The sequence below is a fragment of the Carex rostrata genome, chromosome 14, assembly GCF_964058835.1.
Source record: "Carex rostrata chromosome 14, lpCarRost1.2, whole genome shotgun sequence".
NCBI lineage: Eukaryota > Viridiplantae > Streptophyta > Magnoliopsida > Poales > Cyperaceae > Carex > Carex rostrata.
The window spans coordinates 10,701,474-10,773,562 of record NC_135931.1 but is presented as its reverse complement, the minus strand read 5'-3'; the positions used below and the strand labels follow the sequence as shown (position 1 = coordinate 10,773,562).

Genomic DNA, 72,089 nt, shown 5'->3' with positions numbered 1-72,089 from the left:
AACAATTTTGTTTGTGCAGTGCATTTGGTTAAACAAGGGACAAAGCTCTTTACTAAGATAGTTTTGTTGAAGTGTAAATTTCTGTGATACTTGACTTCACCCATTTAGTCATAGCTAGTGTTGGTTGAGGTTAATTTGTGCTCTTTTTTGCTTCTTAATTTGTACCTTTAGTGATAGTTCCTTGAATTAAAACTCATGTTTCACCTTGATATCACTTGATATGCATGTTTAAATTTATAGCGTGTAATTAACTTTCACATAACAAAATGATTACTTTGTCATTTGGAGATAATTTGTGTTTTACTGATTGATCTGAAGAAGCAAACCTTAACAATTGGATGAATGAATGAATGAATGAATTAATTAATAGCAATGATTAATGTGTTGCTCAGAGTGAAAGAGCACATCTTATGAAGTAACTCAAATATGAGTAGAACTAGAACTAGAACTAGAACTAGAACTAGGGGTGTTCTTAAGCTCACCAAGGTTGGTTTTGCAACGCTGGTGATCACATTTGATGATTGGGCGATTGGGGACTTGCAGCCTTAATTTCCATCGAATGATCTAAGAAGGAAATTAATTAATCTAAGACCAACCAAAGTCGCCTCAGCGATTTGAAGACCAAAGCGGATTTGCTGCAATCGTCACGCGTTGGGCCTATTGGGCTTGGGCCAGCTCGGTCGACCCATTATATTAAAGACTTATTTATTTAGGAGTGTACCAGTCCACTAAGATATATATTAATTGGTATTATGATTTGATTGGTTCGGTATATATTTATGCATATACTATAAGTTTTCTTAAACAAAATTTAGCATAAACGTTTCAGTTAATAGAAATGTACCATGCATAGTTGAACAGTTGACAGTTTGTATAATTGAGTCTAAATTGACGAGAAACATTCAGGTCATTTCTGTCACATTGAGTCTAAATTTTCTCACTGTTTTTACTACATTTACTATTGAGATTACCGAACTGCTACTGGTACCAGTGACGTAGCATGCATGTTTTACCGAACTGGTACTGGTACAAGGACAGTACCAAACTGTAACCGGTACAGTACCGATCTGGAACTATGCTGACACACTAGTGGAGAATGTACAATTAGTGTCGCCTTAAAAAACTGACACTAATACTTTAGTATCGGTCATTTACAAAAAGCCGACACTAATAATATTAGTGTCGGCTAATTATTATAAGCCGACACTAATAACTAACAATTAGTGTCGACCGTTTATAAACAGCGGACACTAATATATTAGTGTCGGCTGTTTATAAATAACCGACACTAATAACTTACAATTAGTGTCGGTTGTTTATAAACAGCCGACACTAATACATTAGTGTCGGCTTTTTATAAAGAGCCGACACTAATACAGCTAAAGCGAAAAAATTTTACAGCCGATACTAAAGCTAAAGCTGAAAATTTTCGCGCATAAATTCGCGCACCATTTTCATTTTTAGTCCGCTGATTCTCTCTCTCCCACGCACCATTTTTCACTGATAAAAACGCGATCTAGGGTTTTTTCAAAATGCGATTCTCTCGCTCTCTCTCTCTCCTACCGCTCATCGCTCTCTCCCGCCGCTCATCCCTCCCGCCGTTCAGCCCTCCGCCGCTCTCCCTCTCTGGCTCTCTGCGTCTCTCGCCGAGGTTGAAGAGAAGCCGTATCGTGATGGACCGAGCGAGCAATTAGCCAAGGTTGAAGAGAAGCCGTGATGGAGCTCGGGCTCTCTCAGTCTACGGATTTCGCTCGCCGAGCCGGTGGCTCAGAGGTGGAATTTCATTTTTCTTTTTGTTTAATTGCCGGTTTTTCTAGTAAAATTGGTTCAAGAAACCGTGTAGGGTTTGGGAATCTGGTTTAGCAAACTGTGTACGGAAGAGATGAGCTAATGAATTGATTTTGTGGTCCTTCCAATTATAATTGAAAACTTGGTAATTCCTATTTCTTTTGTTGAATTGGGTAAAATTACCAGAGTTTTTCTTGTGCCTTGTGCTGGCCCAGTATGGGTTCTTTTCGATTGACCCTGCACTGGTACTGGTACTGACCTGGTATGGGTTCTTTTCTTTGCTTGGCTGCTGCTTTGACTCTGTCGTTTTGGCTGATTTGGCTGTACTGGTACAGTGGTACCTGTACCTGTGCTGGATGTAATATGAGAATCATCTTTTTAAAAAAAAAAAAAAGAGTCACGAGTGCATTTTACAATTTGACAGAATCCCTCCAGAAGACCTAAATGGGGAAGCACTGGACACGTGGAATGGTTATGTGAATAATGATGACAGGGCTCTTCTAAAGGTAAAGTTTATCTTAACCCATTTTTATTTTAGTTTTAGATTAGCATTATATGAAAACATAAATCTTGCCGGTGGATAGCATAAATTAGTGAGATTGTAGATAGCATACAGGTGATTATTATATTTCTTGTTGCACCTATTTGGATTTTGAGTGTAATTAGGAGATTCTTTCACTTACTGTCCATAACATGACTGACCTATATAAACATTTTTTTTTTGTTAGGGTAGGAGAATTGATATGCTTTTTATACTTGGTGGAAACGGTACACATGCTGGTGCACATGCTATACACGAAGAGGTGCCCAAATACATCAATATGATTTTATATGCATTTTGATGTTTTTGTAATATGCATGTTATCAAGTTATAAATTGGTGATTCGTTTAGGCAAGAAGTGCATATCATGGCATTGGATTGGTGAAGCTGATGGGAAGGAGTAGCGGTTTCATAGCCATGCATGCTTCTCTTTCCAGTGGACAGATAGACGTCTGTTTGATACCTGAGGTCTCTGCTTATTTCAGAAAGAACTTTGATAACACAACAGTTAGCACACCACACAATCAATGGATGCAACTTCAGACCCGGTGACCTACTTGGAACCGGCACCATTAGTTAAATAAATTATAGGTGAATTCTAGATTTATGAAATTGTGAAATTGTGTCTTGAATAACGATAAACTTTGATTTTGTAAATGTGATAGCAATTTGGATGATATTTTATTTAGTGAGTGTTATTTGTAAATTAGGATGTGTTATTTGATATCTTTGTTTTATATATAGTTCAGGAAAAATATATGAGCATTTCAGAACAAAAATTTCCATTTTTGGAATTTTCTATGATTTATAGTGAATTTTTGAAATTTATTTTTATTTAAAAAAAAAAAGCATTAGTGTAGGCTATTTATTAAAAAGCCGACACTAATACTTATTAGTGTCGGCTATTTAATAAATAGCCGACACTAATACTAACTTTTAGTGTCGGCTATTTATTAAATGGCCGACACTAATAAGTATTAGTGTCGGCTTTTTAATAAATAGCCGACACTAAAAGTTAGTATTAGTGTCGGTCATTTAATAAATAGCCGACACTAATGCCTTACTTTTAGTATCGGCTATTTACGAAGTATTAGTATCAGCCCGATTAGTGTCGCCTAATGTCCGACACTAATATCCATAAATAGCCGACACTAATTCCAAGTTCTCCACTAGTGACAAGTGCTATTTACAGTATTGATTTCGAGAGGACTATGCTGAGTACAGGGTAGAGCAATAGAGACAAACTTGTATGCAAGATTTAAGTGTCATTCAATCAAGATTACCCTCACTGCTCAGTACTAATATGGTAACATCCATATCTTTCTTTTTCTTTTTCCTTTTATTACAATTTTGTGAAGCTAATTGAACCATGATTACATGCTAGTATTTACATGTCAATTACTGAAACTGAATTTAATCCATCTCTTCTTTTTTTTTCATTTTTCATTTTTCATTTTTCTTTTTTCTTTTGTTCTTCCCCTCTGGTCGTGATGGACTATGATGTTCAGGTATTCTCTGGCCGTGATGGACTATGAAGTCGAGACTTTTTTTTTTCTGCTGTTTAGTTAGAGAGTAATTAGATTTCGCTAAGTAGGCTGTGATTGTTTATAACGTCCTCTGTACATTATGAACTATTAAAATTTTCGGCCTATATTCATTCGAATGCACATTAGTCACTCTCTTTCTCTCTCTATAGAGAGAGAGAGAGTTGAGCTAAAATGAGCCATGGAGTAAAATGAGTTTGTGCTTCATGGCACTATATTTTTATTTTCAAAATCCAAACGGTCGATTCGAACCGTTCATCTTGTTCTCCATATTAATATGTGCTTGGAGACCAAATTTTATATTTTTCTAAATTTTTTTACTATTTATTAAGTATTTTACAAAATTGTTGATCCAACGGTAACTGCTGATTTTACGAATTATCCTACTAACATGTTTTATGATCCAATTTAAACTGTTGATATCCATCCCAATTCCAAACGAATTATCCTATATTTGAACTTTTATTATAGAAAACTGTCATGTGTGATTTTATTTTAGAAATCAGTCAGAAACAAACATATAACAACATAGAGTCAGAGTAATAATTTCCCTCTGTTTGTAAAGTAAACTACCTATATTTGAACTTTTGATTTATTTTATGTTGCAGTGAAAATAATCGGTCAAAACAATTGCAAAGATCTACTTGTCTTGAATTAATTAAAAAATTGAATATAAATAAGCATATAAAGAACCATACTAGCTACAAGTATTTATTGACTGATGAACTAGGAAAATATATTTAAGATTTTTTTTGTGAGCGATATATATTAAGTTTTGTTGTTAGATTGGTACGAAATCAATTAAGATACCAAAAGACGAAATCGTGGATGCATTTGATAAAAGCAATATAAATGACTATGATATATTTTTTTTTTCTGAAATTTGTTCAATAAAGTAGAGGGTCCGAACCAAGAATTGGATGGAATCATGGAATGGAAGCAATTGTTAGTAGATTTATCAGTTCTTAACTTAATCCTTCTACGAAAGGACTATTATCTAATAAGTCTCAAATTAGTTCCAATCGGCAATCAGCATCAAATAAAGCAGCAATATTGTTAAATAACTTGCTGTCAGCTGGTTGTGTGTAAGATTTCTTTATGATATAATTTATTTATTTCTTGCATTCACAATCCTAGCTATAGTTAATATTACTGGAGAGGAAATTGCGATGTCAAAGCTAGCATTGATATCGAGAAAATCTCATGATGATAGAAGTGTATTGTCTAAACTGACATATTAACATAAAAAAATATTAGTCTCAATTAGTCGTAGTTTGTAATTCGATTTGAGTTTGATTAAAAAAAGTTTGCAATTAATTTGATTCGAAATTAGTTTGTTCTGAAACAAATGAAATAAGTTCGGTTCGAATTTTATTCAAATCAAACTTAAACTGGATATAATTCGTTCAAAACTGATTATCAAACTATAAATAGTTTGCGAATCTCAAATAATGCAATTAATGGATACAACCATCAATTTTTTAATAATGCAGGAACCAAACTTATATCAGAGCTCAAAATTGTTAATGTAATGATAACTTATAGTAGAAAAAAAATTCAGTAGCATAACAAATTAATGATGGAATAAGTTCGATTTGACTAGATCCATGTCGTGATTTTAATCAATCCATTAGCTTCCTTAAATTAATTTAATAGTCTATTATTAACATTATCACCATAAATCATTTATGTCAATTTTATTCACGGTGATAAAACTCAAATTTTAGTTGCTTTAGAGAACCGGACCCGGTCAAGTGCCGAGTGCGTATTCTCTTAGATATCTCATACTTTGCGTGACCGACGTGTCCAGTGCCTATTCGGAGGTCACGTAGGGGTCCAGTATTATTTGAGCTTTGAGATTCGTGCAGAACGTATTACAACGGTTGAGATTTTCCAAAAAGTCACGCAAAATATGAGATATCTAACAGGATACGAATTCTCAAGTGCCCATGTGGCCATGTCTCCTTACATTCTTTTTGTATTTTCGCGTCGATTCCGGTGCATTTATCTGTGCAATACGCTGATATATCCTAATACATTACATTGCATATCTTAACCCGCTACAGGATTATCATTTAGATGAATATAGAAAGTTACTAAAAATCGCTGATGTCAGTCGTCAGATGCCATTTAATTTCATTTCTTTCTTAATTATATGGGTCGCGTTATCTTTATATTTTCTCTTTCGTTCACCATATTTAACACAAGGGCTTATGTGTAATCCTAGTTAATTAGGATCAGGTTAATTTGTAAAGTTTATGACCAATTCGAACATAATATGAAAATTATTATTCATTGGATCATCCGTCAATAAAATATCCATTTTTTTCCGAATATTAATTCAATCGATAATTAAGGTACTCCAATACGCGGATATATATTATAATTAATAATAATTAAGAATGTTGCCGTTATGCTTAAAAGTAAGTATCTCCATCGATCATATCCCATGTGTACCATATAAAATTAATTGATTGTTCAATTTCTCATGACACCAATCTAAATATAATTTATTTCTTTGGTATATTTTGATTTTTAGAAACTTTTATAATAATATTTTTTTTTGTTTTAGAATTATAACAACTCTGCAATTATTTTGTAACGGATTCATTCAATATACACTATAGGTTTATTTTGCATTTTTACAAAATAAATTCAGCTATCTAAATATATTAGTCAATCAAAATAATTAATGGATGTGTTAAAATAAAAAAATATTACAGAGTCGTTAAAATTTTGAAATAAAATATTATTGTTAAAATTAAGTTGTTGAAGTAAAGTAGAAAAATATAAAAATGTAAGTATATATTGAATGAATTTCTTCCTTTCATCCTGACCGTCAATAAAAAAAAATTAAAAAATTGTAAAGCCTATACCAGCATTAATTAATTTGCACAACTAAAGCCCAAAAAGAAAGTTGTAAACAATCTAGCTCCAAGTTATTGTTCTGTGTTTAATAATTAAGAAATCTAAATTTACATATATGAACTGACTTAATTAATTGTTTTGTGTCAATATTTACAAAAATATCAAAGGAGCTTGGTTATCAGTTGCCACTTGCCAATACGAAAAACTGCTGGTCTATGTTCAAATATTGGGCATTATTTGTCAGGTCTATTTTTTTTTTGGTTTCTTATTGCAAGGTCCCATTTTGAAGATAGCTTACATTTTATTTGCTTTCAAAAGGACTTTTGTTTATTTCCAATTAAATGATTTAGTTTTACTTTTAGGAAGCTAGCATCTCTGCTTGAAGCAGCGGCATCAATTTAAGGATAGAACTTGTGTCACTGTCACTGTTCTATGCCTTGAGATTTCAGATATTTTGAATCTAGTTCAATGTTTTATGTTTATGGATTTGACATGATCAAGAAGGATCTGTGGGTTGGGGAGGAATGTACTGGAGATCATGTGAAATTTAAGAAATGAGGACAATTAATATAACAAGGCACTATTTTCATGTGAAGTCGCTCGATGGTTCTCAGATTGAGAATTGGTAGCGAGACAAGGAGATTTTATTTGAGTATGAAACTCTTTATTTCCAATTATGACCCTGAATGGTCGCTATTTCACAACACCTCTTGATGGCCTATAAGGCTATAACTCAGCTGAAAATTGAAATTGATTGCATGTTGGTAAGAAATTTGTCAATTATGCCCTTGGCCGTTCGCTCCCATTCTTGAAGAAGGTAATTTTGTTTTCTCAATGTGGGGTTTAATTTGAGATTAATCATTAATTTGTCACCAAACACTATATTTTTGCGACAAATCATGTGTACTTACGTTTCAAGTAAAAATTGAAACATAACAAGATGCTGAAAATTAAATTATTTTGACGCGCTCATTCTCCAATATTTTTAAGAACAACTTATTATTCAATGATAAATATTTGCAACTATATATGAACCAAAGCTACTGAGATTAACAAAAAAAAAAGTGCGTATCCTCTCAATTAGGAATTTTTTTTGTAAACCATAAATAATTAAATGAATTTTACAGAACCAATATGATGATTTTTTTTTTAAAAACCATAAAGACCGTGGGAACCGTTTGGTCTTGCCTTTTCCCCAGACCGTGAGAACCGTTCGGTCTTACAAATTTTTTTTTATATAAAACAGAAATTTTTAAAATTTTAAAATTTTTTGTATTAAAATATTAGAAATGTTGAATATATTTCTTTGAAATTAGATGAAATACAATATAATTTGATTTATTAGAAAGATTGCAACAAATAACTTGGATCAATATTTTTCAGGTCGGGTTTTTCGCGGCTGTAAGAAAAATTAATATATTTCTTTATGTATTATTGGAAAAAAAATAAAAATGCTTAGATTCTGAGTTATTGATCCCGGTTCAAAAGTCACTTTTAGATAATCCAGAAAATATTGTGATCTTTCTAGTACATTTAATTTATGAAAAATTGTATCTATTTTGAGAATTCTTTTTAAATAATAATCATTAAATAACCTAAATTTTTTAACCAACTTCTATTATATGAGGAAAGTTGGTTAAGGAAGTTGGTTAAATTATCGCGTTCAAAAAATATGGATATACAGGTCCAGCTACGGTCCAACCAAAAAAGCTGCATTTCGGAGCACGTCATTCATTTAATCCCACATTTGTATTTGATATTAATCTGAACCATATATATTTGAATCCGGAGCACAGTATTTAGAGGAAATGGAAACCTAAATAACGTATCCCAACGTATCCGATGTAGCCATCCGTATCCCGTGACCATCAAAATTGTATCATCTTCGGTATTTTGATACGCCAGCTGGCTTATCGGATCCGTATCAGTACCGTATCGGGTGCATATCCGTCGGACCCGTATCAGTACCGCATCGGGTGCATATCCGTATTCGAGTAACATAGATCCTAGCCTAAAAGGGTGTAGGCTATGAAAACAAATCATGGGCCCATTGCATGTTATGCCCCGATTTGAAATCTTCTGGACCTAACTTTAACATAATATTTTATTTATCTTTTTCTTTTCTTTTTATTTAAAAAAAAAACACTTTCACTAATTAGTGTGTATATATATATAGAGCGACTAATATGCATATTGGCTGAAGTGCATACGGTTCAAATTTGAAATTTCAATATCTAAAAAGTCGATCTGAACCGTTCATCTTGTTCTCCATATTAACATGTGCTTGGAGACCAAATTTTACATTTTTGAATTTTTTTACTATTTATTAAGCCACTTTGAAAATTACTGATTTAACGGTGGTTGCTGATTTTACTGTTTTGCTAAATGAAAAGGGAGACACGAAAGAATAATAAACTAAACATCTATAATTAAAATTATATATTTTTGTGGAACTAATATTACATATGAAACAACTATCGTCTCATTTTTTAGAAGTTCATCGGTAACATATAATCTCTAGAACTTAAATATCAAAATTAAATTAGTAGATGTGGCCATTATATATGATCATGTTTTGTATGCAAACATGCAATAAATTATGCCATATGTTTTTTCTAATGTAGTTTTGATAATTAAGGATCAAGAACTTGTTAAAATTCATTGATGAGCATAATTTATGAATAATTGTTTCATATATTTTCTTCTTATTAAAAAGACATAAAAATTACATAGTTTTTTTTTTATGTGTAATTGGAGCAATATAATTGATGTATATTAATATGTGAACAAATCGAAGGGATCAATTCGCTGAGATTCAAATAAATTCAAATGGGGTGATTATCGGTTAACCTCGGTCTATGTAGACCACAATCATGACAGTGGGTCCATGTATAGTTTAGAACCTTCAAACTGAGTTCATTCAGATCCCCTTATATGAAAGCCTAGTGAAATTTTAGTTTCTTACACTGACACGTGGGCCCCACTGTTTATATGTGTGATTTACGAACCCAAGTTGCACCCTGAGCTGTTTCTAACTTGGTTTTGCTAAGTGTAGTCCAATATTACACCCACAATTGTATCCAGGACTAATAAAATTCATAGAAAATATATTTTATGTATAATTTTATTTTAAGAAAATCATTGCCCAATCTTATGACTTTTCAAAAAATTAGGGTTTTAGGGTACTTATTTAATCAAATTTCCAAAGAATTGCCATGATAAATCCCTTTGATAAATTCTCAATATTTTTAGAGTTCAACAGATGCATGGTCAAGATACTCCAGAGATTTCATCACTTAGATTTTCAATTCCAAAGTCTCAATTCATGGTTATTTTCAATTCCAAAGTCTCAATTCATAATTAAAACCAGCCAACCCAATTCCAAAGTCTCAATATACAGTGAAAAATATAGTTCCAATTGGATTTGACACCAAACAAATAACTACTGTGAGATAATCATTCATCTCAATTTTCTAATTTTGCCCTTGAAAGCAGATATTCCCACAATCAAAATAGAGGGAATCTACTATCCTTGGAAAAATGAACTTGTAGGTCCAGGAACCTCCTAGCTGCACCTGACCACCACTCCTTGTCGATACCGCCACTGTGTTGCACTCTACTGGAGTACCATGCACATGATGCTATCCATGCCACCCTCCACCTTCTCTGCTCCACATACCTTTCTTATATTCATACCTTCCAATTAGAAATTCTCAAACCATATATACCTATGCTCATCAAAATGTATATGTATGTAAATTTTATTGAATTTTTCAATTGTTCAATGAAAATTGCACTATGCAAGTTTATTGAGTAAAAGAAAAAAAATGCTTCTGCAATGCTTTCTCCGGCCAATGTTGGACACCACAATCTTGAATTAAATAGCGCGCAAGGAACACAACATCTACGAGAGCAGAGCTTGCTCCAACGCTTATTTCAGGTGTCATCGGGTGCATCGCATCACTAGCAACAGTGATGTTACCACTGTGGGCCTGGCCCAGAGCAATGTCCCATGGGGTCCGAAAGACAATTATTGCCCGTGTCAGAGTTTTGAGGTCAGTGTTTTTAGTGACAGCTAGGAACTCCATAGCGAAATCCTTGGCTAAGTTGGTTTGTACATCCTTCAGTATCAGCTCGGGGCTATTCGGGATATCAAACTCAGCATATATTTTTTGAATTGCTATTTAGAATAAATTTTTCTTTCCAGAAATTGATCATGAATACAAGTTTAAACCTAGTTACAAAGAAATACTTATAATGGATTGATCCTACATTAGAATTTGGGCAAGTAATTTGTAATGAGCCTAATAACAGAATTTAAATTATACTTTAAGAAATATTTATGATCAGATAACAAATAATTAACTTAAAGAAATATTTATGATATCAAATCAATCAGTCGTACTAGTACTGCTATTGGTATCAGTACAGGTATCGGTACTAGTGGTACTAGTGGCACTGGTACATCTTAGCTATGCTGCAGGGATATGGGTACGGGTATCGTATCAGATACGATACAGATACGATGATACGGTAATTTTTAAAAATTCTGAATACGATACGTCTATTATATATATATTTTAAAAATTCCACCATATATACTAATTCTATAATCAAACCATATATATTGACTATATATATATAGAGTTAGGCTGGGGTGCTATGGATAGCATAGTGGCCTTTATGCTACGGCTCAATATTCGAGTTTTCAAAATCCAAACGGTCGATCCGAACCGTTCATCTTATTCTCCATATTAATATCTGCTTGGAGACCAAATTTTACATTTTTCTGAATTTTTTTACTATTTATAAAGTATTTTACAAAATTGTTGATCCAACGGTGGCTGCACAAAACAGTAAAACCGTTGGATTAGCGATTTTCAAAGTGGCTTAATAAATAGTAAAAAAATTCAGAAAATTATAAAATTTGGTCTCCAAGCAGATATTAATATGGAGAATAAGATAAACGGTTCGGATCGACCGTTTGGATTTTGAAAACTCGAATATTGAGCCGTAGCATAGAGGCCACTATGCTATCCATAGCACCCCAGCCTAACTCTATATATATATATATATATATACATATAGAGGAGGGATCGGATGACCCCATTTTTTGGTGACATCGGATAACAACGTGCATTTTCAAATTTTTTAAAGTCCAAACGGTTGATCCAAACCGTTCAACTTGATGGATATCTTAAAATGTGCTTGTAGATCAAATTTTATATTTTTCTGAATTTTTTTACTATTTATTAAGATGGGTACAAAAATTCAACGGTCTGAATATAGCTATTTTGATAAATACTTAATAAATAGTAAAAAAATTTCAAACAGTCACAAGGGGAAGGTTGTGAGATCTGACCACTTAAAAAAAACTATAAGAAAAACCTATCAGCTCCAACATTTAATGGCCAAGTCAGCTTTGGCAGACTTCTACCGGTCAGGTACACGAAACAGCCACAAGGGGAAGAAATAAGCCGTGCAACAAAAAAAAGAAATGATATAATGTCAAGGAAACTTATCTTACAAGCGAAACCGCAAGGAAGCCATGGTTGTCGCATGCCTGCCTTTCCAAGAAAGCAGCCCACTTCAAGAAAAGCTCAATCTACACAAACAAAAGAACAACTCAATTATTGGTACTAACCAAGAGTGAAGGTTGTGAGATCTGAATACCTAAAAAAACTATAACATAGACCAATCAGCTCAAACAACTAAAGGCCAAGTCAGCTTTGGCTGACTTCTACCAGTTATGTACACGAAACAACCACAAGGAGAAGAAATAAGCCGTGCCAAAAAAGAAATGATATAATATGAATGAAACTTATCTTACAAGCGAAACCGCAAGGAAGCGATGGTTGTCGCATGCGTGCCGTTCCAAGAAAGCAGCTCACTTCAAGAAAAACTCCATCTACATAAACAAAAATACAACAAAATTATCGGTACTAACCAAGAGTGAAGGTTGTGAGATCTAACCACCTAAAAAAAAACTATATCATAGACCTATAAGCTCAAACAATTAACGACCAAGTCAGCTTTGGATGACTTCTACCGGTTATGTACACGAAACAGTCACAAGTGGAAGAAATAATCCGTGCAACAAAAAAAAATGATATAATGTGAACGAAACTTCTCTTCCAAGCGAAACCGCAAGGAAGCCATGGTTGTCGCATGCGTGCCGTTCCAAGAAAGCACTCCACTTCAAAAAAAGCTCCATCTACATAAACAAAAGTACAACTCAATTATCGGTACTAATCAAGAGTGAAGGTTGTGAGATTTGAATACCTAAAAAAACTATAACATAGACCAATCAGCTCAAACAACTAAAGGCCAAGTCAGCTTTGGCTGACTTCTACCAGTTATGTACACGAAACAACCACAAGGAGAAGAAATAAGCCGTGCCAAAAAAGAAATGATATAATATGAATGAAACTTATCTTACAAGCGAAACCGCAAGGAAGCGATAGTTGTCGCATGCGTGCCGTTCCAAGAAAGCAGCTCACTTCAAGAAGAACTCCATCTACATAAACAAAAATACAACAAAATTATCGGTACTAACCAAGAGTGAAGGTTGTGAGATCTAACCAACTAAAAAAAAACTATATCATAGACCTATAAGCTCAAACAATTAACGGCCAAGTCAGCTTTGGATGACTTCTACCGGTTATGTACACGAAACAGTCACAAATGGAAGAAATAATCCGTGCAACAAAAAAATGATATAATGTGAATAAAACTTATCTTACAAGCGAAACCGCAAGGAAGCCATGGTTGTCGCATGCCTGCCTTTCCAAGAAAGCAGCCCACTTCAAGAAAAACTCAATCTACACAAATAAAAGTACAACTCAATTATCGGTACTAACCAAGAGTGAAGGTTGTGAGATCTGAATACCTAAAAAAACTATAACATAGACCAATCAGCTCAAACAACTAAAGGCCAAGTCAGCTTTGGCTGACTTCTACCAGTTATGTACACGAAACAACCACAAGGAGAAGAAATAAGCCGTGCCAAAAAAGAAATGATATAATATGAATGAAACTTATCTTACAAGCGAAACCGCAAGGAAGCGATGGTTGTCGCATGCGTGCCGTTCCAAGAAAGCAGCTCACTTCAAGAAGAACTCCATCTACATAAACAAAAATACAACAAAATTATCGGTACTAACCAAGAGTGAAGGTTGTGAGATCTAACCAACTAAAAAAAAACTATATCATAGACCTATAAGCTCAAACAATTAACGGCCAAGTCAGCTTTGGATGACTTCTACCGGTTATGTACACGAAACAGTCACAAATTGAAGAAATAATCCGTGCAACAAAAAATGATATAATGTGAATAAAACTTATCTTACAAGCGAAACCGCAAGGAAGCCATGGTTGTTGCATGCGTGCCGTTCCAAGAAAGCAGCCCACTTCAAGAAAAACTTCATCTACATAAACAAAAGTACAACTTAATTATCGGTACTAACCAAGAGTGAAGGTTGTGAGATCTGACCACCTAAAAAAAACTATAACATAGACCTATCATCTCAAACAACTAACGGCCAAGTCAGCTTTGGCTCACTTCTACCAGTTATGTACACGAAACATCCACAAGGAGAAGAAATAAGCCGTGCCAAAAAAGAAATGATATAATATGAATGAAACTTATCTTACAAGCGAAACCGCAAGGAAGCGATGGTTGTCGCATGCGTGTCGTTCCAAGAAAGCAGCTCACTTCAAGAAAAACTCCATCTACATAAACAAAAATACAACAAAATTATCGGTACTAACCAAGAGTGAAGGTTGTGAGATCTAACCAACTAAAAAAAAAACTATATCATAGATCTATAAGCTCAAACAATTAACGGCCAAGTCAGCTTTGGATGACTTCTACCGGTTATGTACACGAAACAGTCACAAGTGGAAGAAATAATCCGTGCAACAAAAAAAAATGATATAATGTGAACGAAACTTCTCTTCCAAGCGAAACCGCAAGGAAGCCATGGTTGTCGCATGCGTGCCGTTCCAAGAAAGCACTCCACTTCAAAAAAAGCTCCATCTACATAAACAAAAGTACAACTCAATTATCGGTACTAATCAAGAGTGAAGGTTGTGAGATCTGACCACCTAAAAAAAACTATAACATAGACCTATCAGCTCAAACAAGTAACGGTCAAGTCAGCTTTGGCTAACTTCTACCAGTTATGTACACGAAACAACCAAAAGGAGAAGAAATAAGCCGTGCAACAAAAAAAGAAAGGATATAATGTGAATGAAACTTATCTTACAAGCGAAACCGCAAGCCATGGTTGTCGCATGCGTGCCGTTCCAAGAAAGCATCCCACTTCAAAAAAAGCTTCATCTACAAAAACAAGAGTACAACTCAATTATCGGTACTAACCAAGAGTGAAGGTTGTGAGATTTGACCAGCTAAAAAGAAACTATAACATAAATCTATCAGCTCAAACAAGTAACGGCCTAGTCAGCTTCGGCGGAATTCTTCCGATTATGTACACGAAACAGTAACAAGGAGAAGAAATAAGTCGTGCAACAAAAAAACAAAAGGATATAATGTGAAGGAAACTTATCTTACAAGCGAAACCGCAAGGAAGCCATGGTTGTCGCATGCGTGCCTTTCCAATAAAGTAGCTCACTCCAAGAAAAGCTCCATCTACAAAAGTAAAAGTACAACTCAATTATCGGTACTAACCAAGAGTGAAGGTTGTGACTACAACTTAGACCTATTAGCTCAAACAAGTAACGGCCAAGTCAACTTTGGCTGACTTCTACCGATTATGTACACGAAATAGTCACAAGGAGAAGAAACAAGCCGTGCAATAAAAAAACAAAATGATATAATGTGAAGAAAACTTATCTTACAAACGAAACTACAACGAAGCCATCGTTGTCGCATGCGTGCCTTTCCAATAAAGCAGCCCACTCCAAGAATAGCTCTATCTACACAAAAACAAAACTACAACTCAATGATCGGTACTAACCAAGAGTAAAGATTGTGAGATCTCACCACCTAAAAAAACCTAAAATTTGGACCTATTAGCTCAAACAAAAAATGGCCAAGTCAGCTTTGGCTGACTTCTACCAATTATGTACACGAAACAGTCACAAGGAGAACAAACAAGCCGTGCAACAAAAAAACAAAAGGATATATAATGTGAAGAAAATTTATCTTACAAACGAAACCGCAAGGAAGCGATGGTTGTCGCATGCGTGCCTTTCCAAGAAAGCATCCCACTCCAAGCAAAGCTCCATCTACAAAAACAAAAGAACAGCTCAATTATCGGTACTAACCAAGTGAGAAGTTTGTGAGATCTCACAATCTAAAAAAAACTACAACCTGGATCTATCAGCTCAAACAAGTAACGGGCAAGTCAGCTTTGGCTGACTTCTACCGATTATGTACACGAAACAGTCACAAGGAGAAGAAACAAGCCGTGCAACAAAAAAACAAAAGGATATAATGTGACGAAAATCTATCTTACAAACAATACCGCAACGAAGTCATGGTTGTGAAATGCGTGCCTTTCCAAGAAAGCATTCCACTCCAAACAAAGCTCCATCTACCAAAACAAAAGTACATCTCAATTATCGGTACTAACCAAGAGTGAAGGTTGTGAGATCTCACCACCTAAAAAAAACTACAACTTGGACCTATCAGCTCAAACAAGTAACGGGCAAGTCGGCTTTGGCTGACTTCTACCGATGACGTACACGAAACAGTCACAAGGAGAAGAAACAAGCCGTGCAACAAAAAAACAAAAGGATATAATGTGAAGAAAACTTATCTTACAAACGAAACCGCAGGGAAGCCATGGTTGTCGCATGCGTGTCATTCTAAGAAAGCATCCCACTCCAAGCAAAGCTCCATCTACAAAAACAAAAGTACATGTCAATTATCGGTACTAACCAAGAGTGAAGGTTGTGAGATCTGACGAACTAAAATATACTATAACATAAAGCTATCAGCTCCAACCGGTTATATACACGAAACAGCCATAAGGAGAAGAAATAAGCCGTGCAACAAAAAAACAAAAGGATATAATGTGAGGAAAATCTATCATACAAACAAAATCGCAACGAAGTCATGGTTGTCGCATGCGTGCCTTTCCAAGAAAGCATCCCACTCAAAGCAAAGCTCCATCTACAAAAACAAAAGAACAGCTCAATTATCGGTACTAACCAAGAGTGAAGGTTGTGAGATCTGACGACCTAAAATAAACTACAACTTGGACCTGTCAGCTCAAACAAGTAACGGCCAAGTCAGCTTTGGCTGACTTCTACCGGTTATGTACACGAAACACTCAAAAGGAGAAGAAACGAGCCGTGCAACAAAAAAAACAAAAGGATATAATGTGAAGAAAACTTATCTTACAAACGAAACCGCAAGGAATCCATGGTTGTCGCATGCGTGTCTTTCCAAGAAAGAATCCCACTCCAAGCAAAACTCCATCTACAAAAACAAAAGAACAGCTCAATTACCGGTACCAACCAAGAGTGAAGGTTGTGAGATCTGACCACCTAAAATAAACTACAACTTGGACCTGTCAGCTCAAACAAGTAACGGCCAAGTCAGCTTTGGCTGACTTCTACCGATTATGTACACGAAACAGTCATAAGGAGAAGAAACGAGCCGTGCAACAAAAAAACAAAAGGATATAATGTGAAGAAAACTTATCTTACAAACGAAACCGCAAGGAAGCCATGGTTGTCGCATGCGTCCCTTTCCAAGAAAGCATCCCACTCCAAGCAAAACTCCATCTACCAAAACAAAAGAACAGCTCAATTATCGGTACTAACCAAGAGTGAAGGTTGTGAGATCTGACAACCTAAAATAAACTACAACGTGGACCTGTCAGCTCAAACAAGTAACGGCCAAGTCAGCTTTGGCTGACTTCTACCGGTTATGTACACGAGACACTCACAAGGAGAAGAAAACGAGCCGTGCAACAAAAAAACAAAAGGATATAATGTGAAGAAAACTTATCTTACAAACGAAACCGCAAGGATGCCATGGTTGTCGCATTCGTGCCTTTCCAAGAAAGCATCCCACTCCAAGCAAAACTCCATCTACAAAAACAAAAGAACAGCTCAATTATCGGTACTAACCAAGTGTGAAGGTTGTGAGATCTGACCACCTAAAATAAACTACAACCTGGACCTGTCAACTCAAACAAGTAACGGGCAAGTCAGCTTTGGCTGACTTCTATCGATTATGTACACGAAACAGTCACAAGGAGAAGAAACGAGCCGTGCAACAAAAAAAACAAAAGGATATAATGTGAAGAAAACTTATCTTACAAACGAAATCGCAAGGAAGCCATGATTGTCGCATGCGTGCCTTTCCAAGAAAGCATCCCACTCCAAGCAAAACTGCATCTACAAAAACAAAAGAACAGCTCAATTATCGGTACTAACCAAGAGTGAAGGTTGTGAGATCTGACCACCTAAAATAAACTACAACTTGGACCTGTCAGCTCAAACAAGTAACGGCCAAGTCAGCTTTGGCTGACTTCTACCGGTTATGTACACGAAACACTCACAAGGAGAAGAAACTAGCCGTGCAATAAAAAAACAAAAGGATATAATGTGAAGAAAACTTATCTTACAAACGAAACCGCAAGAAAGCCATGGTTGTCGCATGCGTGCCTTTCCGAGAAAGCATTCCACTACAAGCAAAGCTCCATCTACAAAAACAAAAGTACACCTCAATTATCGGTACTAACCAAGAGTGAAGGTTGTGAGATCTGACGACCTAAAATAAACTACAACTTGGACCTGTCAGCTCAAACAAGTAACGGCCAAGTCAGCTTTGGCTGACTTCTACCGGTTATGTACACGAAACACTCACAAGGAGAAGAAACGAGCCGTGCAACAAAAAAACAAAAGGATATAATGTGAAGAAAACTTATCTTACAAACGAAACCGTGAGGAAGCCATGGTTATCGCATGCGTGCCTTTCCAAGAAAGCATCCCACTCCAAGCAAAGCTCCATCTACAAAAACAAAAGAACAGCTCAATTATCGGTACTAACCAAGTGTGAAGTTTGTGAGATCTCACAATCTAAAAAAAACTACAACCTGGACCTATCAGCTCAAACAAGTAACGGGCAAGTCAGCTTTGGCTGACTTCTACCGATTATGTACACGAAACAGTCACAAGGAGAAGAAACAAGCCGTGCAATAAAAAAACAAAAGGATATAATGTGAAGAAAACTTATCTTACAAACGAAACCGCAAGGAAGCCATGGTTGTCGCATGCGTGCCTTTCCGAGAAAGCATTCCACTACAAGCAAAGCTCCATCTACAACAACAAAAGTACAGCTCAATTATCGGTACTAACCAAGAGTGAAGGTTGTGAGATCTGACGACCTAAAATAAACTACAACTTGGACCTGTCAGCTCAAACAAGTAACGGCCAAGTCAGCTTTGGCTGACTTCTACCGGTTATGTACACGAAACACTCACAAGGAGAAGAAACGAGCCGTGCAACAAAAAAACAAAAGGATATAATGTGAAGAAAACTTATCTTACAAACGAAACCGCAAGGAATCCATGGTTGTCGCATGCGTGCCTTTCCAAGAAAGCATCCCACTCCAAGCAAAACTCCATCTACAAAAACAAAAGAACAGCTCAATTATCGGTACTAACCAAGAGTGAAGGTTGCGAGATCTGACCACCTAAAATAAACTACAACTTGGACCTGTCAGCTCAAACAAGTAACGGCCAAGTCAGCTTTGGCTGACTTCTACCGGTTATGTACACGAAACACTCACAAGGAGAAGAAACGAGCCGTGCAACAAAAAAACAAAATGATATAATGTGAAGAAAACTTATCTTACAAACGAAACCGCAAGGAAGCCATGGTTGTCGCATGCGTGCCTTTCCAAGAAAGCATCCCACTCCAAGAAAAACTCCATCTACAAAAACAAAAGAACAGCTCAATTATCGGTACTAACCAAGTGTGAAGTTTGTGAGATCTCACCACCTAAAATAAACTACAACTTGGACCTGTCAGCTCAAACAAGTAGCGGGCAAGTCAGCTTTGGCTGACTTCTACCGATTATGTACACGAAACAGTCAAAAGGAGAAGAAACAAGCCGTGCAATAAAAAAACAAAAGGATATAATGTGAAGAAAACTTATCTTACAAACGAAATCGCAAGGAAGCCATGGTTGTCGCATGCGTGCCTTTCCGAGAAAGCATTCCACTACAAGCAAAGCTCCATCTACAAAAACAAAAGTACAGCTCAATTATCGGTACTAACCAAGAGTGAAGGTTGTGAGATCTGACGACCTAAAATAAACTACAACTTGGACCTGTCAGCTCAAACAAGTAACGGCCAAGTCAGCTTTGGCTGACTTCTACCGGTTATGTACACGAAACACTCACAAGGAGAAGAAACGAGCCGTGCAACAAAAAAACAAAAGGATATAATGTGAAGAAAACTTATCTTATAAACGAAACCGTGAGGAAGCCATGGTTGTCGCATGCGTGCCTTTCCAAGAAAGCATCCCACTCCAAGCAAAGCTCCATCTACAAAAACAAAAAAACAGCTCAATTATCGGTACTAACCAAGTGTGAAGTTTGTGAGATCTCACAATCTAAAAAAAACTACAACCTGGACCTATCAGCTCAAACAAGTAACGGGCAAGTCAGCTTTGGCTGACTTCTACCGATTATGTACACGAAACAGTCACAAGGAGAAGAAACGAGCCGTGCAACAAAAAAACAAAAGGATATAATGTGAAGAAAACTTATCTTACAAACGAAACCGCAAGGAAGCCATGGTTGTCGCATGCGTGCCTTTCCAAGAAAGCATCCCACTCCAAGCAAAACTCCATCTACAAAAACAAAAGAACAGCTCAATTATCGGTACTAACCAAGTGTGAAGGTTGTGAGATCTGACCACCTAAAATAAACTACAACCTGGACCTATCAGCTCAAACAAGTAACGGGCAAGTCAGCTTTGGCTGACTTCTACCGATTATGTACACGAAACAGTCACAAGGAGAAGAAACGAGCCGTGCAACAAAAAAAAAAGAGGATATAATGTGAAGAAAACTTATCTTACAAACGAAACCGCAAGGAAGCCATGGTTGTCGCATGCGTGCCTTTCCGAGAAAGCATCCCACTCCAAGCAAAACTCCATCTACAAAAACAAAAGAACAGCTCAATTATCGGTACTAACCAAGAGTGAATGTTGTGAGATCTGACGACCTAAAATAAACTACAACTTGGACCTGTCAGCTCAAACAAGTAACGGCCAAGTCAGCTTTGGCTGACTTCTACCGGTTATGTACACGAAACACTCACAAGGAGAAGAAACGAGCCGTGCAACAAAAAAACAAAAGGATATAATGTGAAGAAAACTTATCTTACAAACGAAACCGCAAGGAAGCCATGGTTGTCGCATGCGTGCCTTTCCAAGAAAGCATCCCACTCCAAGCAAAACTCCATCTACAAAAACAAAAGAACAGCTCAATTATCGGTACTAACCAAGTGTGAAGGTTTTGAGATCTGACAATCTAAAAAAAACTACAACCTGGACCTATCAGCTCAAACAAGTAACGGGCAAGTCAGCTTTGGCTGACTTCTACCGGTTATGTACACGAAACAGTCACAAGGAGAAGAAATGAGCCGTGCAACAAAAAAACAAAAGGATATAATGTGAAGAAAACTTAACTTACAAACGAAACCGCAAGGATGCCATGGTTGTCGCATTCGTGCCTTTCCAAGAAAGCATCCCACTCCAAGCAAAACTCCATCTACAAAAACAAAAGAACAGCTCAATTATCGGTACTAACCAAGTGTGAAGGTTGTGAGATCTGACCACCTAAAATAAACTACAACCTGGACCTATCAGCTCAAACAAGTAACGGGCAAGTCAGCTTTGGCTGACTTCTACCGATTATGTACACGAAACAGTCACAAGGAGAAGAAACGAGCCGTGCAACAAAAAAAAAAAGGATATAATGTGAAGAAAACTTATCTTACAAACGAAACCGCAAGGAAGCCATGGTTGTCGCATGCGTGCCTTTCCAAGAAAGCATCCCACTCCAAGCAAAACTCCATCTACAAAAACAAAAGAACAGCTCAATTATCGGTACTAACCAAGAGTGAAGGTTGTGAGATCTGACGACCTAAAATAAACTACAACTTGGACCTGTTAGCTCAAACAAGTAACGGCCAAGTCAGCTTTGGCTGACTTCTACCGGTTATGTACACGAAACACTCACAAGGAGAAGAAACGAACCGTGCAACAAAAAAACAAAAGGATATAATGTGAAGAAAACTTATTTTACAAACGAAACCGCAAGGAAGCCATGGTTGTCGCATGCGTGCCTTTCCAAGAAAGCATCCCACTCCAAGCAAAACTCCATCTACAAAAACAAAAGAACAGCTCAATTATCGGTACTAACCAAGTGTGAAGGTTGTGAGATCTGACAATCTAAAAAAAACTACAACCTGGACCTATCAGCTCAAACAAGTAACGGGCAAGTCAGCTTTGGCTGACTTCTACCGGTTATGTACACGAAACAGTCACAAGGAGAAGAAATGAGCCGTGCAACAAAAAAACAAAAGGATATAATGTGAAGAAAACTTATCTTACAAACGAAACCGCAAGGATGCCATGGTTGTCGCATTCGTGCCTTTCCAAGAAAGCATCCCACTCCAAGCAAAACTCCATCTACAAAAACAAAAGAACAGCTCAATTATCGGTACTAACCAAGTGTGAAGGTTGTGAGATCTGACCACCTAAAATAAACTACAACCTGGACCTATCAACTCAAACAAGTAACGGGCAAGTCAGTTTTGGCTGACTTCTACCGATTATGTACACGAAACAGTCACAAGGAGAAGAAACGAGCCGTGCAACAAAAAAAACAAAAGGATATAATGTGAAGAAAACTTATCTTACAAACGAAATCGCAAGGAAGCCATGATTGTCGCATGCGTGCCTTTCCAAGAAAGCATCCCACTCCAAGCAAAACTGCATCTACAAAAACAAAAGAACAGCTCAATTATCGGTACTAACCAAGAGTGAAGGTTGTGAGATCTGACCACCTAAAATAAACTACAACTTGGACCTGTCAGCTCAAACAAGTAACGGCCAAGTCAGCTTTGGCTGACTTCTACCGGTTATGTACACGAAACACTCACAAGGAGAAGAAACAAGCCGTGCAATAAAAAAACAAAAGGATATAATGTGAAGAAAACTTATCTTACAAACGAAACCGCAAGAAAGCCATGGTTGTCGCATGCGTGCCTTTCCGAGAAAGCATTCCACTACAAGCAAAGCTCCATCTACAAAAACAAAAGTACAGCTCAATTATCGGTACTAACCAAGAGTGAAGGTTGTGAGATCTGACGACCTAAAATAAACTACAACTTGGACCTGTCAGCTCAAACAAGTAACGGCCAAGTCAGCTTTGGCTGACTTCTACCGGTTATATACACGAAACACTCACAAGGAGAAGAAACGAGCCGTGCAACAAAAAAACAAAAGGATATAATGTGAAGAAAACTTATCTTACAAACGAAACCGCAAGGAAGCTATGGTTGTCGCATGCGTGCCTTTCCAAGAAAGCATCCCACTCCAAGCAAAACTCCATCTACAAAAACAAAAGAACAGCTCAATTATCGGTACTAACCAAGAGTGAAGGTTGTGAGATCTGACGACCTAAAATAAACTACAACTTGGACCTGTCAGCTCAAACAAGTAACGGCCAAGTCAGCTTTGGCTGACTTCTACCGGTTATGTACACGAAACACTCACAAGGAGAAGAAACGAGCCGTGCAACAAAAAAACAAAAGGATATAATGTGAAGAAAACTTATCTTACAAACGAAACCGCAAGGAAGCCATGGTTGTAGCATGCGTGCCTTTCCAAGAAAGCATCCCACTCCAAGCAAAACTCCATCTACAAAAACAAAAGAACAGCTCAATTATCGGTACTAACCAAGAGTGAAGGTTGTGAGATCTGACGACCTAAAATAAACTACAACTTGGACCTGTCAGCTCAAACAAGTAACGGCCAAGTCAGCTTTGGCTGACTTCTACCGGTTATGTACACGAAACACTCACAAGGAGAAGAAACGAGCCGTGCAACAAAAAAACAAAATGATATAATGTGAAGAAAACTTATCTTACAAACGAAACCGCAAGGAAGCCATGGTTGTCGCATGCGTGCCTTTCCAAGAAAGCATCCCACTCCAAGCAAAACTCCATCTACAAAAACAAAAGAACAGCTCAATTATCGGTACTAACCAAGTGTGAAGGTTGTGAGATCTGACAACCTAAAATAAACAACAACTTGGACCTGTCAGCTCAAACAAGTAACGGGCAAGTCAGCTTTGGCTGACTTCTACCGGTTATGTACACGAAACAGTCACAAGGAGAAGAAACGAGCCGTGCAACAAAAAAACAAAAGGATATAATGTGAAGAAAACTTATCTTACAAACGAAACCGCAAGGATGCCATGGTTGTCGCATACGTGCCTTTCCAAGAAAGCATCCCACTCCAAGCAAAACTCCATCTACAAAAACAAAAGAACAGCTCAATTATCGGTACTAACCAAGTGTGAAGGTTGTGAGATCTGACCACCTAAAATAAACTACAACCTGGACCTATCAACTCAAACAAGTAACGGGCAAGTCAGCTTTGGCTGACTTCTACCGATTATGTACACGAAACAGTCACAAGGAGAAGAAACGAGCCGTGCAACAAAAAAAACAAAAGGATATAATGTGAAGAAAACTTATCTTACAAACGAAATCGCAAGGAAGCCATGATTGTCGCATGCGTGCCTTTCCAAGAAAGCATCCCACTCCAAGCAAAACTGCATCTACAAAAACAAAAGAACAGCTCAATTATCGGTACTAACCAAGAGTGAAGGTTGTGAGATCTGACGACCTAAAATAAACTACAACTTGGACCTGTCAGCTCAAACAAGTAACGGCCAAGTCAGCTTTGGCTGACTTCTACCGGTTATGTACACGGAACACTCACAAGGAGAAGAAACGAGCCGTGCAACAAAAAAACAAAAGGATATAATGTGAAGAAAACTTATCTTACAAACGAAACCGCAAGGAAGCCATGGTTGTCGCATGCGTGCCTTTCCAAGAAAGCATCCCACTCCAAGCAAAACTCCATCTACAAAAACAAAAGAACAGCTCAATTATCGGTACTAACCAAGTGTGAAGTTTGTGAGATCTCACAATCTAAAAAAAACTACAACCTGGACCTATCAGCTCAAACAAGTAGCGGGCAAGTCAGCTTTGGCTGACTTCTACCGATTATGTACACGAAACAGTCAAAAAGAGAAGAAACAAGCCGTGCAATAAAAAAACAAAAGGATATAATGTGAAGAAAACTTATCTTACAAACGAAATCGCTAGGAAGCCATGGTTGTCGCATGCGTGCCTTTCCGAGAAAGCATTCCACTACAAGCAAAGCTCCATCTACAAAAACAAAAGTACAGCTCAATTATCGGTACTAACCAATAGTGAAGGTTGTGAGATCTGACGACCTAAAATAAACTACAACTTGGACCTGTCAACTCAAACAAGTAACGGCGAAGTCAGCTTTGGCTGACTTCTACCGGTAATGTACACGAAACACTCACAAGGAGAAGAAACAAGCCGTGCAATAAAAAAACAAAAGGATATAATGTGAAGAAAACTTATCTTACAAACGAAACCGCAAGGAAGCCATGGTTGTCGCATGCGTGCCTTTCCGAGAAAGCATCCCACTCCAAGCAAAACTGCATCTACAAAAACAAAAGAACAGCTCAATTATCGGTACTAACCAAGAGTGAAGGTTGTGAGATCTGACCACCTAAAATAAACTACAACTTGGACCTGTCAGCTCAAACAAGTAACGGCCAAGTCAGCTTTGGCTGACTTCTACCGGTTATATACACGAAACACTCACAAGGAGAAGAAACGAGCCGTGCAAAAAAAAAACAAAAGGATATAATGTGAAGAAAACTTATCTTACAAACGAAACCGCAAGGAAGCTATGGTTGTCGCATGCGTGCCTTTCCAAGAAAGCATCCCACTCCAAGCAAAATTCCATCTACAAAAACAAAAGAACAGCTCAATTATCGGTACTAACCAAGTGTGAAGGTTGTGAGATCTGACCACCTAAAATAAACTACAACCTGGACCTATCAACTCAAACAAGTAACGGGTAAGTCAGCTTTGGCTGACTTCTACCGATTATGTACACGAAACAGTCACAAGGAGAAGAAACGAGCCGTGCACCAAAAAAAACAAAAGGATATAATGTGAAGAAAACTTATCTTACAAACGAAACCGCAAGGAAGCCATGATTGTCGCATGCGTGCCTTTCCAAGAAAGCATCCCACTCCAAGCAAAACTCCATCTACAAAAACAAAAGAACAGCTCAATTATCGGTACTAACCAAGAGTGAAGGTTGTGAGATCTGACCACCTAAAATAAACTACAACTTGGACCTGTCAGCTCAAACAAGTAACGGCCAAGTCAGCTTTGGCTGACTTCTACCGGTTATGTACACGAAACACTCACAAGGAGAAGAAACGAGCCGCGCAACAAAAAAACAAAAGGATATAATGTGAAGAAAACTTATCTTACAAACGAAACCGCAAGGAAGCCATGGTTGTCGCATGCGTGCCTTTCCAAGAAAGCATCCCACTCCAAGCAAAACTCCATCTACAAAAACAAAAGAACAGCTCAATTATCGGTACTAACCAAGAGTGAAGGTTGTGAGATCTGACCACCTAAAATAAACTACAACTTGGACCTGTCAGCTCAAACAAGTAACGGCCAAGTCAGCTTTGGCTGACTTCTACCGGTTATGTACACGAAACATTCACAATGAGAAGAAACGAGCCGTGCAACAAAAAAACAAAAGGATATAATGTGAAGAAAACTTATCTTACAAACGAAACCGTGAGGAAGCCATGGTTGTCGCATGCGTGCCTTTCCAAGAAAGCATCCCACTCCAAGCAAAGCTCCATCTACAAAAACAAAAGAACAGCTCAATTATCGGTTCTAACCAAGTGTGAAGTTTGTGAGATCTCACAATCTATAAAAAACTACAACCTGGACCTATCAGCTCAAACAAGTAACGGGCAAGTCAGCTTTGGCTGACTTCTACCGATTATGTACACGAAACAGTCACAAGGAGAAGAAACAAGCCGTGCAATAAAAAAACAAAAGGAGATAATGTGAAGAAAACTTATCTTACAAACGAAACCGCAAGGAAGCCATGGTTGTCGCATGCGTGCCTTTCCGAGAAAGCATTCCACTACAAGCAAAGCTCCATCTACAAAAACAAAAGTACAGCTCAATTATCGGTACTAACCAAGAGTGAAGGTTGTGAGATCTGACGACCTAAAATAAACTACAACTTGGACCTGTCAACTCAAACAAGTAACGGCCAAGTCAGCTTTGGTTGACTTCTACCGGTAATGTACACGAAACACTCACAAGGAGAAGAAACAAGCCGTGCAATAAAAAAACAAAAGGATATAATGTGAAGAAAACTTATCTTACAAACGAAACCGCAAGGAAGCCATGGTTGTCGCATGCGTGCCTTTCCGAGAAAGCATTCGACTACAAGCAAAGCTCCATCTACAAAAACAAAAGTACAGCTCAATTATCGGTACTAACCAAGAGTGAAGGTTGTGAGATTTGACAACCTAAAATAAACTACAACTTGGACCTGTCAGCTTAAACAAGTAACGGCCAAGTCAGCTTTGGCTAACTTCTACCGGTTATGTACACGAAACACTCACAAGGAGAAGAAACGAGCCGCGCAACAAAAAAACAAAAGGATATAATGTGAAGAAAACTTATCTTACAAACGAAACCGTGAGGAAGCCATGGTTGTCGCATGCGTGCCTTTCCAAGAAAGCATCCCACTCCAAGCAAAGCTCCATCTACAAAAACAAAAGAACAGCTCAATTATCGGTACTAACCAAGTGTGAAGTTTGTGAGATCTCACAATCTAAAAAAACTACAACCTGGACCTATCAGCCCAAACAAGTAACGGGCAAGTCAGCTTTGGCTGACTTTTACCGATTATGTACACGAAACAGTCACAAGGAGAAGAAACAAGCCGTGCAATAGAAAAACAAAAGGATATAATGTGAAAAAAACTTATCTTACAAACGAAACCGCAAGGAAGCCATGGTTGTCGCATGCGTGCCTTTCCAAGAAAGCATTCCACTCCAAGCAAAACTCCATCTACAAAAACAAAAGAACAGCTCAATTATCGGTACTAACCAAGAGTGAAGGTTGTGAGATCTGACCACCTAAAATAAACTACAACTTGGACCTGTCAGCTCAAACAAGTAACGGCCAAGTCAGCTTTGGCTGACTTCTACCGGTTATGTACACGAAACACTCACAAGGAGAAGAAACGAGCCGCGCAACAAAAAAACAAAAGGATATAATGTGAAGAAAACTTATCTTACAAACGAAACCGCAAGGAAGCCATGGTTGTCGCATGCGTGCCTTTCCAAGAAAGCATCCCACTCCAAGCAAAACTCCATCTACAAAAACAAAAGAACAGCTCAATTATCGGTACTAACCAAGAGTGAAGGTTGTGAGATCTGACCACCTAAAATAAACTACAACTTGGACCTGTCAGCTCAAACAAGTAACGGCCAAGTCAGCTTTGGCTGACTTCTACCGGTTATTTACACGAAACATTCACAATGAGAAGAAACGAGCCGTGCAACAAAAAAACAAAAGGATATAATGTGAAGAAAACTTATCTTACAAACGAAACCGTGAGGAAGCCATGGTTGTCGCATGCGTGCCTTTCCAAGAAAGCATCCCACTCCAAGCAAAGCTCCATCTACAAAAACAAAAGAACAGCTCAATTATCGGTTCTAACCAAGTGTGAAGTTTGTGAGATCTCACAATCTATAAAAAACTACAACCTGGACCTATCAGCTCAAACAAGTAACGGGCAAGTCAGCTTTGGCTGACTTCTACCGATTATGTACACGAAACAGTCACAAGGAGAAGAAACAAGCCGTGCCATAAAAAAACAAAAGGATATAATGTGAAGAAAACTTATCTTACAAACGAAACCGTGAGGAAGCCATGGTTGTCGCATGCGTGCCTTTCCAAGAAAGCATCCCACTCCAAGCAAAGCTCCATCTACAAAAACAAAAGAACAGCTCAATTATCGGTTCTAACCAAGAGTGAAAGTTGTGAGATCTGACGACCTAAAATAAACTACAACTTGGACCTGTCAGCTCAAACAAGTAACGGCCAAGTCAGCTTTGGCTGACTTCTACCGGTTATGTACACGAAACACTCACAAGGAGAAGAAACGAGCCGTGCAACAAAAAAACAAAAGGATATAATGTGAAGAAAACTTATCTTACAAACGAAACCGTAAGGAAGCCATGGTTGTCGCATGCGTGCCTTTCCAAGAAAGCATCCCACTCCAAGCAAAGCTCCATCTACAAAAACAAAAGAACAGCTCAATTATCGGTACTAACCAAGTGTGAAGTTTGTGAGATCTCACAATCTAAAAAAAACTACAACCTGGACCTATCAGCTCAAACAAGTAACGGGCAAGTCAGCTTTGGCTGACTTCTACCGATTATGTACACGAAACAGTCACAAGGAGAAGAAACGAGCCGTGCAACAAAAAAACAAAAGGATATAATGTGAAGAAAACTTATCTTACAAACGAAACCGCAAGGAAGCCATGGTTGTCGCATGCGTGCCTTTCCAAGAAAGCATCCCACTCCAAGGAAAACTCCATCTACAAAAACAAAAGAACAGCTCAATTATCGGTACTAACCAAGAGTGAAGGTTGTGAGATCTGACCACCTAAAATAAACTACAACTTGGACCTGTCAGCTCAAACAAGTAACGGGCAAGTCAGCTTTGGCTGACTTCTACCGATTATGTACACGAAACATTCACAAGGAGAAGAAACGAGCCGTGCAACAAAAAAACAAAAGGATATAATGTGAAGAAAACTTATCTTACAAACGAAACCGTGAGGAAGCCATGGTTGTCGCATGCGTGCCTTTCCAAGAAAGCATCCCACTCCAAGCAAAGCTCCATCTACAAAAACAAAAGAACAGCTCAATTATCGGTTCTAACCAAGTGTGAAGTTTGTGAGATCTCACAATCTAAAAAAAACTACAACCTGGACCTATCAGCTCAAACAAGTAACGGGCAAGTCAGCTTTTGCTGACTTCTACCGGTTATGTACACGAAACACTCACAAGGAGAAGAAACAAGCCGTGCAATAAAAAAACAAAAGGAGATAATGTGAAGAAAACTTATCTTACAAACGAAACCGCAAGGAAGCCATGGTTGTCGCATGCGTGCCTTTCCGAGAAAGCATTCCACTACAAGCAAAGCTCCATCTACAAAAACAAAAGTACAGCTCAATTATCGGAACTAAGCAAGAGTGAAGGTTGTGAGATCTGACGACCTAAAATAAACTACAACTTGGACCTGTCAGCTCAAACAAGTAACGGCCAAGTCAGCTTTTGCTGACTTCTACCAGTTATGTACACGAAACACTCACAAGGAGAAGAAACAAGCCGTGCAATATAAAAACAAAAGGATATAATGTGAAGAAAACTTATCTTACAAACGAAACCGCAAGGAAGCCGTGGTTGTCGCATGCGTGCCTTTCCGAGAAAGCATTCGACTACAAGCAAAGCTCCATCTACAAAAACAAAAGTACAGCTCAATTATCGGTACTAACCAAGAGTGAAGGTTGTGAGATCTGACAACCTAAAATAAACTACAACTTGGACCTGTCAGCTCAAACAAGTAACGGCCAAGTCAGCTTTGGCTGACTTCTACCGGTTATATACACGAAACACTCACAAGGAGAAGAAACGAGCCGCGCAACAAAAAAACAAAAGGATATAATGTGAAGAAAACTTATCTTACAAACGAAACCGTGAGGAAGCCATGGTTGTCGCATGCGTGCCTTTCCAAGAAAGCATCCCACTCCAAGCAAAGCTCCATCTACAAAAACAAAAGAACAGCTCAATTATCGGTACTAACCAAGTGTGAAGTTTGTGAGATCTCACAATTTAAAAAAAACTACAACCTTGACCTATCAGCTCAAACAAGTAACGGGCAAGTCAGCTATGGCTGACTTCTACCGATTATGTACACGAAACAGTCACAAGGAGAAGAAACAAGCCGTGCAATAAAAAAACAAAAGGATATAATGTGAAGAAAACTTATCTTTCAAACGAAACCGCAAGGAAGCCATGGTTGTCGCATGCGTGCCTTTCCGAGAAAACATTCCACTACAAGCAAAGCTCCATCTACAAAAACAAAAGTACAGCTCAATTATCGGTACTAACCAAGAGTGAAGGTTGTGAGATCTGACGACCTAAAATAAACTACAACTTGGACCTGTCAGCTCAAACAAGTAATGGCCAAGTCAGCTTTGGCTGACTTCTACCGGTTATGTACACGAAACACTCACAAGGAGAAGAAACGAGCCGTGCAACAAAAAAACAAAAGGATATAATGTGAAGAAAACTTATCTTACAAACGAAACCGTGAGGAAGCCATGGTTGTCGCATGCTTGCCTTTCCAAGAATGTATCCCACTCCAAGCAAAGCTCCATCTACAAAAACAAAAGAACAGCTCAATTATCGGTACTAACCAAGTGTGAAGTTTGTGAGATCTCACAATATAAAAAAAACTACAACCTGGACCTATCAGCTCAAACAAGTAACGGGCAAGTCAGCTTTGGCTGACTTCTACCGATTATGTACACGAAACAGTCACAAGGAGAAGAAACAAGCCGTGCAATAAAAAAACAAAAGGATATAATGTGAAGAAAACTTATCTTACAAACGAAACCGCAAGGAAGCCATGGTTGTCGCATGCGTGCCTTTCCGAGAAAGCATTCCACTACAAGCAAAGCTCCATCTACAAAAACAAAAGTACAGCTCAATTATCGGTACTAACCAAGAGTGAAGGTTGTGAGATCTGACGACCTAAAATAAACTACAACCTGGACCTATCAGCTCAAACATGTAACGGCCAAGTCAGCTTTGGCTGACTTCTACCGGTTATGTACACGAAACACTCACAAGGAGAAGAAACGAGCCGTGCAACAAAAAAACAAAAGGATATAATGTGAAGAAAACTTATCTTACAAACGAAACCGTGAGGAAGCCATGGTTGTCGCATGCGTGCCTTTCCAAGAAAGCATCCCACTCCAAGCAAAGCTCCATCTACAAAAACAAAAGAACAGCTCAATTATCGGTACTAACCAAGTGTGAAGTTTGTGAGATCTCACAATCTAAAAAAAACTACAACCTGGACCTATCAGCTCAAACAAGTGACGGGCAAGTCAGCTTTGGCTGACTTCTACCGATTATGTACACGAAACAGTCACAAGGAGAAGAAACGAGCCGTGCAACAAAAAAACAAAAGGATATAATGTGAAGAAAACTTATCTTACAAACGAAACCGTGAGGAAGCCATGGTTGTCGCATGCGTGTCTTTCCAAGAAAGCATCTGACTCCAAGCAAAGCTCCATCTACAAAAACAAAAGAAGAGCTCAATTATCGGTACTAACCAAGAGTGAAGGTTGTGAGATCTCACCACCTAAAAAAAACTACAAGTTGGACCTATCTGCTCAAACAAGTAACGGTCAAGTCAGCTTTGGCTGACTTCTACCGGTTATGTACACCAAACAGTCACAAGGAGAAGAAACGAGCCGTGCAACAAAAAAACAAAATGATATAATGTGAAGAAAACTTATCTTACAAACGAAACCGCAAGGAAGCCATGTTTGTCGCATGCGTGCATTTCCAAGAAAGCATCCCACTCCAAGCAAAGCTCCATCTACAAAAACAAAACTACAGCTCAATTATCGGTACAAATCAGGAGTGAAAGTTGTGAGATCTCACCACCTAAAAAAAACTACAACTTGGACCTATCAGCTCAAACAAGTAACGGCCAAGTTAGCTTTGGCTGACTTCTACCGGTTATGTACACGAAACAGTCAAAAGGAGAAGAAACGAGCCGTGCAACAAAGAAACAAAAGGATATAATGTGAAGAAAACTTATCTTACAAACGAAACCGCAAGGAAGCCATGGTTGTCGCATGCGTGCCTTTCCAAGAAAGCATCCCACTACAAGCAAAGCTCCATCTACAAAAACAAAAGTACAGCTCAATTATCGGTACTAACCAAGAGTGAAAGTTGTGAGATCTCACCACCTAAAAAAAACTACAACTTGGACCTATCAGCTCAAACAAGTAAAGGTCAAGTCAGCTTTGGCTGACTTCTACCGGTTATGTATACGAAACAGTCACAAGGAGAAGAAACAAGTCGTGCAACAAAAAAACAAAAGAATATAATGTGACTAAAACTTATCTTACAAACGAAACCGCAAGGAAGCCATGGTTGTCGCATGCGTGCCTTTCCAAGAAAGCATCACACTCCAAGCAAAGCTCCATCTACAAAAATAAAAGTACAGCTCAATTATCGGTACTAACCAAGAGTGAATGTTGTGAGATCTCACCACCTAAAAAAAACTATAACGTAGACCTATCAGCTCCAAAAAGTAACGGCGAAGTCAGATTTGGCTGACTTCTACCGGTTATGTACACGAAACAGTTACAAGAAGAAGAAATAAGCCGTGCAACAAAAAAGAAGGAATATATTGTGAATCGGTACTAACCAAGAGTAAAGGTTATGAGATCTCACCACCTAAAAAAAACTATAACGTAGACCTATTAGCTCCAAAAAGTAACTGCCAAGTCAGCTTTGGCTGACTTCTACCGGTTATGTACACGAAACAGTGACAAGAAGAAGAAATAAGCCGTGCAACAAAAAAAAAAAAAGGAATATATTGTGAAGGAAACTTATCTTACAAGCGAAAACGCAAGAAAGTCATGGTTGTTGCATGCGTGGCGTTCCAAGAAAGCAGCGCACTTAAAGAAAAGCTTCATCTACATAAACAAAAGTACACCTCAATTATCGGTACTAACCAGTGGTGAAGGTTGTGAGATATGACCACCTAAAAACAACTATAACATAGACCTATTAACTCAAACAAATTACGGCCAAGTCTGTTTTAGCTGACTTCTACCGGTTATGTATACAAAACAACCAAAAGGAGAATAAATAAGCCGTGTAACAAAAATAGAAGGGATATATTGGAAAAGAAACTTATCTTAGAAGAGAAACCGCAAGGAAGCCATGGTTGCCGCTTGCATGCCTTTTCAAGAAAGCATCCCACTCCAAGCAAAGCTCCATCTACAAAAACAAAAGAAGAGCTTAATTATCGGTACTAACCAAGAGTGAAAGTTGTGAGATCTCACCACCTAAAAAAAACTACAACTTGGACCTATCAGCTCAAACAAGTAACGGTCAAGTCAGCTTTGGCTGACTTCTACCGGTTGTGTACACGAAACAACCAAAAGTAGAAGAAATAAGTCATGCAACAAAAAAAGAAGGGATAGATTGGTAAGGAAACTTATCTTACAAGCGAAACGGCAAGGAAGCCATGGTTGTTGCATGCGTGCCGTTCCAAGAAAACATCCCACTTCAAGAGAAGTTTCATCTACATAAACAAAAGTACAACTCAATTATTGGTACTAATCAAGAGTGAAAGTTGTGAGATCTGACCACCTAAAAAAAACTATAACATAGACCTATCAGCTCAAACAAGTAACGGTCAAGTCAGCTTTGGCTGACTTCTACCGGTTGTGTACACGAAACAACCAAAAGTAGAAGAAATAAGTCATGCAACAAAAAAAGAAGGGATAGATTGGTAAGGAAACTTATCTTACAAGCGAAACGGCAAGGAAGCCATGGTTGTTGCATGCGTGCCGTTCCAAGAAAACATCCCACTTCAAGAGAAGTTTCATCTACATAAACAAAAGTACAACTCAATTATTGGTACTAATCAAGAGTGAAAGTTGTGAGATCTGACCACCTAAAAAAAACTATAACATAGACCTATTAACTCAAACAAGTTACGGCCAAGTCTGTTTTAGCTGACTTCTACCGGTTATGTATACAAAACAACCAAAAGGAGAATAAAGAAGCCGTGTAACAAAAATAGAAGGGATATATTGGAAAAGAAACTTATCTTAGAAGAGAAACCGCAAGGAAGCCATGGTGTTGCATATGTGCCGTTCTAAGAAAGCAGCCCAATTTAAGAAAAGCTTCAACTACATAAACAAAAATACATCTCAATTATCGGTAACCACTGGTGAAGGTTGTGAGATCTGACCACCTAAAAAAATAATATAGACCTAGCAACTCAAACAAGTTAAAAAATTCTGGTGGATATGTTTGAACGGTGACAAGATCCTATTCTCTCCATAGATCACTTTTAAGGACATATTCGTTTGTTACAGGATTACACGGGATGAGATTTAATGGTGATGGTAATCCACTTTGAAAAGGTGAGAACCCATGAGCATGGATATGCATAGGATTGATTATGGAATATATTGAAAGGAGTGTTTGGTTGTATCGTGGGATTAATTAGTTGTATGAAATCTTGATTTATTTCAAATTATGTATTTTTATTTAAATTTCTCACCTATTTAAAATAAGAATATATATATATAATCTGACATGAGATATCAAATTGAGTTCCAAAATAAAAAAAATGTGGAATCTCAAGTATTTAAATTTATATGTAATTTGTAAAAAGTAATATTTTATAATAAGAAAATAATTAAAGTGATGTTTATAATTTTGATGTACTAATATATAAAACTACGCAGTCCTCAAGAGGAACTAAATTCGATGTAATCTAAATAAATAAAAAATTAAACAATATTTATAAAATTGATGTAGTAATAAAAAACCGTGCATTGACTTCAGAACTAAAGTTAGTTAGTCAGTCCCTTTCAATAAAAGAAATTAATATATATGCGTAAGTTTTTCAAACAAATTTGTAGAGTTGTAGTTCCGGATCAGACTACAAATAACTAGTCCCACAAAGGGTAAAAAGAATTAAGATGCTAGATACCTTTATATATGATCTTGGTAGCTAAGTTGCTGTTGAAGCGTATTTGTTAGTATTATATGATATAAGATAATGCACTTGGTCCATTTCATTTCATGACCAATAAAGAGATGAGAGAGAGTAATCAATCAAGATGGGATGGATATAAATAATGTACTCTGATGTGTTTTTTTCCTGCCGAATTAATTACACTGGGATGGGAACAATTTGGGGAAAACTATAACCCGAGTGCTGGCGTCATTGTTCAAAATTGCACCATCCATGCCACCAGTTGTGAGAATGTTTATTTTCCCAGCAAGGCACCCGACCCGGGACTGATGGATCCCTCTTGAAGTCCTGACCTGCAGATGAGAATGTGTTCGAATAATTAGTATGAAGCACATTGAAAGGAGCAAAAGATGTTTTTTTCGTATTATTGACATAAAATAATGATTTAAGTGTAATGAAATTAATCATACTAACCATCTTATTAGAGGTAGAATCCCACAGCTGTACATCAGATTAGTTGAGACCAATAGCAATGTGTTGCCCATTTGGAGCCCAGCTGACACTAGTAACAAGGCCAGTGTCGTCATCAATTGTCACCAATTCAGAGGTAGACACATTTGCAGCATTCCCCAGTGTTGTTAAGTGCAATTAAAAGCACGTAAACACTTCTCTAGTCGAGCAAATTAAGGTAGTAGTTATCTACTATATCGGGTGCATCCAATGTTCTCTCAGCTGACCACACAATTGAGAAAGAATAAGCATGTCACAATTCCAAAAATAAGTAATTAAAAAAAAACAAATTGACAAAAAACTGTATCTGCCTTATACCAGAAACAATTATAACAAGGTATATTAAAAAAAAAAAAAATTCATGTACACCATACACGGACATAAATTGTGGGGCACAACAACAAATAAATCTCAAAAAAATTTATAATAAGCATGTGATAATTCCAAAACTAAGTAATAAAAGAAACAAATTGACAAAAAATAGTCTATTTTCTATATACCAGAACAAGAACGGACAAGGTATATAAAAAAAAAATTCACATACAACATACACAGACCTGAATTGTGGGGTACAACACGCAATCTCAACAACTCCTAACCGAGCTAAACATTGTACTATTATTTGTTGAATCAGACACCCAGTAGGTAACAAAATTACAGACCCGGCTTTTATGTAACAAAGGGCCCTAAAAGGATATCAGTCTAATCGTAGTCCTAGCAAAAAAAAGAAAAATAAAAAAACATCCAAGAAACTAAACCCAACTAAAGAACAAGGAACAAGATGATATACCTGAGGGATGTGCCTTAGCTGTTTGTATATCTCGTGTCACCATACGTACCTAAATGCTTCAGAGAAAAAAAAAAAAAAAAGAATTTAAATACTCATCCCTTTCATATTTATCATTAGAGTGAATTTAGGCATTTAATAATAGCTTGACACCAGCACTGCTACAAAGTTCCACAGCATCCTTGACCCCTGGACGGCACGGATCCTTTAAAAAAAAATAAAAAAGGAAAATGGAAATTAATCAAAGGTCAAGGATATATATAAAATTACAATGAAAGGAGCATTAGAAGTTGCAAGAATACCTTGATTCCCACCCACTATTCCATGGAGAATGAGTTCTTCCTCTGACAATACCCAATTGTCCCTATTTTCCTCCTTTGGTACCGCTTCCGCATTGAGTGGTCAATACGCAAAAGCAACACATCTAAGACTAGATTCGGCCATGACTTCGATGTGTCTCTTAAATTCATTTAGCTTAAATTATACACACAGAATGATAAGTTCAAGTGTGTGTGATTTTCAATCAAGAAGCCCCTCTAATTTCTCAAAACACTTTAGTCCCTGGTTTTCAAGGAAAACATTGGCTACCAAATCGATGGTTACAGATGGTACCCCTCAGGTACCAACAAAAAAGACTGCACAACTGTTCCAATACATCATAAAATTGTAAAAAAAAAAAATTAAAATGTGTACCGGTCCGAGTTTGGTCAAAATTTCCAGCATAGAATCACTTCCTAAATTACTATATCAAGCAAGAGATGAAGTCACAATTAGTGGTGATATTAGAATATCAAGAAAAAGATACATAAGGGAAAAGGAGAATAAAATGAGGGAGAAGAGAACCTTCGAAAATTGCAGCACCAATAGTTAGCATACAATGCCCTTGCCATACTGTTGCAATGTATATCATCAGGTCTGTAAAATGAATTGCCATGTTGATGATGCCCCTTGGATGCATAGGTTCCAGTTGCCGAAATAAAGTAGAATTCATGATAATATGGTTAAACGCTTTATTATTAAAATTGGGGATTAAATGTACTTACCAATAAAATCAATTGAAACAAAGTAGAAACATATTTAAATGTAGTTTAAGGTTTCAAAAATGTGACCAAAATAGTTAAATGAAATAGGTTAAGGTCAGTTTTGACCAAAATAAGGTTTAAAAAATGGGGCAAGGTTACCTAATTGAGTTTCAATTACATCCAGTTCCTGCTTAGTTGTCTACTGGAGCACAAGTCAAGGAAAATCAGCATGTCACCCAGGATAGCTAGTGCATGTGCCAACTTACTGCACCTATAGAATTGAAAATACAAATAGCTTAGGTGTACCCCAGGAACCAGATCACGACCCAAACCAGCAGCAATTCAAACAGAAAATAGATTATCATAACACAAGATTAATTAGAAGAATAGTTCACTTACTACCTCTTCCTCATGCTAGTAGGTTGCTCTGGAAGGGACACCAAGCAAACACCTTCAACTCAGCAGTATGATTGCTAAACTGGTCACTAGGGTTGGATGTAGTGAGGTGCCATATGTGGAGAAGATTATCATTTATACCACTTGCAATGGGCACGGAAAGAGCAGACGGTGTAACCCGAGTGCTGACGTCATTGTTCAAAATTGCACCATCCATGCCACCAGTTGTGAGAATATTTATTTTCCCATCAAGGCACCCGACCCGGGACTGATGGATCCCTCTTGAAGTCCTGACCTGCAGATGAGAATGTGTTCGAATAATTAGTATGAAGCACATTGAAAGGAGCAAAAGATGCTAGAAATTGTTTTGGTATTATTGACATAAAATAATGGTTTAAGTGTAATAAAATTAATCATACTAACCATCTTATTGGAGGTAGAATCCCACAGCTGCAAAAACTAGCACTTCAAGGGTTGTTTTTGGGTCCCCCAAAATATTTGACAGGCAAACTTTAAGCTGTATATAAAACTTAAAATGTAAGGTGGATAGTAGTCACTGCCGTGTAATTCAATATAAGAAATATCTTCAGTACTAACCTCATCCTTGTGAGTACCAGCATATGTAATGCCAAGACCTAGGATTGCCCCAACAATTCTGATGGTGGTATCCTCTCTATCAAGAAAACCAATATGCAGTGCCAATGCCGGGACAATTTGAGAAGCGACGATATTTTTATCAAATCATTCTCAAATAGATAGAGAGAGAGAGAGAGAGAGAGAGAGAGAGAGAGAGTACAGGATCACAATCATTCTTGATGCCACAGTAAACTATTCTAACACCCAAGAGAGCTCCAGCCACCACATGATTATCATTGCTGTGTAGGAACTTGTCAATTTGTGAAAGACCCGAGTCCACATCCCACAAATGGATCATCCCCAAAAATGAACAAAGAGTATGCAGATTCAATAAATATACTAGTAATGACATACTGGATATCAATGAAGGTTTTGATCATGCCTAGAAGAATACACAAAGTTCATACCAAGCTTGCTAAATATACTAGTAATGACATACTGGATATCAATGAAGGTTTTGATCATGCCTAGAAGAATACACAAAGTTCATACCAAGCTTGCGGCTGCACTGGCTTTGCCATGCTCCTTGTTTTTGAACAACCAACTTCCGGTGGACCCACCACTGGAAGTCTTAGCTGGGGCAGTCATCAACCTATCCTGTACAAAGAGTGCCAAAAAAGGAATATTTAAACAAAAACAATTTATAGTTAAAAGCAATACCTTACTTGAAAATATTTTTATTAAATATGACCTGGCCAAATCCAGCATTCACAAATGCATTGACAAAGGTGGCAGTTGGATTTTGCCTGGCTGAATCAAGGCTGGAGCTAGCACTTGCTTGTCTGTCAATCAAGTGCACCTAATGAATGAAGAAAGAAGTTTATTTAGCTTATTCTACAACAACATCTGAAGCAAGGGGCATGACAGGTTCAACAGGGTTCTCTTGACCTAACTTCTGAACCTCCTCGAAGGAAGAGAGTTGTCACGAGGAGTTGTTCTTGGCCAATGAAACCTCAGCTGAGACACCTGATTCACTGATGTAAATCACGCGTTTTACCGTGTCAAGCTGGCCACTTATGTTTATCAGCTTTTTCAATTCCTTTGGCCCACATACCACAGTTGTGGCCTCAGTCTGAAATACAGAAATAAGGATATAATAATTATAATATGAACACAAACTGTGTTTGCGGGAATCTATATTTGTTGTTTATCCTCTTTCACCTAATGTATTAAGCGGGAATATATATTTGTTGTTTATCCTCTTTCACCTAGTGTATTAAGAATTCTGGGGTCTTTTCTTGAAAAGATATTTTAATCAGACAGGCAATGCATCTATGTTAGTGCATGTTTGTTTCAAAAAGGATTTAAAGTCATCACAATAGCTGCGAGGATAAGCAAAATTGAAACTAAAAATGCCAAATAAATAGAGCCAAAAGTTTTAGAACAAGAACCTCATTTAACGAGTGACAGAGAGCACCTTCTCCCAAGGAAGAGTAGATAGTAATGATGGTTTGCATATATATTGTGCAAACCAAGGGAAGTACTGTTCATGCAAGATTTCATTAAAGTCCTTTGCCTTAGCCTCCAAATTTGAAGTTGAAATGTTGTTGACAATGAGCAAGATTTAGGATGAACCTGTCTCCCTATTTTTCATTTAATTTAAAAATAAAAAACTGAGAATGTAGTTTGGTGAGCCAATTCAATAGGTTTTTAGGAACCAAGATGAGAGGCAACAGGTTCAGTTCAGTAGGTGAAACAAATTGAACTGGGTTTATCGGATAAACTGTACCATCAAGAGAGATGCAACAGGTTCACCTACTGAACTGTACCATCATGTCAGCTGATCATTACAAATTCGATCTCAGAGAAACAGAATTGAACACAAAAAAGATCCATGAATCAAGAATTTCAACAGAGAGGAAGAGAGTGTACCGCAAAACCTGAGAATGTGGTCGATCCATCGCCAGGTACTCCAGTCGAGCAGATTAAGGTAGTAGTCATCTACTATATCTGGTGCATCCAACGTTCTCTCAGCTGACTGCACAATTGAGAAAGAATAAGCATGTCACAATTCCAAAAATAAGTAATAAAAAAAAACAAATCGACAAAAAACTATATATGTTTTATACCAGAACAACAATAACAGGGTATATTGAAAAAAAAAAAAACACACTGCCAGTAGTGTTGTACAGTAAAGAGATCACTCACCTCAGGCTCAAACACATTGCCAGTAGTGTTTTGTGAGATGCCCTCCATCAGAAGGCTTGATACAATTGCTGACATCATCCAACCTGGTTCCTCTAACATAGGCCTCCACAACTGTCATCTAATATCAAGGAATCAATTAAGTTCATACAAATACAGGAAGAGGGAGGGAGTTAAGAATACAACACATGGACTATTATCAGATGCCATTTACATCTCATAGCTTCAGCTCATTTTGGCACATATAATTAATTAGGATTTTACTTCATGTAAATTTACCAACTAAAGGTAAAAATCAGAAAACAGCAAGACCTTGCAAGTGAAACTAGTCAAAATAAGGCTGCACTTAATAAATAAATAAAATAATAAGCACATGAAACTAGTCAAAATTTAATATTACATGGAAGATAATTATTCATATAGTCACCTACCAATTGTACAGCAACACCACCAAGCTTAATGGAAAAACATGAATAACCGAAGATCTATTTCTGGCTTCACTGAATTTCATTCCCAACTAAAATGGAACCAAAAAGAAAACTGAAGTTGGTCAAATGCAAGAAAAACCAAAAAGAGGGGAAAAATCTTGATAGAGGATGAAAAACCAGATACCTTGATGCCCCATGAAAGGATTGCTTTCTCAGTGGGTGAACCTGTTACCTCAGCAGCTCCACCATCCTCTAACAGCACCAGATACTAGAGATCTGAAGCTTCTCTCCCCAGAAATCCTTATTTCTGCGTCTTAAACCCTAAACCCTGAGATAACGATTACTAAATTACGAAATTGAAGCCTAAATCGAAAATAAAGAATCAAGGGGAGAAAGAGATGCTATCTCACCCCTCAAACTCGAGATTTTCGAACTTCGACCGATTCTGTCGTGTGAGAGGGTTTGAAAGGCCGGCTCCTCCTCCTGACGGCCGCTTCTGGCGTTCTCTCCTCCCCGACATCAGATGCGTTCTCTCCTCCTCATGCTCCCTCTCCTTCGCCTCCTCTCCCGCGATCGCTCTCTCTCACTTGTCTCTCTCTCACACGCCTGCTCTCTCCCGCGATCGCTCTCTCGCGCTTGTCTCTCTCACACGCCTGCTCTCTCCCGCGATCGCTCTCGCTTATCTCTCTCTCTCTCTCGCACGCCTGCTCTCTCGCTCTCTCTCTCGCAAGCTTTGTGGTTTCAGAAAAAAAACTTCGGCCCACAACTAGCCAGGGAGAGCTCTAAGCTAGTTCAGGATTACCCTCCTTCGGTGAGATTTTTGAAGCTGTAAATATCTCATTAATGAAGAAAGTCGGGAGCTGATCTATACCCGAGGCCCTTTGAAAATTCAGGAGTATAACCCAATCTTTTATTTGGATCTGGACCGTTCCCTCTGTGTTTGGCACGAATATTAAGGAAATCCGACGGTGAGAATGAAAACTCAAATATTACATTGCTGTAGAGAATCCGGGCCCCTTATTGGTCTGAGGCGGGACTGGTATAGTGCCGGACAGAATTTTGCATGTAGAGCAAGCCATTTGCGTGTAGACCTTCCCATTTCAAGAAAAAGGTCTCAAAAGATCTAAAAAATATTAATTTTTGTGGTGATATCTCAAAAAATAATATCTGTTATAAATGATATTGATTTGATTTGATTCGGCAGCAGGTCTTTGCGTGTAGAGCAAACCACTTATTTTAGTTCACTTTTATTATACTAATTCTACAATTTTTATAAATTTCCTTGCAATTATTTTTTCAAATTTTTTAATTTCAATAAGAATTTTCACAAATAATATATTAAATCGGATAAAATTTTACTATTAATGACAGGCACTGAAAATACTTATAGATTAAATAGATCTACTAAATTATTGATTTTACACGAATAACAAAGTTGTAAAAAATAATTATTGTTAATGATTGTCGTCAAATATACTTGTAAATATATTCTAATAGATAACGTCTGCAGAGCACTTTTCAAACTATGATTAAAATCTCTAGCAAACACTTTCCAATATATACTTGTTAATAAAGCAAACTTCTGATTTCAATTCATTATTAAAAAAAAAACACATTATCTATAAATATAGTTAATTTAGACTAGAGCTTTTAATTTGAGACATTTTATTACGCGCGAAGAAAACCTCGTAATTCATCATTACAATTTTGCACTGTAATATACATTTTATGGAGACTAGAGTTAGTATAACTTTTCTCTATACAAATTATTAGATTTAGAATTTTTTTAGAAGAGAAAACCCAAACTATTTTTGTTCTACTTGAAAAAAAAAATTAGTACATAACAAAAATCAGATTTGCTAATTATCAGTAATCTGGACACTTATATAATAGTAACATATTTAAAGAGTATATATGGTGAGGCCTCGGTGAAAATTATCTTTAAAATAAAATAGTAAATAAAAACACAAATCCAATCAATACTCATGTTTCGTTATTATATTATTTTTTTATACCAAGAGAATAATATAATATATAATACAAGGCTGAAATCCTAACAAAACAGCCTAATTTTTATTTAATTACTTAATTATAAAATAATAATAATAATAATAATTAAATGAGCAAGTTTAAGACATTTCTTTCAAAGTAAAGCAATTAATAACTAGAAGAACTTAAAATTTTATAATCTCTTTATCAATGCACAATATAATTATTTAGTACTCTGTTTTTATTTAAAAAATAAAGAAAATAACCAAACGACTTAACCTACATATATAGTTGCTAATAGAGAATATCATGTCCTTGAAAAATTGAATATAATTTAAAAAAAAACATGATGATAGGATTAAAGTTGATGTACCATGTGAATGAGATAAATTTTTAATTTTCTACATTGGTTTTTTGTATTTTTTTGTAATGCAATAAAGCACTGCAACTTATTTTTATTATTTATTATTTAGTATAGTCCGTTAAATGAAGAAAATGCAAAAAAAATGTTAAGCGTTAGATGTAGAAGACTGGCAATTAATGTATGGCATAGTGTCAATCTGATGACGAAAACCTGCTGAATATGTAGCTCACGATTCGATTCAATGATCAGCTTTTCTTGATTAATGTACAAGTAGGACCTTAATTCATGCATAGTTTTATTATACGTTTTGTTGGACTTATTTTATTACTTATGTTGCTTAATTTTATTTTTTGTAATAATTCTAGAGTTGATGTAGAAACTAATGCGGGATGGTACTGGTTTCATACCATTATCACAAAACCTCGTCTTAAAGTGTTAAATTGGTCTTGTACAAATAGAACAACAAATGATAATTGTAAAGAATAAATATTAAGAAGTCTTCGTTTTCTGTAACTTTTATAGAACATAAGGTTTTTGAACATCAAGCCCGTTTAAATAAATGTCAAAATAACACTTATAACACACTTTAATGAACCATCCATGAGAAAAACTAATTTGGCCTAAAAAAAATTTAGACCACCTCTTGTTCCAAATTTTATTTTTTTATCATCTCTAAAAACACAAATCAAATGGCTCTATTTTCTTGAAAGTTCAATTTTTACCCCGCAGTTTCAAACTGAACCAAATTTGAGTGTCTAGACCAAATTTTTTTTGGAGGGTTCAAACTGCAGACTAATCTCCAATCTCCAGAGGAAAATAAATAAAAAAATACCACAACAATAGCCGCAGCTGCTCTCTACAATTATTTGTTATTGCATTATGGTGAAATAGTTGTTTTGGATGTTTAACAATAAAAAAAAGGGGAAATTGTGAGAATGCCACTCCAAAACTTTGAAATTGGGAGAATGTCACTCCAAACTTGGAAATTGAGAAAATGTCATCTCAAACTTCATTAATTTGTGAAAATGTCATTTATACCTTATTCTTATACTATTTTGATATACATATTTTCGTATTTCCACTTATACCCTTTATACAATTAATTTGTTTTGATCTCCAGTTCAAAAACCCATCTTTTCTTCTAATCTCCTCCTCCGTGCGATATCAGCCAAACCCGGCGATCAGTGCGATTCGGATCAACACTAGCTCGGACCACCCTTCGCTCCTCTATCTCTCTCTCTCTCTCGCATGCTATCCGTTGATCTCTCCCTCGGTCTCGCGTTAGCCTCACCTTGGGCTGTGCCAGTGGTCGTCTCTCCTCCGCCTTGCAAGGAATCAAAGAGCACCATGTAAGTCTCTCTCTCCCTCTCTACCATAGGCGATTTTGGAAGGAAGCTAACGTATCTGTGGCAGATTGGTTTGAAATATTTGCACTTTTGGTTCGTCAATTAGCCTATTGGTTTTTCCATGTGGGATTTCTAGCCGGAATTATCCATGCTAATTTGAAATTAAAAACACAATTTAGGGGATAAGTTTTTATTTAGCATCTTTTAATTGAAAACCTCACTGTTATCTACTTATTTATGAGCCTCACATTGCAAAAGTGACTTGATAAATCAGCATGCATCGCTCAAATCAGTCCTCCTTTGGAAACTCTACGCAATCGATTTCGTCCACCGCCGCCCAACCGAGTGACAATCTGTTGCCAATCGTGCAATGCCCGAATTGCGGGATTGATGTGAAGAGATTTGTGAGCAGTACCACATCAAATCCACAAAGGGTATTCTACAAATGCGTAAACTACAAAAAGGTACTGAATTTTTGACAAATGATCTCTAGGTTTTACGGTACCGGGTTGATAATAGATTATCGGCAAAGGATTTTGTAGATGAATCTAATTTAATAGTCTAGTCAGTTAATGTTATTGTTGCTATTGATTGTTTCATGGGGGAGTTGGCTGTTATACTGATTTGAGGGTCTTTTATTAAGCTAGGAAGCTCATATACTGATTTGAGGGTATCCAACGAAAAGCACACTATTATTTCATTCAACTTAGGCACATGACTTAGCTGAGAATAATTTTGCTGGTGAGTTGAGATCCAACTTAAGTTTTCCTATGTTTGCCTTGGGTATCCAGTTTGCATTTTCTGACAAGCTTATGTCATAATTTTGCTAGAATTTGACCTTTCACGTGAAAATACAAAATTGGAGATACAATTGTGATACAATAGGCCTAAAGTCAAGTGTTAGTTTGGTCAAAAATCGCATCCTTGGATGACTAAAATCTGAATTTTGCTGCTGTTCAGTTTTAGTTGGTACTAATTACTGATCTATATTTATTGAGTGTTATTATGAGTGCTATTCTAAATTATTGAGTGCTTTTTATTTTGCAGAAGACATTTTTGTGCAGGTTCTGGATGTGGGAAGAGGACTACGAGGCATATCTTCGTGGCATTGGAGTTGTGGGCATGCGAACTGATCCCGAGCATGCCGGAGTTGTCGCTCCATTTGATAATGAGATTAGAAAATTGAAGAAACAAAACTCCCAAATTATTGCATTAGCGAAGAAGATAATATTCATTCTTATTGTAATTGTTGTTGTGATGATTAGTACTTTGATTGTAATTATATGCAAGTAGTGTAGAATTGTATTTACGAATAGTTGATTATGTATGTCAAAGTCCACAGTTAATTATGACTTGATTATGATTAGTATTTTTCTTATGAATTGGTAAGATTATTATTATGGGGTAGATGCTTGCAAGTTATGGTTTGATTATGATTAGTATAGTATTTTTCTTCTTTGTGCTCTTACTTATTTATGCATTATAAATTGTGTTGATTTGCAATGAAAAGGGTGTATAATTATTTCAAGTAGAACTGTTGCTATATGAGATTATAAGCAACCAGAACTTATCTAAAGACAGAAACAAACGACAGTTACAAAATTGATCAATAAAAACGAAAAGTCAGTTGCTTCCAGAGAGGTCCCCCTTTGCCTTCCATGAAAGAAAAACGTGCTTTATTCTCTCATCCATTCAATAGACAAACAATGGAAAGATAGCACCAAAGAAGTAATTGCTATTTGCATGAAATTCCTGACAAATAATTTCTTATGAATTGGTTCATAAATATCGATTCAAATCATAGGAACAATACTTAGCAAACAACCATTCAATCTTGCAAAATGACCCCCAAATATTACAATTTTGCCAAATATTACAATCTTGCCAAATATTACAATCGTGCAAAACCCGACAAAACAGCCTACTCAGAAACCTCCAAAACAGTCTTCTCAGAAATACCCATTTTCCGCTAAGCATTGCTTGATCTTCTTGTCCTGCAAATAGAAATACCCATTTTATGTCATGTTCATATTCATATATATCAACATCATTTATAGATAATTAGTTTATTCAAATTCAGAACTACATTCGTGCACCTCTTATTTGGAGCATCCTCAGGAACCTCGGAAATACCAGCTTTGCATGTTCTTTCTTGATGGCCAAATTGCTTGCATCTCTTACATCTTTGTCTTTTTGTCCTCAACTCCAAACAACCACGAATCCTCTCCTTTCTAGGCCTACCGGGTGGTCTTTTCATTGGAGGTGGCTTCACTTTGAATCCAGGATCAACATTTACCCATAGTGACTTGTCAGTCATAGGTCTGATCACACCTTCGTATGCAACTCTGAATTTAGCAATTGAGAAATACTCGTGCACATAATCTCCCATACATGCTCCTCTAAGTGTGCAAATGAATGCAATGGCATGTATGCATGGCTTGCCAGTAAGTTGCCATTCTCTACATGTACACTCTCGTCTATCCAATTCCACTGCATGCCTCCATGGCTTGCCTTCCGAGTCCATTCCACTCACCTCCGCACAGTTATTACCACCTCGACTGATTTTGACCTTACCTATGTTCCTACTCTTTGCATTCAATTGTTCGATGACATTTGGAAGAATAACACCTTCAATTTTACTCCCTATTGTTCTCCTTTTGTCAAATGTTACCATTATCAATTGCCTAATCTGATCAACGAGATCAACGATATGTAAACCCTTATACTCTTTGATCCAACTATTAAAACTCTCTGATATGTTATTATTCACATACTCACACTTTGTTAGCTTAGAGAACTTACTCCTACACCAAAGGTGCTTGTGATTCTTCCCGAGAAATTCAATAGCTGCTGGTGCTGCTTCATTAATCATGCTCAAGTGGTATTCACTCTTCTCTATGGTGTAGGCCTTTGCTGCGGGCCACATGTGAGTATCAAAGATATCACCATGGAACTTCTTTTTGAAGTTTGACATCAAATGTCTCATGCATTCCCTATGCTCAGACTCGGGGAATACGCTTGCAATTGCACTTTCAAGTCCCTTTCCTGCATCTGAAGATATTGCTAAACCCGGTGGAGTTCCAATTGCCCTTTTCAGCTGAGCCATGAACCATCCCCAATTTTCGGTTGTTTCCAAGTCAAAAACTCCATATGCAACTGGGTACAACCAGTTGTGCCCATCAACACCTGCAGCAGCCGCTAACTGACCCTTATACTTGCCCGTCAAATGAGTTGAATCAACACCCAAATATGGTCTACATTCATGTAGAAACCCATCGATACATGGTTTCAGAGCCACAAATATCTTGCTAAACACCATCTTATTGCCAACCCTTTTGCAATCTATCTCCACAATACTCCCAGGGCATCTTTTCTCCAACTCACCCTTAAAATTGTACATCAATTGAAAGCTTTCCTCCCACGACCCGTGGATCTGCTCAAGAGCAGCTTTCCTTCCCAACCAAGCCTTGTCATAAGACACCTTGATATGAAACTCGTCTTCTAACTTATTCTTTACTTCCTTGGCTCCAACCGAGGGATTCTTTCTTAACCAATCTCCCACTCTATCTGATACCCAAGAACTAGAAGCCATTTTTCCGTCAATCATGGTAGTGGATGGGCAAGAATGATTATGTGGTAATACCTTCACCTGTAATTACAAACATGAAACTTGTCAGCGAATAGGAGATGTATAAATTGCAAATGGGTCTTATAGCAAAAATAATATGCTATATTAGAATAAACAGAGAATAAGCAAAGGTAGCTCCTATCAATTTTGTAAAAAAAAAAAAAAAAACAGAGAATGCTGAAAATTTGGAAACACCCAGAGTACTGTAATTGTGGCAAGTAATATAGGAAATAAACTTTTTTTTTTGCAAGTAATATAGGAAATAAACTTTTTTTTTTTTGCAAGTAATACAGTAAGTCTTCCTTGAAGGTAATTGTTGCAAGTAATACAGTAGTGTAATTGTTGTAAGTAATTGTTGCATACCTTGAAGGTTTGGTTATCTTGGAGTCTAGAAGCATGAATTCTCCAAGGACAACTAGGATCTTTGCATTTTCCTATGAACCTGGTCTTGTCCGACTTCACCGTGCAAACTTCAAACTCATTTTTAATTGCAAAATGCCTCAACGACTTCTTAAAGGCGTGTACATTGGGAAATAATTCACCAACCGCTATTTTAGCACTTTCAGGGTCAAATGCAATGACCCGTTCACTGTCAACGGCATCATCTATAGTTGCCTCCTCATCCTCCAAAATAGAATCTGGACCAATGTGCTCCTCATGTACAGCCTCATCACCGTCGCAATAAATATCTTCATCATTAACACCCACATATTCATTAGGATCAGGATCAGGATCGTCAAATTGATCAGGTTGCCCTGCAATCTGACTGGTATGAGATGCCCCTCCCTGACTACTAAGTGCATTAGATGGTATTGGTTGGGATGAAGTGTTACACCCCTGAGAGCTCTCCACTTGGCTCTGATTAACAGGTGCAACAGATGGTGTTGGCTGGCATGGAGTGCATGGAAAAGTGTTACAGTCCATGTCATCTAATTCATGTTCTCTTGATAACTTTGACTCAGAAGTTCCTTTCTTGTCGCAATTCTGAAATTTGAAGGACAAAGGGAAAAATGATTAAAAATGACTTATAATTCTTGTCTCAGAAGTTCCTTTCATCTACTCCATATTCTTGTTGCAATTATGCAATTCTGAAATGTGCTACCCAGATTACGAATTAAAAGGTAGCACATTGTAATAATTTGCCTAAATCAAAGAATCTAATAATTTGCCTAAATTATTATTGGCACCGTAACAAGCCTTGGTTCTGGAATAAACAAATTGCTAAAGAGGACTGATTGAACAGATTGCTACTTTGACAAGAAATTATTAAAAAAATGCTTTTAATTTGCATTATGGTACTGGAATAATATTTGAATATTTCGGATTATTTGTCTTCCTAGGAAGTAATACAGTATTACCTTCTATTGAGATTCCGTTGCCCTTCTATTGCTTATTTTTTTGAGAAAACTCTGTTCACATTGCCGCCTTCTCCTTCTCCCTGGAGGCCACGTCAGATGAAAGGAAGAAAAATAGAAAACGGTGGAGAGATTGTTAGTTGTCTTCGCCTGTGCGGGGAAAAAAGGAGAATGGGATCGAGAGCGTGTCACAGGCGAAGGAGGCTAGGGTTCGTGTTTTTGGATTTTTGATTTAAGGGTATTTGAGTCATTAAAAAGAATAATAACGTATAAATGGCATTTTCACAAATTAATGAAGTTTGGGATGGCATTTTCTCAATTTCCAAGTTTGGAGTGGCATTCTCCCAATTTCAAAGTTTTGGAGTGGCATTCTCACAATTTCCCCTAAAAAAAAACATGCATAATTTAATCAACACCTCATATTTAAATTAAAGACAAATTTACATATTATAGTCAATCTAATTTGTCATATGTTTGTGCGCGTCAAGGATTTATGAACATTAATTGAGTTATGAGAATAATTAGAATCTTATTTATTTTCACGTAATATTTTAATTTATATTTGATTTAGTTGAAGCATGACAATTTTTGTTATAGAAAATAACATTCCCGGGGCTTCAGAAAATTATAACGCTAACATTAGGTTATCTTAAAATATGAATGTGTGTTTTCGGGCCGAGGCATGCATAATTAATTGGAATTAATTGACCTCAATTAAAAAAAATTATATATGATTTTTTATATAATTTAGAATAATATTTCATAGGGCATATAAAGTTGATCATTATTCTCAGCATATGGAAATTTTATATGATTGATTTCATTTGCATTTGATCCTCATAGTTTGAAAATCTTATTTCATTTTTGATGTAATTGTACTTTTGGTTGGTCGTGTGACATGGTTCTTATTGGGTTGATGGATGGTTCTTCCCCAAATTGAGCAAATATTGTGAGGTATACAAAAAGTGAATTAATTTTGATTGAGGAAATGAGAAAGAGAGAGATTATAAACTAGGATTAGAGTGGGTGCTACATTAAGATCTCAACAGTTGTTGAGCATCAAAATTATGAAGCTGAAAATTAATTGTGTTGGACATTTTTTTTCATAAAAAGGTCCCAACATTAATGGCAGCTGCTTTACCGTACAACTATAGTTACAAACTGTTTAGTTTAGGTACGTAGTAAGAAAAGGTCACATGAGTTGCTAATATGAACATTTTCAGCAATAGATATTCCACCTTGATGATACTAACTATTATTCTTCTAGCATAAAATAACTCCACAACATATTCCCATTGACAGTCACTATCAATGTATTTCAAAAAACAGATTGGATAAGAGAAGGAAATTTAACTTAATGCAACCCTAGAAGAAGGATGCCTTTCCCTTCTACTTCTGAAGTCATCAGAGTTGCTCTTGTCAGTTGGCATCAACCAATCCATGTTGAATTCATTCCATCTTTCAGCTTCAAGAGAAGAAAAAAATAATAATTAGAAGTGTGGTTTTATTTCAAAATAACGAAATTAATTATCAAGGTTTTTCAATGAAAAAGAAGCCATTCGGTGGAATATACTTCTCATGCTAGCATGCAATTTAGTTAGCAGGTAGGTACTACTCAGAACAGAGTGGCACATATTACTATCCAATTGATACAAGGTACGACGTATTTAAAGAAACTAAACTCGTTATGATGATTAATTTGTTCTCAATGCGGTGCTACTCTGGATACCATTTGGACAAATTAATCATCATAAAGACATGTTAACTCAGTTCAGTTTGAGAGAACAATTATTATTTGTATCCGCTTTTTTATTTTTGCAAAAATAATACAGGTATATACAAAATTATTTTATATCTTCTTAATAAAATAAGGATATTTAAATGATCCAATTCGGAATATCAACAGATTTCTACCAGTAAATTATTCAATGATTGTGACCAAGTTACTATTGAAATGTTTAAAATTGAATATAAGATAATTGTTATAAACTTATTATTTATTTAAGTAAAAGACTAACATTTTAATATTCATAAAATGACCAATTGCTGATAGAAGTGTATTCAGTAATGAGAGCTGTCCTCCAAAGAGCGAAAAAAAAAATTGAATATTGACATGGCTTTATGAAACTTACCATTATTGAATAAAATTATTGACCAAGTTATTGAAATGACCATCATTGGCTTTATTGACCAAGTTACTATTGAAGTGTATTCAGTCACGGCTTTATGAAACTTACCATTATTTTAAATTTTGATGCATGCATTGGTTTTATTAACATGCTTATGTTAACAGTATCTAGTTATAAACATAATAGTTGTTCCAAATTAATATAAGAATTGTTATTCTCATAGCTATTAAAAATTTGAACAAGCCATGACTGAATACACTTCAATAGTAACTTGTTGAAATGACCAAATTATTCAATAAAACCAATGCATGCATCAAAATTTAAAATAATGGTAAGTTTCATAAAACCAATGCATGCAAATTTGAGTAATATGTACCAAATTAACTATTCATTATAATTCCATGTCAGATACAAATTATTTGAATATTAACACTTTTTTTATCCTATTGGTCCATGTATTCTGTCAATAAAAATGTGAATATGAATATGATTTCAGCACTATATATCAGTTTCAAAAGAGTTATTTTTACAAGATAAAAGCGACTGTTAAAGTGATAAAACAGTTGTGTATTTATCTATAGAATTTATGTACGACTTATCGTGCTATTATATTAATACACATATCTTAGTTTATAATGTTACTTTAGATATTTTGGAAAATATTGCATGAAATATTATGTACAAATTTAAAACCAACCTTTAGTCTGATGGTCATGGCAAATACTCTTTGTATGGGAGATTTTATGTTCGAAATTCTTTTGAGATATCTTTTATGAATATATTTTTTTTAAATGTTAGCGGCTTTAAGTGTCTGCTAACAATTTCATTGATAAGAAAAACGAACTTACAACAAGTCAAATAACTCTCCAATACAAAATGTAATATTCTATTCTCACAAAATTCACAAAATTACTCAAAATTACTCTAATATTCTAATCTTACTTACATATACTCGTAATTACTCTATTACTTTAAACTCTATTACTCTCTACGATCGGATCCGCTCTTTCGACCACTGTCGCGCTCCGACGTCCGGAACTACTCACACGCGCTCCAATCGTGATGACGTAGAGATTCAATATTTCGAGCTCCGACGATACCGCTCTTTCGGCTCCGATCGGCTCCACTCGGCTCCGGTCCCTCCCCTCTTTCTCATTCTCTCCACTCAAGAAAGTAGAGCTGAGAGAGAGGGGAGGAGCTATGTGAGAGATGAGATCTAGAAGAGTGAGAAAAATGAATTAGAGGAAAAAAGAGGAGTGAAAAAGAAGAAACAACAATAGCAACGGCTAAGGTTTTGAAATCACCCAAAGTATCGGTTGTTGCTCCTCTTTTTTCGCTCTTTGGAGAACAGCTCTCATGACTGAATACACTTCTATCAGCAACCGGTCCTTTTATGAATATTAAAATGTTAGTCTTTTACTTAAATAAATAATAAGTTTATAACAATTATCTTATATTCAATTTTTTAACTTTTTCTTCCATAAATATTTCTCTCTGAATTAAGTTTGAAAAATAACCCCAAGTTAATTGAAAATAAAAAATTCTTTGTAAAATGGTAAACTTAATTCTTTGTTAAATAGTGAACGTCACAAACCATTATGTTTGAAGCTCCATTTATGTATGCATAGGAAGCATTATGCTTGAATTGCTTGCAACAAATTTTCACCTCTTAATCATGAGATCGGTCTCGGAATGATTCAAGGTGTTGACTATAGAAGCCAAATCATATTTTTGAAAGATGTCAACGATCGTACTAAATAAAACTGACCATATTTTTTTACATCATAACCGGATAGTACTTTGAAACTTTAGATAGTTCAATTTAAATATACAATAATATATTATATATTCATATTACGGACTTTTAAATTTTAGAATTTTGTTGTTATTTTTTTAATATATAATGTGTTAATTACTTAATTCAGTTAATTAGTTGTTTAATATTATATCCAATCACTAGCTATTAAAATATTTCAACCTAGCTTTGAACTTTACGTCGGACATCATATATAGGGTCTTTCGGTAAAATAGTTGACCTGTACAGATATATATATCTTAACAAAACAGTAAAATCAGCAGTCACCGTTGGATCAATAATTTTGTAAAATACTTAATAAATAGTAAAAAAATTCAGAAAAATGTAAAATTTGGTCTCCAAGCACATATTAATATGGAGAACAAGATGAACGGTTTGGATCGGTCATTTGGATTTTGAATTTTAGATTTATGGTCCAATGCACCATAGCCCATCTCTCTCTCTCTCTCTCTCTCTCTCTCTCTCTATATATATATATATTAGTTGACCTTACATCCCAATACATCAGATGAAAAGATCATTAATTTATATATGTTTTCACAATCATTTTCCAGTGCAGCCTCAATGCCTTAATTCTCAGTTTTCACTCTAAATTAAACTTGAAAAGAAGAAAACAAATTGACTAGCTATTTAATGGAGACTCATATATAATCAACCTGGAGTTCCATATGGGCTATATTCGGCCCATAATACATATTTATCATAGGCCCAGTTTTGTGGTAGGCTGCTGGCTATTACAACTTGAATTAATTTTTTTTCCTCTCCCTTTTTGTTATTATCTGTGCGTATAAGGTAAAATCTCATACATCTTTAATTTGTTGTAATATTTATTTACACTTTTTGATTGTCATCATATCCCATATGTTCATGTTACTTTGGATGGTTGCAAGACTTTATTTCGATTGTCATCACTTCTTTATTATTTTTGTTGTAATTTATTCAACTACTCTTAATTATTGTATTTATGGATTATATTGAGCAGGGAATATTACCATCAATAAAAAGAGGCTACATGAAAAAAATGCAAAAAGAAAACATCACATGATCATACATATTCTCTCTGTGCTTTGATAGAAAAGGAAAGGAAAGGAAAGGAAACACACCAAGTCCTGTTTTACCTTCTCTCTTGAGTTAATATACATATATATACATGTGGGCCTGAACAAAAGACACCATTTTTTACCAAATCGATTTCTACTTACCACTATTAACTCTTTCTCTCATTGATTAAGTGACAATCTATCAATGATGCACAATCTCTAAACAAATTAAGCATTTGTTCATTCTACAGTATATAGTAAGCCATTCAAGATTGTAGATATATATACTTAATAGAATTAAATTTTGTACCTCACGAAGAGTCTCTTTCAGAGATTTTCCTTGTTCAAGTATGATTAGTTGCGATAACTCATTATAGAAAAGATAAAATTTATCAAATAAATTAAGATAAAAATAAAATTAATTAAATTTGTACTGAAACTGAAGAACCTACTACACATTAATCAAATAAAGATCAAAAAATGACCACAAAAATCACTTACCATTATAGAAAATTCAATATTAGCTGTAAGTATTATGAAACTTTTCTAAACATGGACTCTCTTGCATGATAACCAAAGTTTGATAAGGTAAGGGCAGTAACTTATGCGATAAATTTCTCTACCAAAGGTAAAAAATCCTTCGAAAAGCGACTACAAGGATGGAAATAGACTTTTAACTCTCCTCTTGAATTATATATATATTTTTAGCAAGTTGTCCAGAAACGTTTGAGTTATATATAATAAGTTGAATTATTAGAGTATGTTTCTTAATTAGAAATTAAACTGAGAAGAAGAAAAGGTTGAGGTGCAATTTCGGCACATCCCATTTGTCATATATATTTTTAAAATTTCAAATATTAGAAAGTTATTTCTCAAATAGATAAAATTCAAGAAGTACATAAGCGTGTTAAAAAAAAAAACTACTAGTCTACTGCTAGCTAGGCACTGACATAGTCTGTTGCTAGCTAAGCATGCAAAAAGGTGATGAATGAAAACTGTGGAACTTCAAAGAAAACACATTACTGAAATTTTTTTTTTTGAAAAGATGGTATTGATATTTTATAAGACAATATTTTTTTGTGAGAACCTGGCAAAAACTGTCATGTGATTTTATTTTAGAAATAAGTCAAAAACAAACATATAACAACATAATAATATCCCTCTATTTGTAAAGTAAACTACTTATATTTGAACTTTTTTTTAAAACAATCTGATCTTATATTTGAACTTTTGATTTATTTTATGTTGTAGTGAAAATAATCGGTCGAAACAATTGCAAAGATCTACATGTCTTGAATTAATTAAAAAACAATTGCAAAGATCTACATGTCTTGAATTAATTAAAAAACTAAACATAAATAAGCATATAAAGAACCATACTAGCTACAAGTATTTATTGACTAATGAACTAGCAAAATATATTTAAAAAAATTTTGTGAGCGATACATATTAATTTTTGTTGTTAGGTTGGCACGAAATCAATTAAGATACCAAAAGACGAAATTGTGGTTGCATTTGATAAAAGCAATATAAATGACTATGACATATATATTTTTTTTTCTGAAATTTGTTCAATAAAGTAGAGGGTCCGAACCAAGAATTGGGATGAAATCATGGAATGGAAGCAATTGTTAGTAGATTTATCAGTTCTTAACTTAATCCTTCTGCGAAAAGATTATTATCTAATAAGTCTCGAATTGGTTTCAATCGGCAATCAATATCAAATAAAGCAACAATATTGTTAAATAACTTGCTGTCCGGTTGTGTGTAAGATTTCTTTATGATATAATTTATTTATTTCTTGCATTCACAATCCTAGCTATAGTGAATATTACTGGAGAGGAAATTGCGATGTCAAAGCTAGTGTAGATATCGAGGAAATCTCATGATGATAAAAGTGTATTGTCTAAACTGACATATTAACATCAAAAAAATATTAGTCTCAATTAGTCGTAGTTTGTAATTCGATTTGAGTTTGATTAAAAAAAGTTTGCAATTAATTTGATTCGAAATTAGTTTGTTCTGAAACAAATGAAATAAGTTCGGTTCGAATTTTATTCAAAAAAAACTTAAACTAGATATAATTCGTTCAAAACTGACACAAACTATTTAGGTTCAAATCTCAAATAATGCAACTAATGGATACAACCATCAATTTTTTAATAATGCAGGAACCAAACTTATATCAGAGCTCAAAATTATTAATATAATGATAACTTATAATAGGAAAAAAAAATTCAACAGCGTAACAAATTAATAATTGAATAAGTTCGATTTGACTAGATCCATGTCGTGATTTTAATCAATCTAGTAGCGTAAAAGATAAGAGACCTTAAGCTGACTCATAATTCATCAGTGTGACTCCGTAAAAGGTAAAAGGAAATCGTGTGAATTATGTTCCGCTAGAAGAAAACTAATGCATAAACTAGTGGTATAGCTAGGGCTATCAAAAAAAATTGTAGTTCGTAATTTGATTGACTTCGATTCGGAAAATTTGTAGTTTGCAATTAATTTGATTCGAAATTAGTTTGTTCTAAAACAAATCAAACCAGTTCGATTTGAATCTTATTCAAATTAAAACTCAAACTAGAGTAAGTTCGATTCGGTTTGATTCGTTTGAAGCCCTAGTCTCAGTGTAGAACTCTAAATTGAATGGGTAGTATACTTTTTTTCACACATCAACTATACATATTGCAATTTCTTTCTCTTACTATAATATGAAAAATAAATATTAATTGTAATTACATGATTTTGTCGTCATAATTGTGTGCAGTTTATTTACCGTCCAAAAGAAAAAGGATATTATATTATTTTGATTTTTTTGACTTAATAAAATTAAATAGAAAATAAATAATAATTTATTTAGACAGAGATCTAAGAAATGTTTTATTTGATATTATATTAATTGTGTGATGTTTTATGGAACTTATGATAGAAATAGACTTTTGTTTAATGAAGTTATGCAAGTTGCAAACAATTAGCACTCGGGACCACTTGTAAGAGCCGTTGGTTCTTAGAATTTTGAATAATGTATTATATATGATTTGTTATTTAAGTTTATAGTATGAAATATGGAGTTTTACAGTATTCGCGCAAATCAAATGATAGTTTTTTGAGTAAAAACTGAGTACAACTCACTGGGTACAATTAGTCGCTTCCTTAAATTAATTTAATAGTCTATTATTAACATTATCACCATAAATCATTTCTGTCAATTTTATTCACGGTGACAACCCACATATACCTTTTTATGGGTGAGGTTGTTTGGTTGAAAGCTAATAGCTTTGGAACAACTCTCGTAACAAGATTACAAGAGTAATATCAAAATTAACGGCGTTATGTTATGGAGATTTAAATTTAGATAATTTAAGAAGTAAATTAGAACTTTTTTTTGATTTAATGACAAAGATACATGACTTTTATGTGAAAGGTTATGGTTCAAAATTTACAAAATAGAGAAATTCTCTGTAATATATACAAGGGTTTGAAAGTGTGTTAGATAACTTGACTTCTAACTAGGGGTGAAAATGGAGCGGATTCAAAGCAGATAATGGTAAAACCATATCCGTATCTGCCTTTCAATGAGTGGATACGGATACGGATAGTAAATAGATATCAAAATTTAAAGCCAAATTTGCCTTAAACGGATACAGATACAAATACGGAGCGAATAATCTACGAATACAGATACAAAACGAATAATTATCATATAATTAAATTATAAACTTTAAGATACAAAAATCAATTAACAAAATTTAAATTGTTAAAAAATAAATTAGAAAATAGAAACAAAAGATAAAATGGATGTCTCCATAAATATAGAAATGGAGAGGAAAGAAATTCAATTGAGAATTTATACTTTACAAGTGCCAGCGAATATGAATATCAGAAAAAGGCAGTCCAAGGCTCCTAGCGTCAGAGTCCGGTTCCACACAATTGTTTGTTCCGCAAACTATTGCGTTAAATATCGCTATACACTTTATATATAAGTTAGTACGAAAGCAACGCGTATACAGCGGATATACAAGAGAGAAATTTGGGCTGTCGATTTGGATAGAAAAATAGTTCCGGAATTCTATCTCGAACTGATCGGGATCCAAACTCAAATTTTAGTTACTTTATGGGAACCGGACCCGGTCAAGTGCCGAGTGCGTATTCTCTGATATATCTCTTATTTTGCGTGACCGACGTGTCCAATGCCTATTCTCACGTAGGGGTCCAGTATTATTTGAGCTTTGAGATTCGTGCATAACGTATTACAACGGCTGAGATTTTCCAAAAAGTCACGCAAAATATGAGATATCTCAGAGGATACGAATTCTCAAGTGCCCATGTGGCCATGTCTCCTTACATTCTTTTTGTATTTTCGCGTCGATTCCGGTGCATTCATCTGTGCAATACGCTGATATATCCTAATAAATTGCATATCTTGACCCGCTACAGGATTATCATTTAGACGAATATAGAGAATTACTAAAAATCGCTGATGTCAGTCGTCAAATGCCATTTAATTTAATTTCTCATTTAATTATATGAGTCGCGTTATCTTTATATTTTCTCTTTCGTTCACCATATTTAACACGCTATACACACAGCAATTACAGCCGCAGAGTTTTGATCGCCAAAAAATTTCATTAGAGCATCTACATCCCTATTATTATTAAAAGAGTTTATAATTTGATGTGATAGTTTTTAATCTAGTTTCAAAAATATGAGAGAGTTTTTTATTTAGAAACTATACGGTAAAATTTCATAATTATTTATGAACTTCATACTGATCAACTAATTTGCTCAATTTTTTTTTAATTTGTTGCTAACGTGGCTTCATAGATACTCTAAAATTAATTTTAGAGATGTGCACTAGTGGAAAAACTAGAATCAGGATCGGTCTATCTGGATCGGCTGTACTAACCAACCGATACTAATACCTATCTGGATCGGTTTTAACACTAAAACCGATACTAAAAACTAATAAAATCACAGGTCATGCACTATCGAGATCGGTTCCTAACTTAGAACCGATCCTGATACTATCAAAATCGGTTCTACACTAAGAACCGATCCTAATTATTAAGTATTAGGATCGATTCTAAACTAGGAACCGATTTTGATAGTATCAGGATCGGTTCTACGCTAGGAACCGATCTTGATAGTTCATTTAAAGGCATTTCTAAGTCCGATTCATCACAGAATCGCCTTTCTTTCATCCTCAGACCTCGCCTCCATTACTTAGCGCAGCAGCTATCTTACTGGGCATTAATCAGCTATCTCCCTTATTTTCTCATGTTCATTAATTGATCGATCATCTTTTTTCTCAAGTTTGATGTTAGATGGAGCACCATTAATTCGGCTCATTTTATAAACCCTAAATCTCTCTTTTAGGTTTTTATACATTTTCTATTTCAAGCTTGGGTATATATGTGGAGATTAGCAAATTAATTGTGGGATAAATGAGCTTTTGATATAATTATATTTGCATGTGCATGCTATATATGAGCTTTTCATATATACCCATCTAAACCCTAAACCCTAAACCCTAGTACCCTAGCTAACATATATGCATCATATATATGTTATATATATATACATCCCTTAATTAGGTTTCGATGGTTTAATTTTGTAGTTTGGCTATTATTGAGAGATTTGGTGCAGCGATTTTCATCTCACTCGGTACGGCATCTAAAAAAGTTGTAAGTAAAACATAAAACTCAGGTTTAATTAGTTTTGTGCATGAATGTGTATTTTGATAGCTAGACTAAATAGATTTGTATTAAGTATGTAGCTAGAGTATTGTCTTATGAGTCACAACCGAATGATTAATGCCTTTAGGTCATGATACCTGTTCAAAATTAATCTATTAGGGATTAATTTTGAATAGTCACCGTTTTGGGACTGCTCTTTGAATACTTTGTCTCAATTAGGATGTGACCACGTGTTAGTCGTGTTTTAGTATTTAAGAAAATTTCTGCAGCATTTCTCCTTATTAGTTCCCCCGAATACTATTAGTTTGTAATAATCTAGAAGTCAATAATACGATAAATTATCATAAAGCTTTGTTCATGAATTGAATGTTTATTTATATATCATTTTGTTGCCTTGAGTATTATTGAATTTATGGATCATTTCGAGTTCATGACTGAAATTGTGAAACTCCATAATATAGATGATATATACTCTTAAAAAGTCACTGACCATGGTAATTAGCAGGCACTAATTACCGCGATAAGGTTAGTATGTGGATTAAAAGATGGTTAAGTTTTACAAACCACCTGACACGAGATGTCATTTTAATCACATAGATACATGTTTTAGGAACATGGTATTTGACAGACCCCGAATGAAACATTAAATAGAATTGTGTTCGTGTCATTAATGTTTTCATTCAGTGTCAGGTTCTACAGTATGAGGTATTTATCGTTCCCACTGAGAAATATGTATGTGTGAGTGTTATCTAACACTGTCCGTAAAAAACAGTCATAACGGTAGCATTTCCATATGTATAACTTAGCTGATGAAGTGATAGTTTACCAAGAATACTATTTGTCCCTCGTATCTCTATACGAGCTATAGCATCACTGGGCCCCTTGATAGAGTAAGATTATCTGCTAGCAGTATAATTACAAGAGTAATTATATTTGATAATCTGCTCAAGATCAAGAAAAGATTCAGTTAGCAAGGATGACACACATCTACCTTGAAACTAATCTGATAGCTATGAGACAGAAGAACAGACACAAGTAAATTGTTTACTGGATCGTGATATTGTACTGTACATCATCATCTGTGTAATTGGATGGTCATGATGTGTTGCCAGATGCCGCTTATGATTATAGAAGTTAAAACAGTTTTAACTCTGTTTACCAACATAACACAGATCATATTGGGTCACACCATATAGGAGCTACTTGGAGAATCTTATTGTGATTGATTATAAATTGGTTATGATCAATAGTAAGATGGTTATAATTAATTATACGTGTTATAATTAAATTATAAATGTTATGTAAAAATAACAAGCAAAAACATTGGTTAATTTATAAAAGAATGTGCCGTGCTTATGCCAAGAGAACGTGCATTGTACGTGTACGATTCCGATAAGAAGTGTAAAAGAATTCTAATGATCACTGCTGCTATCGAGGAGTAAGTGCCTTCCTAAATTTTACGTTTGTTTATAATACTAATGATTTTATTATTATATTATCATTTTAAATATGTCTCGTAAGTACTGATTGTTCAATGTTTTCATATTTCAACAGCGTCTTCATGAAGGAAATGGGTACTTCTTTAACGGTTCGTAACGATTGCAAGGTAATAGTTTCTATTGCGATATGATTATAATGACCTAGATGCACACATTTGTGAATATACATATAAACTATTTGTATGCTCGTAATACAAATATTTTATTTTTTTGAAACTTGTTATATAGTGCCCACAACAACCAGCTGGCTGGGAATGTGCATATTATACCATGTTGCTCATGCAAGACATAATAAAGGAATTCCTCGATGTTTTTCCACAATTAAAGGTATATATGCATTTATAAATTTTTCAAAAATAAGCATTGTTGCTTCAAATATAATAAAATACACAATTTAATTGTATATATATGCTCTTCTAAATTCTAAAAATGCAGGATATTCCCGCTAAATATACGGTACAACGCTTGGCCGACTTTCGCCAAATGTGGGTCCAAATTTTGCTGAAAGAAATAAAGCCGAGAAGAAGTACAACAATTTAGGGTGTTTTATCCGAATTTGCATGCATATATGAACATGAATTTCTTGTAATAAGTTAGGATGTGTTTGATATATAATTAATTTAGGATGTGTTTTATTGATAATTAAATTAGGATGTGTTTTATTGATAATTTAGGATTTGTGATAAATTAGCATTTTGGCCCGCTAAATAAATATGGAAGCTGGCCATTTAATTAAAAATATTTTTTTAAAATTCAATAAAGCATCAGGATCGGTTCTTATCTTAGAAACCGATACAGATAGAATTTTTTACAAAAAAAGGCAAAACAACTATCTGGATCGGTTCTTACGTAAGAACCGATCCTGATAATTATTTTCTGAATTTAAAAAAAAATCTAATTTAAAATATACATCTGGATCGGTTCTACAGTACAACCGATCCTGATAATTGTTTTCTGAATTTTTAAAAAAATCTAATTTAAAATATACATCTGGATCGGTTCTACAGTACAACCGATCCAGATAGTAACTATTAGGATCGGTTATAAAACCGATACAGATTTGTTTGGTATCTGTATCGCCCTGATCAGGATCGGTTGTGAACCGATACTAATATGCGTATATAACCGATCCTGATTCTATTTTTTCCAATAGTGGTAAGAATTAAAAACTTTAGAAAGTTTAATTTTTAAAAATTAGTCAATATATAGTTATTTAGAAACTCATTTGAGTTTTTGGAATGTATACAGAACCATTGTTTCATTTTACCAGTGCACAATATATGGAATCATGGGGTTTAAATTACACTCAACCTACAGATTTTTTTTTATTTATTCATAAATTAAAATAATATAATATGGTAAACGGGTGAGACACCGTAAATATCTCCTAGTGACAGTGAGGTATTTAATTGCAGCTTGAAGATTTGTAAAATCTATTTTACCTAGCAAAAATAAAAATCATGCAATACAACAATTAATTAAAATAAAATAAAATAAAAGTTAAAAACAATTAATTCAAGTAATTTTTACACAACCTGGTTAATTAATTTCAACAAATTAAACTCAATTGTTAATTATGACATGTGATGCAGATCATAAAAGTGTGAATTCAAAATATGCAACTATATATTTTCTCAAATAATATATCATTCAAGATATATCAGTTATTCAATGAATTAAGCAAGCAAAATCAAGAATATGGTACGGTATTACCATATCGATCCTATCAAGCAAAACTTGCTTCTCGATAGATAGACGGGACAGGCCTGATTGACATCACAATCACATATATTAATATATAGATCGAGCATATTAAAAGCAATGACAAAACATAGATATTCCAATCTCTCTTGTAATATTTTACAGCATCTTCAATAAAAAAAAATATATATATTTTACAGCATCTTCACTCTTTTTTTATTTTTTTATTTGTTCGGCTTCGCTTCTTAGAGCGAGAAATGTTTACCATCCGTAAATTTGGGATTGAAGCACGAGGAAGGAAGAGTCCAGCTAGCGCAGGTAATGATCATTGATCAGTCTAGAAGACAAGGGCTTACAGAGCTTATGTGTAATCCTAGTTAATTAGGATCAGGTTAATTTGTAAAGTTTATGACCAATTCGAACATAATATGAAAATTATTATTCATTGGATCATCCGTCAATAAAATATCCATTTTTTTCCGAATATTAATCCAATCGATAATTAAGGTACTCCAATACGCGGATATATATTATAGCCAACTTCTCTATGAGATTGACGAAAAATATATTCTCCAACTCTGTTTAAGGCATTTTTCTCGATAGATCCTAATACAAATAATTAATGCATTTTATAAGGCCGAAAAATATATTCTCCAACTCTGTTTTAATGATAGCTTTGCTTTTCAATTGCAAAACCTAGCTAGCATAAATATAAATATAAATATACATATAAAGAGATGATGGATTTGATTTGTGCTCTCATATATTCAAATTCTTTAATTTGTCTGGTGGTATGTATATATAATATACGACAGGTAAGAAAGAAATCTCAAGTAAAAAAATGAGCTCCCAATTAAGCTCAGATGTGATCAAACTGACTCAAACCAATACCAGATTAAGACAGAATGCAGACAACACGTACGGTAGCACCATATCATATGTCAAACTCAAAATATATAGCACAACATGTGAATGTGAATGTGATAGATATATATAGGTCAATCTTCTTGAAATTAAATTAATAACGGTTCGTTGCATGCTCTTGTGCAGTTTTTATCTGACACAAGTCGATCCAGATATATATATATATATATATACACCTTCAGCTCAACCTGCACAATTAATGCCCCAGAAGAGAATTTAAGGAATCTGGGTACATATATATATAAAATTAGCTAGGGACTACGTACATGCATTAAAAGTAGCATGCATCCAATTGGCCCACCAAATACATACACATAAGATCATGATGAGCTATCTCTTGGACTTAGTTCTCCAAATATGCTAATACGTACAAAAATATTACATATATATATATATATAGAGATATATCAACTGCATATATATATATAGAGAGAGTTAGGCTGGGGTGCTATGGATAGCATAGTGGCCTCTATGCTACGGCTCAATATTCGAGTTTTCAAAATCCAAACGGTCGATCCGAACCGTTCATCTTATTCTCCATATTAATATCTGCTTGGAGACCAAATTTTATAATTTTCTGAATTTTTTTACTATTTATTAAGCCACTTTGAAAATCGCTAATCCAACGGTTTTACTGTTTTGTGCAGCCACCGTTGGATCAACAATTTTGTAAAATATTTAATAAATAGTAAAACAATTCAGAAAAATGTAAAATTTGGTCTCCAAGCAGATATTAATATGGAGAATAAGATGAACGGTTCGGATCAACCGTTTGGATTTTGAAAACTCGAATATTGAGCCGTAGCATAGAAGCCACTATGCTATCCATAGCACCCCAGCCTAACTCTCTATATATATATATGTCTACTTCTCTTAATTTCTTCTTAGTCAGGGACTTGCGGTAGACAAGACAATTAACCACCCGATCATGTCCAAACAAAACCAACTGCAAATTTTACTCAAACAAATTAACCAACTGCAAATTAGGTGGCTCGATCATAATTAATGCCTTGTGCAGTAGAATTGTGCCGATTTTTTTATTTATATCCAAAAAATAAATAAAATTTTAAAAAATATCCAAATCCCAATTGAAATTCAAAAACTACCCAAACCAGTTATCCAATAACCGGAAATATCCATTCTTTCCGGTCCTCCAATTCCCGGAATTTGAGAATTAGACCGGTTAATGGTTAACCGGAAAGAGGGGAATTTTCGGTTGTTGGTTAACCGGTTTATGTGTCCGGTTAATGGTGCACTGGATTTGTGGATTTTGCATTTTTTTAAAACAGAAATTTCTAATTTTTTGTATTAAAATATTATAAATGTTGAGTATATTTCTTTAAAAATAGATGAAATACAATATAATTTGATTTACTAGAAAGACTGCAACAAATAACCCGGATCAATATTTTTCAGGTCGGATTTTTCGCGGATGTAAGAAAAATTAATATATTTCTTTATGTGTTATTGGAAAAAATAAAAATGTTTAGATTCTGAGTTATTGATTCCGGTTCAAAAGTCACTTCTAGGTAATCCACAAAATATTGCGATCCTTCTAGTACATTTAATTTATAAAAAGTTATATCTATTTTTGAAAAAAAAAACTTTAATTTATTTAATGATTGTTTTTCAAAAAGAATTCTCAAAATAGATACATTTTTTTATAAATTAAATGTACTAGAAATATATTAAATATATTAAAAAGAATTCTCAAAATCCACAAATCCGGTGCACCATTAAACGAAAAAAAGTTATTTAATAGATACAACTTCTTATAAATTAAATGTACTAGAATGATTACAATATTTTCTGAATTATCTAGAAGTGACTTTTGCACCGTGATCAATAACTCAGAATCTAAATATTTTAATTTTTTTTTCCAATAACACATAAAGAAATATATTAATTTTTCTTACAGCCGCAAAAAATCCGGCCTGAAAAATATTGATCTAGGTTATTTGTTGCAGTCTTTCTAGTAAATCAAATTATATTATATTTCATCTATTTTCAAAGAAATATACTCAACATTTCTAATATTTTAATATAAAAAATTAGAAATTTTTGTTAAAAAAAATGCAAAATCCACAAATCCAGTGCACCATTAACCGGACACATAAACCGGTTAACCAACAACCGGAAATTCCCCTCTTTCTAGTTAATCATTAACAGGTCTAATTCTCAAATTCCGGGAATTGGAGGACCGGAAAGAATGGATATTTCCGGTTATTGGATAACTAGTTTGGATAGTTTTCGAATTTCAATCGGGATTTAGATATTTTTTAAAAAATTTATTTATTTTTTGGATATAAATAAAAAAATCGGAGAATTGTGGGTTCTAAGTGTCAGGCTTTAGGTGTTTGGGATTTTGATGTACATGGTGTAATTTAGGAGGACACAGTGAATACAATTAATTAATGCCTTGTGCAGTAGAATCATGAATCATCAGAGGGTAGCGTAAGAGAAGGAATAAAACAAAACGAATCGTCGGAGGGTAGCGACTACACATTAATTTCTACTAATAGCTTTGCGGATATTCGCAAATGTGAAAAATTAAATTATCTGAATTGGCATTTAAAAGTATCCATATCTATATGTATCTATATCCGTATCCGAACGTTAAATAATATGTCTTAAATTTGCTCATTTAATTTTTTATTATTATTATTATTATTATTATTATTATTATTATTATTATTATTATTATTATTATTATTATTATGTTTTTTTAATTAAGTAATTAAATAAAAATTAGGCCGATTTCAGCCTTATATTATATAGGGAAAATTTCTGGTGTACCCATTCAAACTTTCAAAATAGCCAATTTTCCCATGAATATCTCATAATAGCCAATATCCTCATATAAATTAAATTTTCTTTCTTTTATCCCCTTTCTTTTATTTTATCTTTTATTTAATTATTTTGAAAATTACATTGACCAATTTACCCTCCTATTAAAATAAAGATCAATTAAATATTTAATCTTTTCATCAATCAAACTAGTTTACTGCATCCCATCTCTCTCTTCTTCTCTGTTGGAGCGGTACCTCACCTGATAGCACCGTAGTTCTCTAGATCTCCTTCTAATATTCTCATCCCTGGCAAGAGAGTTCACAAAGACCGGATTTGTTTCCTTTCTTCTCTATTCTTTTGCTCCCAATTGGCACACCTCGTCAGAGCTTCCTCAGCTTCCTCAGTTCCCAATTGGCACAAAGGAAATTTTCCCTAATTTTTACATACCTCTAGTTGTAATGAAAGATAGTTAATTCCTCTAAAAATTTTAACACAAACAAATTCAAATTAAAAAATTTAATTGTATAATTCCTGCTAACAAATTCAGTTGGACTGTCGAAATTTAACCAACACAAAGGGACACACATATACACAAACCTACTTGAGAATTATAACGTCAAGTTACCATACTCTATCCGAACTGAAATTTTGAAACACCAACCAGTTCGTTCAGTTCACATTGTGTCAGTTCGGTACCGAATCAGTTTACCAGTAAGATCCACTACCTGGCAAATTAACCCGAATCGGCTAATTCTGTGATTTCTAATCAGGATCAGGTCTAAGGTTATCTCCCATCAACCATCTCATGCCAGTGTTACAGTATTTGAGCCATAAACTTCCTTCTCTACCATATATGCCAGCAAGCACATAGGAATAAGGAGCTCCATTCCTTGTAACGGCGTTTCCCTCATAGACTTGCCATTATTTGCCTAAATTTGAGCCAAACATTATCAATATTGTCGAGGCCAGTACCATCAATCTATATTATATCCAATCTTGATCGCATTTTCACACCAAACTGAAGTAGCATCAGGCCATAGAAATATGAGATGTGGAGCCGATTTATTGGATAATTGCTGGCACATCCTACATCCCACATCTACACCCATTTTTCAATTTCTCTTGGTGATTCATAAAGCCATCTGCTTAGGATATCTCTCTCTCCCACAACTATCTACCTTGGTGTCTAAAAGAACTTGGCAAGAGTTATTTCATTTAATTATGAGAAGAATCACTACATTGTTGCACTTGATTCTATTAGACAACCATAAACTTTTTCATTCAATCAGTAAAATGAACAGTTGTTGTTGGTTCAATTAGATTCTTTAATCAATGCCGTACTTCAATTAATATTGTGATAATGGATTTTTGTAATGCAGGTAAGATTGTTATAGACAAGGCTCATGATTTAAACGAATTTGGAACTGTCAATTCAGAACTTATTTGTTAAGAAAGTTCCAAGAGAAGTGATAGCAAAGAGAAATGAGGAAGCTCTGACGAGGTGTGCCAATTGGGAGCAGAGAATAGAGAAGAAAGGAAACAGATCCCGGTCTTTGTGAACTCGCTTGCCAAGGATGAGAATATTAGAAGGAGATCTAGAGAACTATGGTGCTATCAGGTGAGGTACCGCTCCAACAAAGAAGAAGGGAGTAGAGTGGGATCGAGGGGAGAGAGATGGGATGCAGTAAACTAGTTTGATTGATGAAAAGATTAAATATTTAATTGATCTTTATTTTAATAGAAGGGTAATTTGGTCAATGTAATTTTCAAAATAATTAAATAAAAGATAAAATAAAAGAAAGAGGATAAAAGAAAGAAAATTTAATTTATATGGGGATATTGGCTATTATGAGATATTCATGGGTAAATTGGCTATTTTGAAAGTTTGAATGGATACACCAGAAATTTTCCCTATTATATATTATATTATTCTCTTGGTATAAAAAAAAAGTATAATAACGAAACATGGGTATTGATTGAATTGTGTTTTTATTTACTATTTTATTTTAAAGATAATTTTCACTGAGGCCTCGCCATATATAGTCTTTAAATATGTTCCTATTGTATAAGTGTCCATATTACTGATACTTAGTAAGTCTAATTTTTGTTATGTACTAATTTTTTGTTCAAGAAGAACAAAAAATAATTTGAGTTTTTTCTTCTAAAAAAATTCTAAATCTAATAATTTGTATAGAGAAAAGTTACACTAACTCTAGTCTCCATAAATAGTGCAAAATTGTAATGATAAATTACGGAGTCCTCTTCGCGCGCAATGAAATGTTTCAAATTAAAAGCTCTAGTCTATATTAACTATATTTCTTGATGTTGTGTTTTTTTTTAATAATGAATTGAAATTAGAAGTTTGCTTTATGGACAAGTATATATCAGAAAGTGTTTGCTAGAGATTTAATAATAGTTTGGAAAATCCTTTGTAGACGTTATCTATTAAAATATATTTGCAAGTATATTTGATGACAATTATTAATAATAAAAAAATTTACAACTTCGTTATTCGCATAAAATCAATAATTTAGTAGATCCATTTGATCTATATATAAGCATTTTCAGTGCCTGTCATTAACAGTAAAATTTTATCCGATTTAATACATTATTTGTGAAAATCCTTACTGAAATTAAAAAAAAAAATCTCAACGAAATTTATAAATGTGGGCTGAACATGTGACAAACGGATACATAGCTGGCATGTGACAAACGGATAGCATAATGTTGTTTCTTGTTCAACTTTTGAAATGGTTTTATTTATTCAATAAATAATATTATTTAAATTAAAATTAAAAATAGTTGACATGTTTTTAATTATTCGGATGGAGGATGTGTATCAGATCGAATCTATTTGAAATTTTATTTAATCCTCTACTCTAAAAAAAAACTTAAATTGTTTGATAGAAACCTAATATTTTCAAATTCGCTCAAAATTATTTTACAAATAATAAACACATTTACAATTTTATTTTCTAATTTAAGTAATAATTAATTTTATAAATATTAAGAGGAGGGATCCACTTACACCGTTTTTTAGTGACAGCGGATTATACTCTATATTTTCAAAGTCCAAACAGTCAATCCAAATTGTTCAACATGATAGATATATTAAAATGTGCTTGCAGATCAAATTTTACATTTTTTTTATTTATTTTTACTATTTATTAAGATGGGTACAAAAATTTAATGGTCTAAAAACAACGATTTTATAAAATACTTAATAAATAGAAAAAAAATATAAAAAATATAAAATTTGATCTGCAAGCATATTTTAATATATCTATCATGTTGAATAATTTGTATCGACTGTTGGAACTTTGAAAACTTAAAAAATATAAAGTATAATATGACGTCACCAAAAACATTACAAGTAGATCCCTCCTCAAATATTAAATGCATACATGTAGTTCATTTTACATATTTGCTTTTGCTATCCCCACGTCGTCAACCAATTATGCATCCATGAAAGCTGTTGGGCTCTCTCCCTGTTAAATTCCAATTTAAATTGTGCATGTAGCATGCGTCAGAATTACAAACGAGTAGATCTAAGATATTTTTGAAATCATAAAGAATTCTTGAGGAATTTAGTTTCAAATCTATTAAAATGATTTTAAACGATCAATTTAAATAGGTTTTATCGAGTTATGTATTTATATTAGGGCCGAGTCAGATGTCCAAAGAATGAGGGTTAAATTTAAATGTAAATTAATCATATAAAATTTTTGTACTGATCAATTTTATAGTATTATATAGAAAATTATATATGATTTCAAAAAATAAAAAATACAAGGGGTCAATTGATCCCATAGCTTCTTACTCTATCCGCCCCTGTTTACACAAAAATTATAAATTTTTGAATTAAATTAGTATAAAATCACGTTCAAAAAATGAATGTATGGAAAATAAATTATAATTCTTTTTTTAACAGCTTTATTTTATAATAAATTTAATTTATAATTTATAAAATGTTCATAAAAACATAGCATTTCTAAAGTAGATCTGTTTCAACGGTTTAGTTTAGAGTAAAATCATATGAGTATTGTAAAACTGACTCCCTTAACGTGAAAATTTTATGTAATTAATCATTATTGTGTGTTTGAACTGATGACTTGAAACCCCTGCAATCTGAATCCAGCCGTCGAATTTTTTTCGA

At 35.0% G+C, this 72,089-nt stretch overlaps 1 protein-coding gene and 4 long non-coding RNA genes across 8 annotated transcripts; 1 reads left to right on the top strand and 4 right to left on the bottom strand.

The window, feature by feature from the left end:
* The first annotated feature begins 1,482 nt into the window (after window positions 1–1,482).
* On the top strand, window positions 1,483–3,073 carry LOC144565761 (uncharacterized). The gene is made up of 4 exons (XR_013514953.1): window positions 1,483–1,773; window positions 2,213–2,294; window positions 2,517–2,591; window positions 2,681–3,073. It is a non-coding gene; the product is annotated as an uncharacterized LOC144565761 (long non-coding RNA).
* Window positions 3,074–35,970: 32,897 nt separating this feature from the next.
* LOC144565486 (uncharacterized) lies at window positions 35,971–38,894 on the bottom strand. 3 transcript variants are annotated; one of them, XR_013514901.1, is made up of 9 exons: window positions 38,865–38,894; window positions 38,448–38,736; window positions 38,205–38,316; window positions 37,867–37,938; window positions 37,717–37,765; window positions 37,294–37,497; window positions 37,027–37,082; window positions 36,201–36,458; window positions 35,971–36,079 (listed from the first exon to the last, which is right to left on the bottom strand). It is a non-coding gene; the product is annotated as an uncharacterized LOC144565486 (long non-coding RNA). The 3 variants fall into 3 exon arrangements; XR_013514900.1 differs by having other exon boundaries at window positions 38,448–38,888; XR_013514902.1 differs by lacking the exon at window positions 37,717–37,765 and having other exon boundaries at window positions 38,448–38,888.
* Window positions 38,895–39,572: 678 nt separating this feature from the next.
* LOC144565726 (uncharacterized) lies at window positions 39,573–40,529 on the bottom strand. Its single transcript, XR_013514946.1, has 4 exons — window positions 40,469–40,529; window positions 39,966–40,149; window positions 39,769–39,876; window positions 39,573–39,674 (listed from the first exon to the last, which is right to left on the bottom strand). It is a non-coding gene; the product is annotated as an uncharacterized LOC144565726 (long non-coding RNA).
* A 66-nt stretch (window positions 40,530–40,595) lies between these two features.
* On the bottom strand, window positions 40,596–41,903 carry LOC144565823 (uncharacterized). 2 transcript variants are annotated; one of them, XR_013514979.1, is made up of 5 exons: window positions 41,835–41,903; window positions 41,654–41,739; window positions 41,226–41,343; window positions 40,950–41,055; window positions 40,596–40,660 (listed from the first exon to the last, which is right to left on the bottom strand). It is a non-coding gene; the product is annotated as an uncharacterized LOC144565823 (long non-coding RNA). The 2 variants fall into 2 exon arrangements; XR_013514978.1 differs by lacking the exons at window positions 41,654–41,739; window positions 41,835–41,903 and having other exon boundaries at window positions 41,226–41,387.
* A 5,395-nt stretch (window positions 41,904–47,298) lies between these two features.
* Window positions 47,299–49,875, bottom strand: LOC144565027 (uncharacterized). The gene is made up of 3 exons (XM_078314635.1): window positions 49,341–49,875; window positions 47,436–48,998; window positions 47,299–47,343 (listed from the first exon to the last, which is right to left on the bottom strand). Exons 2-3 carry the CDS (start codon window positions 48,954–48,956, stop codon window positions 47,299–47,301), a joined length of 1,566 nt encoding a protein of 521 aa, XP_078170761.1. The 5' UTR covers window positions 48,957–48,998; window positions 49,341–49,875.
* Window positions 49,876–72,089: the final 22,214 nt, after the last annotated feature.

Bases quoted from the DNA above. Each gene is read 5' to 3' on its own strand.
- LOC144565027 (XM_078314635.1), bottom strand. From the start codon at position 48,956: ATGATTGACGGAAAAATGGCTTCTAGTTCTTGGGTATCAGATAGAGTG. The intron at 47,344-47,435 runs GTAGTTCTGAAT...TTCTATTTGCAG, and splicing joins CAAATAAGAGGTGCACGAAT to GACAAGAAGATCAAGCAATG.